Raw genomic sequence first — 72,089 nt, 5'->3', positions numbered from 1 at the left:
CCCCAAAGAGAAAATGGAAAACATTTGGTATTATTTTTCTCTGCAACATAAAAAAAAAAAAAAGAAAATTCCAAAATAAAAAGGGCCTTTAGTGAAGTGGTGCACATTATAAGAAAGCACACTGTAAATTAATTATTCTCTGCAGACTACATTATTATGAGATTGAGATAAGCTTTGACCTTTGCTGCATCCATTTGCATAATACAGTAGAGTACCGTGCCATTGTGTATTGTTCCTCATCAACATGTGCTGCTACTGATATTAAAATGTGTTCACTTAAAATACTCCATTGTGTGAATTTTAATTGCAAGCATATTCTTCATGTTATTTGTTGAACTAAAGTAGTGCTGAGTACAATTTATCTCTTAATACCCACTGGTTTCTGACAGCTAAAAGTCAGCTAGGACTGGAAGTGGATATTGATCATTAAAAATCCATAGAACTATTATGCTTAACTTGAGAAATTCTTACAGAGTAAAATGTTAGCACTAATTTTCACTGATTTAAAGCTCTTTTTTTTTTTTTTTCCCTCCAAATCCAAAAGATGAACACAGTTATACTTTCAGGAATTAATCTTGTTATGTACATGACTGACTTTGAAAGTGGTGGGTTAAATGGTGAAGTTTAAAATCAGCATGGGCAGACAGAATGAAAACAGTTAATGAAACTGTTTATAAGTAGAATATGTTAAATACAGGTAGTAAAATGGTACGCTGGGCTGGCTGCTTGGCAAATAACCACAATGGACAGATGGATTTTCATTATCTGTTATATAGAAGTACAAGGTTTGTAACAGTGTGTTTTGTATTGATGCTTATTCATCTGTGAGAGTAATTTTCAGGCTGCTTGTCCAGGGAACATTCTAAATCTTCTTCTGCATCTTCAGAACAGCTGCTTAAACTAGGATTGTCTGTGTCAATGTTTTATTTCTGGTAAGCTACAGGCTGTCATAATGTCTTCCCAAAGCCAAAGAAATGAGCATAAAATAGGATTTCAGGGCTGGGATCCAGGGTTTACTGTCTATGTGCATTCTTTATTTTGCTGTGTAAAACCTTACTCCGTGTTCATTCTACTACTGGTAACATGTAATGTTAACAATTAGAACAGAAAACAAACAGTTTCTCTTTGTAACAGTTTACAAGTGGTGGAGGATAAATTGAGTTTAGGTATTCATGCAACCAGTATGTTTGCTGGGAGGAAACATTGTGAGCAATAAGGCCATGGTATAAAACCTTAATAGTAAATACTTCTCAGTTGATTACTCTGTAGAGGGAGGTTGAGGATTTCACATCTACAGGATTTAAAAATTAGCAGTTGCATATTACAGTGTCTGTTTCAAAGCCTCCATATGGAAGTTGCACTAGATAAGGTGCACGTTTCAGATCTTTTGCGTAACCAATATTTCTTTAATTTCTCATGTGCCAACAATACTGTTGTTCTCATCTAATTATGCCACCTCTTGCTGTTGATTTCCACTCCTTCTGATATTTATTGGAAGCATAAACCAATGCAATATGGAAGCATAAACCAGTGTTTGAGAGAACATATGAGATGGTTCAGTGGTTACCTAATGTTTCTGGTACTGACAGGGGCTGTACAAAACTCAGGATGAATCTCTCTGAAGCAGACACAGGTATCCCATATGTGTGTGATAATACCAGTTCTTATACAGTATTTTTCATTTTGGTGATTTCATCCTGCAATTAGTACTTGGAGAGATACTGAAGATTAAAAGAAATGTTGTTTACCATGCAGTAATGTGAATGTAGGGTGCCCATGTTTTTTTTTTAAAACATCACTTAATATGACTGTATTCTTTTTCCTAAAAATCAGAAATATTTCTGCAACATGATTGCTTCACCTTATCTAAATATTTTGGATAAATTCAGTGAGAGGTTATCTTGATCTAAAATTTGCTTCAATGTGATTTTTCAGACATAAATTTTGAAGTCACAAGAACACTGTAGTCATTTGCACCCTTAGTTGAATTGAAAACTTTGATATGAGGCATGTCCCAGTGTTCATGGGCCATCCAGCTTCCAGAATAATTTCCATAGATGTAGTTGTTTGTGTGTATCCAATTCCTTTATCTAGACTGAAATGTTACCTTCTGTGTTATAGACATGAATAAACTTCATTGCCTTAATTTTCAAGTTTAAGAAAAAGAATCCCAAGTTGTTAATTTCTAATTTCTCCCTACTTCTTAAAATGAAAAAAAAAAAAAAAAGGTAAAATTATGGGAAATTGTTAGAACAAAAGGATCAGTAAATCAGCTCAAAATTTAGGATTCACAATTTTAGATACCATTTTCAAAATTGTTGATGATAAGTGTGGATGATGACATAATCTAGGTCAGATTTGAGGGGTTTTCTCATTTCGGAAAGTGTTAACCTTATTCCACCTTCAGACTGTTCTTTCAATGGATGCTGCTCTTGAGAAAAAATTATCACTATTGTGACCTGAGCTTTTCCATCTATTGAATAAAATGATCTCCTCTATCTGTCTTGGCTCAGCAAGGACTTCTAATTTTTCTGTGAACCTTTCCCTTGTGTTAAGGGTTTCATAATTCAGATCTTTCCATTGCAACAAACACATCTTTCCACCTCTAATTGGATCAAGGCTCAGCTTGTAAGCACATGGAATGAAACCTTTGATAGAGCACACCTTACATCTTAGCACAAAGAAACTTTTTTGTATTGAATGTTTTGAAAATTCTTTGGAATAATTTTCAAAATTTAAAATAGGAGAAAGAACCAGTAACACAATGTAGATCAATAAATTAGTGTTCTACTATATTAATTGAAAATGAGAGTCAGCTTTTCTAATGCAATATCCTGTGAAATAAGTTGTAAACACAAAATTATATTAATTTATAAAAGTTTGTATATAGTTATAAATACTTATTCATAGAGAATGTCATACACAGCAGGTACCACCAATTTCATTAATCCTTAGAAAAACAAATATTGAGAAGACAGAAGTGACCATTTCATTCTTTTTGCAAGACACCATTTTATAGTGTTTTGCTCATTCCCTTAGCTGCATGACTAGGGATCTAGACTTCATACATTGAAGCATAATTTTGGCAGCTTTTTTAGAATAAAAATGCAACTTATTCTCTGATCAGAGGCAGTTTCAGGTGTGTAATTTTTTCTATTGGATGTGTGAGCACTCTTCAGAATTTATTTCTGTCTATGATTACAGGATGAAGAGATGAAATTTCTACTTGCCATATGTGATTTAACGTTGCTTTAAATGTAGGGATGCTCAAAAGAAAAGTATGTTTCTGAACTCATCATAGTGTGAACATTAGACAGACTTTGCAAATGAGGGTGGTAGTTACCCAGCAATTTCCTTCTGTGTTAATTGGAATAAACAGCTCATCAAGCCAACCTGAAATTTTAAGGTAATGACATTGTTCCTTCTGGAGGTTGGCTCAGCATGATGTGTACAGACTTGTGGTTATTAGTACAGCAGATAACTGAGTTTTCTTGACACTTATTCCAGCTATTTGCTCTGCTGGAATTTTACAGATACATATTACTGCCAAGCACTATTACCACCCTGGGAACGTCCTTGACAAATTAGCCTGCTGAGTCCACATAGAAAAGAAACTGATTTCATCTTAGTTCTGTAATCTGAAATGTTCTGTTATTTACACCAGATTCTTCTGGAACATAAGGGTCTTAAGAGTGTTGGACCACGAGAAAATAAGTTGTTTTTTTTTATAATGCAGTTATTTTCCTTTTGCTTTAAGATGTAAAAATCACTTTTGAGATTTCATTGCTTAAATTCAGCTGAATTATCAGTCTGGTTTTTGTGACACTATACTTAGATTTTGCCATGTTTCTCTTTTAAGATAGCCTGATTTGTCAAAGTAAAGTTTGTTTGCTATGGAGCAAAGAGTCTGGGGAGGTTGCTCCTCTTGTGGACAAATACAGATGTCAACTACTGGTACCAGATTTCTCTCCTGAGTACACCTAAAACTTAAATATCCACAGGATCAGAGTTTTGATGTGCCAAGTAATGATCAATAAGGCTCAAAAATGCTTCAAGACCTTGATAATATGATAGCAGATGCTTAAAGAAATTGCCATCCAAAAGATTAAGAGATGCTGATTAATTTTAAGAGCAATACTGCAGCAGTCAAATTAAAATACATTAAAATTGCAGTGACTTTAGGTACCTTAATTTCTAGCACTTCATTTGAGTCGAGACTTCCAACATGAGAGTTATTTTTATACAGTAATTAACTCTTATTTCAGGTGTACCTTAACTGAAACTAAATGTAAGCAATGTTTTCTCCCTACTTTCCTTCTCCAGTTCTTGTCATTTATCTAAAAATTGGTATGGCTGAAGTCAATGCTGCCATTTAAGGAGCATCTCATTTTTTCTCTACATTTGTACGTAAGTTTCTGTTCTTTTTTTATTTCATTAATTGATTTAATTCGTGGCCACAGAACTCCAGAGAATTTCACAGCTTTGAGACCTGGGATAAAATTGCATTCTGCCTTTTAAATTTAGTTGCATCCAGTGGATTTCAGAAAAGTAAGCCAAGTTAGTTGAAGATGTGTTTTTGAAACCACATTTGAATGATGGTTTTTAGCAGTTGATAGAAAAAACCACAGACTTAAAACCCATGTTGTCATCATTAGAAATCTTAAATCAATTTATGTATGATCCTGTGGCTGACTATATTATGAGCTAGATGTGCTTAATTATTTTCTTGCTCTGGCATCTCTTGGCTTAAAAAAATGTTAAGGTTAAAAATTCAGCCTTTCCCATTTCCCCTTTAAAAGTATGTTTCTGTGAATTTTATGGCAGCTGTGGGATATTCAGATGACTGAGGCTGACAAATTATTGAGTCCTGCCCTGAATCTGAATCTTTGGTCTGATTGTGATGTACACAGAGCCAGTCCAGTGTTTAGTGCAAACATGTTCTCAGGAAAGCAATCAGCTTCCACCCATCTGCTCCGTGGATTTTGCGGATTGAAAGGAGAAAAGTAATTTCTTGCTTTGAGGACCACACTTCCTGATGAAAACTGAGCAAAATTGCTCCCTGGACAGAGCATTAGTTGTAGGTTTTCCTTGTTGCAAAATCAGCAATTATAAAATGCACTTGTTCTATTTTATTTGCACAACATTTGTGCCAGTGTAGTGCCCATTAAGTTTTTGAGCAAGGCAAGGTGATCCCTTGGAGAATATGCAGGAGGAAAAAATCAGAATGCTCAGTTTCAGAAAATGTCTTTTTAAACAGCCAGAATCAGGAGATAGTGGCTGTTTTATAACTTGCTGTCCTTCAGTGAAATACTGTCTTCTTCAATGCACAACCACCAATTTAATGTGAAATTGTCCTAAATTTGTTGAGCTTCACAATGGCCAATTATTTTTATGAGTATCATTAAATGTTTATTGTTGGCAGTTATTGTTTACTGTTAATGATCATGAGTCTTTATCTGTCTGTAGAGAAACAGCCCCAATTATTTATCCTGCTGCGTTGGTTTATTCTGCATCTGTGGTCAGCGGAAATCAAATTGGAAAATCACCACTAAACTTCTATTTGGAGAAAAAATTTACACTTGATCTTTTACAGTAACAGGGACAACAAATCTTCTTAGACATTGATTATTGCAATTAATTTTTAATGGTAAATATACATGAGTTTTCTTAATATGGAGTGATAAAACCTCTATTTACATCAGTAGTTTTTTAATATTGATTGAAAAAAAGAAATTAATATGATAGAATTGTATATATTATTTTATTTTTATTATGCAAAAAATTTAGATATCCTTTAAACTACTTTTCCAAAGACTAGAAATTAGGGAGTTTGTCATTTAACCCAAAATGTAATTAGGGAGATTCAAGAAATAGGAAGGAAAAAACTTGTTGAATTGTTAACACTTTCCCTGCCCCGCCCCCCCCCCCCCCCCCCCCACCCGGAGCAAATTTGTTACTCTGAGTAACAAAACACTACCAGAGTGTTTTCTGTACAGGATCCTGTGTTTATATTTGTATATATCTGTATATATCTTGGCTCCAAGAGGGAACTGCTTTTATGCAGTTCCACACCTCAAAGCAGGGAGTGTGACAAAGTTTGTTTTTTGCTTTTGTTTGGCCATTAAAAAAATGATTAAAAATGAATGATCCCAGAGGCAGATTTTATACCCTTTCCTTTTACATTTTTAATGTTAATTGACCAATTCCAATATGAATGGAAAGTTACTCGTAAAGAAACACAAGGTCATGTTTTCTGCAAGGAAAAAATTCCTCATGTATTGTTTCCTACCTCTGTGGGGAGAGTATAGGTCAAGTTTTCTACTTGCTTACTCTACCCAGTCAGTGTCAGGGGACATAGCCTCCTCTCTATTGCTTTTCTGATTTTCTGCTAGGGATCATAGTTCATCAGGTTTTCCTCCTTGCTATCTTAAATTTGCCTCCTCATGGTATCATGTATCAGAAAGGGCCTTGTCCACTCTTCCTGGGTACTTTTGCTGCTTAGCTTTACTTCAGTTGTCATGGAAATGTTGATGAGATTCCCAACAGACCTGTGATGCCATACTTCATCATCCACTTATTAATTGATTTTTAAAAATGCTGTTTTCACTATTAGCTTTGTAAATGTCTGCAAACTGCTTTAATCACCTTCCTTCAAATCTTTTCCTGTAACTCCTCACTGGTGTTATGTCCAAAAGAAGCCATCCCAATACTCAATTGGTTTATATTTGAGAATGCATCCCAAAATTGTGAAAACAGCTCTCTTATTGTTTCATTCTGTTTCCTAATGGCTAATTAATTCTTGGCTTTAATTTCAGATTGCAAACTCTGCAGTAGTGACTGATGTTTTTTGTGGCTTTTTACAACAGAATCCAGAACTGGGAATAGACTGAATTTAATCCCAACAGTAAAGGAGGCAAGGTGAAGAAGTCTGTTTCAGCTGTGTTAGGGGCATTCCTAGGGATAGAGCTGCAGTGCTACTGGACACCTACCTCTAAGATTTTTTTCACATTCTTGTGAATATTTAGTGTCCTTCAGCCCAGACATGGTTTTACCATTCCATATTTAAATGTGGAATTAGTTCAGAACATTTGCCGGACAAAGGAGCAGTTCTGAATTTAGTGCCATGAAGAAATTAACACCATATGCCATAATTGTAGCTTATTTGGGACTCAAATGTTAGAAACAGACCTCCCTACTAACAAAAATTGGTCATTACATGCAGTATGCAGAATATTTTGCATCCACAGATTTCTTGGAGGGTGTAGGGGAGTATTCTTGCAATCTGAGGGCTCTTGAAGGTCTTCCTGAGCATTGTGCATTTGCTCTGTGTTGGTACTGCTGCATATTTTTGTGCTTTTACTCCCAGGCTCATGGCTTGTGACTTATTGCTCAAGATATTGTGATTGTTGTGCTTTGAGCTTGATGTCTGAAGACAGTAACTGTAGCACTTGCTCTGCTAGATCAGATTTAGAAAACCAAACCCTGTTGTTGGGATGTAATTCCTTCAGTGTAAATTCAAGTTAAGGTTAATATCATCTAAGCTCCACTGTTAGCCTTTCTAAGTCATGAGCTGTGCAGTAAAGGGCAATGGAAAAACTTCATTTGATCCCAGCTCTTGGGTCTTTGGAGAGAACAAATAACTGAGGACTGAAGGGAAAAGTGTCTTGTTAGAGTTTGACAGGAAAATTTTCAACATAAGGCTTAAGGAACTGTCCCTGATGAAAGACAAGTAAGAGGATATGTCTTTGTGGCTGAAAGACAAGAAATTTTAATGCATTTTTATCCTTTGGTATCCAAAAGGTCAGCTTAATACTCAGGTTTAACACAGAATAATGTGATGGAAAAGTGATAACACTTGGATAGAATAGGTTGAAATGCTGTTGCATTGATTCTATTTCTCGTCCTATTGCTTCTTCTTTTTAGCTTGGTAATTATGAAAGAATTTGGTCTTACCATCTCTGTCTCAGGCTAAATGCAGTGAGACAACCAAACTTTCTGATTTTCTCAAATATCTGAGCTTTTCTGTATGTCTGTTTGCAGTCCATTGTTCCCTGTAGAGGGAGATTTGCTAAACCTCTCAGCAAGACAACATAAACTCCCCCCTGTATATGGCAGAATGCTGAATGCTTCTAATTTAAAGCAGTGACTGAATGGACAATGAGGCAGGAAGCAGCACAACATGAATGTATTCAGAGTGGTTTGATATCTTTGCTACCCCAAAAATGTTGATAATGCAGCATGAAGCTGAGTTGTGTGTCAGACCACAAAATGTGGGGCTGCACTGTCAGATGGAAAAATCTTCAAGGGACTCAGATGTTATCCTGTGATCTTCAAATAATCTCTTACATTAAAAACATTTGGAATATGTTGATAACTATTTTGTATTTTAAGCAGTATTCTGGTTATTTACTGGCAACTAGTGATGACTTTGAAGTCACTGAAAGTGTAGCAGAGCTAATCATTGCATTGGCCTATGGAAGTGCAACACAGGAAATGTTTGTAAAAATGTTATTTGTATTTTTTTTCCATCCATTTCTAGATATGCCTTATTGTAGTGCATCACAGCCCCTCTAAGCTGTAATGCAAGGGGCTCCTCCATGTGTTTCTAAAAACCACTGCTTCCTAAATTCCCCGTTACTGCTAAATGCAGGACTTGGTTTGTATTTATTTTGTAATTCTGTATCTTGTACTGAATGAAAATCTTGTCAATGCAGTGTATTGCAAGAAAGTTGCATCAGTACCCTCCAAGAGTTTACATTAATTTAGTCTGCAGTTATATGATTATTATCTGTAAATAATATCTGATGGGCTTTAAGCACAGTTCCATAAACCTTGCTAACTTAACCAAGAAGCAGAATTTACCCTGCAGAATACCCTTTTAACATTAAAGAAATTGACTTTTTAAATATGACTTGTTCAAAAGAAATAATTTCTGTGTAATGTATGGAAGAACATGAGTTAAAGGACTTTTGCCATAGAATTTGTGGAAGCTAATTTTAGGGTTTTTTTGTGAGATATTTGTAAGCAGTCCACAGTCTCGAATGTGTCTTTGGGTTCATGTATCTCGCATAAAATCTCAAACTGTGTACAGCTACTGTCAGCTTCATATCTACTTGTGTGATAAATCAATACCTGAGGATGACACAGATACTCCAGGAGATTCCCACATGTCATCCCTTGGCTTGGATGCTCTATGGCTGGCTGTAATTCAGCTCATCAGGGTGTCTCTTGACCACCAAGGATGACAAGTATTCATTTCACTCTATATCATAAAATGTATCTTTTATACCTCTTTACAGAGCCTTTCTTCCTTTCGTGTCTTGTTCTGCCCTCTGTTAGCTCTTGTCTGGGAAATTCTTCCTCTCATGACTCTGCAAGCTTGGCCCAGCGTCAGGAAAACTCACCAAAGGAAAAGGCATAGACTATCCAAGGGGGTTTTATTACCTGTTGTTTTTCAGTTGAGATATTTGTGTACAGTTTAGATCCTTCTCCAAACCAGGGATCTGAGACACCACACAAATATGGTATAAACTTTGACCTGGAGGAAATCCACTTCTCTCTTATTTCATACTGTCTTGGACAAAGAAACGAGTAGTAAGTGCAGATCAGTGACATTTTAGTCAACTAAGTCCTGAGGAAGTCAAACTAATTGTCAAGAAGTTCAGGAGTCTGGCTCTTGGTCAATTCTAAAATGTTTTCTGAAGTGCTGCCTAATAGCCATGAAGCATGAGCAATGTCAAAGACACAGCTGAAGTAGCTGTGGGGAGAGGATTTTGTCCTCAGCCATGTTACACTGCGAGGAAAACATTCCCACATCCCAGCCTGTCCTTGCAGACCTGGGAGCAGGGCTGCTCCCTGGCACACCTATAGAACTGACCTGGAAATGACATTGGGATGTGCTGAGATGATGGCTGGATTTGGGGGTGTCTATTTTCCTCAGAATTCTGCCCAGCCATGATTCAAATCTCAGGAGTAATGATGGAAGAGAAGAATTGTTAGGAGCAATTCCGGCTCCTGAGCGATGTGCAGAGTGTGCAGGGGGGACGGTGATGGGCTGGGATTTGATTTGCACAGCCACAGCAATACAAGGGTTAATTGTCTGTGGAGCTGCAGCAGGAGGGTTAATTTGGGCAGATTAGATTACCATGATTAGCGGTGCCTGGGGAGCAGCACAAAGTGATTCACCATTTCAACTGGCTTGCTGCTGCTGGAATGAAAATAACCTGTGCAGAAAAGTCAATTTGGCATTGCTGAGAATATGAGAGTTGATTTTGAGGGGTGACTAGGCTTCTCATATGTCTGATTCAACACAACTAAAACAGTTTACACATTTCTTCTGAACTCAGAAAATATACATGGAAATTAACCCTGAGGGGCTGAACTATTTGAAATATCACATTTTAAAATGAGAGATCTGAAATGTGCAAGTTAGTTTGTGTTTTTTTCAGGAATATAGCCAAATTAAATAGAAGTAATTTAAAATACATAAATAATAATAATTATTAATAACAGCAACAATTGCGTAGAGCCACAAAAGCTGAAATGCAATGGTAGCTTTGTTTTTGTCCTATATTTTTCTAAAACTAAGTAGAATAAAACAGAATAAAATTTCTGAGAGGCAGGGTAGTATATATTGTATATATAGTAGAATATATTGTGCCTTCCTACTTGTCAGCAGTAAATTTCTATCTTTGCAAGGTAGCATTTGCCATTAATTTCATCTCTTAGTTATGCATATTGCATATTTTCTTGAACAAAAACTTAATCAGACAAATTATTTTGTTATTTAACATGCCATGCTTGGATATTACAATTAGACAAACTCTTGAAGTCATAACACCTATAATTGTGGTACATATGTATTATTGTTACTACAGTGGTATAAGTAACCTGCTAGTAATTTAACTGTATGTATGGTCTTACTATTCATTAGTGCAATTACTTAAAATAAGTGCTCTAGAAATTGTTCTTAATTTAGATTTTAAACTGTTCTTATTACAGTTGATTTATTAATGATTGGGCAGTGTGTATCTAATAACAAATAGTCCCCAGTGATATTAATTATCAATCAGAATTCACTTAATAGTCAATAAATAACCTAATAAATTTAAATTTTGCAGCCAATTGTCTAATACTTAAAGCAAGGCATGGGGAAATTGGAGATATACATATACATAGATATAGATATATATATCTGGTACATAGCAGTGTGTATGTACTTTTTTTTATAAAGGTTTTGTCCTGCTATTTCAAGTGGGGTTTTTTGTTTCTTAAGCATATGCAAAGCTACCAGCTTGTTATTTTAACGAAACCCAGTGAGAATAAAATATTTTTATTAATACTGTGCATGTCAAAACCTTGCAGTCAGTCAAATAACAAAAGGAGCATTCATTGTCTCTTTCCCCCATTGATACTATAGGAGTTGGAGTTACAAGATTCAGACATAAAGTGAAACAGTGAAAGATTATAAGAAAATACTGCTTCTTCACAAAGCATTTCTCACTACAAGAGATTGTTTTGCAGTTTGGTTTTTTTTTTTTTTTTGCTCCTGACACTATTTTGAGTAAATATGAGCTTCTAAGACATGCTCAAGGCAATTAAATATTTATGTTCCCCAAACTGAATTTTTAAAGAACATTTTCTGTTTACAGGAATCAGGTTTGCTTTGGTTTTATGACTTTTATTACAGGTTATAAGATAGATTTTTTCTTTTTTTTTTTTTCCTCATTGATGGAAAAAGACTTTGTAAAGACTTTGCTCTGCTGAAAAAAAGCAACATGAGTATAATGTTGTGTTCCTCCATATTTCTATTTTTAAGTTCTATTACCTGTGATATTTTCCATTTTGCCTCCTATTAGGCCTGAAATTGGAAACTATTTAAAACCTAACAAACCCCAGAGTTTATCCCTGTTCTTTGAATAGCAACAGAGGCATGGCTATTATGGTCTGACATACAAATGAAGAACAAGCTCTGCTCTGCAGCAGGTACTCAAGTGGAACTATTGCAAGTGGGCTATCAGCAGAAGTGAAACGCTGGCTGCTGACTGTGCTGCTTTTGGCCACAGACTGCTGCCTTCACAAATCCTGTTTGTCCTTCTGCCTTCTTTGTGGTTTGTATGGACTTGATTGCAAATGAAGCACTTGCCCTCTCAGCTGGGAGTTCCAGCAGGTCAGCTGCAGGAGGAGGCTACTGGCAGCTTACCATCACCAGACTCCTTTTAGCCAACCCTTCCCATTTCCTTTGCAGATCCTGTTTTTCCATGTGATTATAAAGAAAACAAACCCACAACATCTTCCCTAAACTGATTTTGTAAATGTTGTTTAATTGTTTGCTTCACTCAAATGAACAATTTCTTCCTGTGGAAGAAATTATGTTTTATGTAAATAAAACACTATGCTGTAAACTAGAGGAAGGCAGGGAGCAGCTAAACTTCCTAGGACTCAAAAAACTTCACATTTGGTATGACTGTACAGTAAATGTTAGCAGGAAATTTTAAAAAGTTGTCTTTCTTTAACTTCTATTGAAGCATTTACCCACTGTTTAATGTGCTTTCATTGTTACTCTCCATTATTTTCCCTGTTACATTTTTTGATTGAAAATGGTTTGCTGTAGTAGCTTTTCCCATTGCAACAGAGTAAGAAGCCATAACTAAAAAACTGTTACTTTTTTATGATTCAAAAATAATGGAAGCTTTATTAAAATAGAAAATATTCCCAACTCTCCTCTCCCTACCCCTCTTCAAATCCTGTTTTAAAATTACAGAACTGTACTCTATTACAGAAAAATGCTCTCCATCAAGAAAATAGAGACATCTTCCTGGAAAAATCTAGAAATACTGTTCTTTGTGCTCTTCAATGACATTCTTCACTCAGAAACCACAAAGAACAAATCATTTCAGTGAAGTAGATAAGAGAGTTACTTGCATTTCCTCTTTTGGTCTAGCAGCCATTCCTGTAGCTCATGTGATGATGATTTGGGCAGGAACATAAGAGTTGAAACTATGGGGTGAATATCAGAATTTAAACTGAAGTAAATGAAACTGCAGTAATAGTGGAATATTGCAGTACTAGTGCTTATTAGAAATAATTTTAAATATCACAAATAGTTAAAATGAGCGACAGAAGTCTAAATTCCTATGTTAACCTCCAAGTACAGGTCCTGAAAAACCTGGGGATTAATATTTCCTTTGATTTTGTGTCAGAAAGCCACACACAGTGGAGCTGTTCATGCATTGAGGGCAATCTCCTTTGTGGGTTTTTTGAGATCAAGTGCTTCAAGCAGTATTAGTGTGAACAGCAGCAGCTTAAAGCACTTCCTAATCTTAAAGAGAGCATAAGTAACACTCTGCTTCAACAGGGTGGGTTTGAACCAGATTTAGCAACACGATTTGCCTTTTCCTGTGTTTTGGTTTTAATTTTACTTAACACTGAATTTTTTAACATTGGAATAGTTTAGAGTATTCAGCACTTATATATACAGTTTACCAGAGGAAGCAAGAATAAGGGTTCTAGAGTTTTGTTCTTGGTGTTAATTGTAATGTGAGTTTTGTGGCTAAACCCCCAGAAATTGTGTGAAATTGGAAATTCTAAGGAGTCAAGGATTAGATTTTGAGTTGGTTCTGTTATTCAGGTGCAGATTGGAATGATTTGTTCAAACTCTGTTACATGACATCTGTAGTAAGTGAATGCCAGAAGATTTGAAAATTTATTCTGAGTCTGTTTCAATCTTGAATATAATTCCAAAATTATTTATATCTAGTCCCTGTAGATTGAAAAACATTTGAGACTAATTACATCATATATTGGGGATTAGAAGAAATGGGGATAATACGTGAGAACTGGGGAGAGAAAATTATTGTCTTCCAATAAAGTAGCTGCAAACCCAGATCTTGTCATATATTATGAATAATCTACTTTTTGATAGAATCCTGCTATGTATTCAAGACATTATGGCTGATAAAATCAGCTGTGGGAGTACTGTTTTCTCAGGTACTTTTGTACCAGAAGATGGAGCTGAAGGGCCTGGATTCAGCAGGCTCAAGGTTCTAGTAGTGCTGACCTGACTTCTGTTATCTCATGGATGATATCAAAAAAGGAAAATTGAGATCACAGTTATTTCATCATTTAATAGACCTGTAATCATTAAAACAAAGAAAAATCCACGAATAAAACCAGAACCTAGGTTTCAGTGGGAAAGATCCATAAGGTCATGCATAACTTGTTTTCCCTAATAAATACTTACAGATGGATTTTAAATTCCAGTGTGACAGGTCTCAAAGGTAAAGCTGAGTGTGATTATTATATAAAATCATTCACACCTGATTGTCTGCAGGACTTTTACTGAATTAAGAAAAGCAAGGGATGTGATTCTGCAAACTTTTTCACAGCAGACCTCATATAGAAACTGTTGCTGTGGAATTTTTAAGCAAGATGCCCAACACGAATTACTTTGAAGAGCTAATGTATGTTTGGATCCTCTGATGAATGGCACTGAGGATAAGTATTTTGCAAACTATTTTATGCCTTACAGAGCCCCAGCCATGAAACAAGCCCACATGAATGCCATTTTCAGGGTTTCTAAGCAAAATAAAAGTATGTACATTTTATTAACGCAGATGGCGACATTTTAAAAAAGAATCCTCATCATTCAAGAACATTGCAACTTCCCCCTCTCCCTCCCACTAATACTGTAGGCACTAAGGATCTAACTAACCCTGCAAAAATAACCTTAGAGAAGTTTCATCATTTCCTTTTTTAATAGCAACAACTGCAAATGTGTACATAATGTTGTTGCCACTTCATCGACCTCTTGTAAGGACCCTGTGGAAATCATTAGGAATTTTTTTTTGTTTTCAAAACAAATCTTTGAAAGCACTCTGAAAATAAGTCCTTCTTCAATATTTGGCTTAAAATGTAGTCTATTCTATTTTGCACAAAATCCTCATTGTTTTATTAAGAACTCCTTGGGATGTTTTTCATTGTTGGACATTAATCCATTCCATCTTCCAGACAAACCAGTGCTTGTAGAATTTGATTTCCTTGAGGTTGCTGCTGGAGTAATAGACAGCTCTTGGATTTCTCACAGGAAACACCCCCATGTTTTATCGTCCTTGCCTTCCATTCTTCTTCCTAGCATCCATTTATGCTTTAAATTGTTGTAAACACCATCCATGACCAACAAAACACCAGTGCCAGAATTTGGTTTCTGCTTTCAAACTCATGACATGACACAGTGTGGTCTGATGCCCTGGTGCTACTGCAGATTTTTGAAACAAGCAGGACAAATGATATTTATGTTGTCATATTCTGAAACCAATCATTTTATAATAGAACTAGAGCCTTTGAGTCACTTTGTGAAATTACTTGAATGGTGCTCTGTGTTTCACCCAGTTATTTCATGAAGTCCCTAAATATTTAAGTATTTCTTCAAATGATCATTGCATTACTATTATATAGAATCCCTTGATATGAATGCTCTATCCAAGTGGGTTTTTGTTAATGGTTAATACTTTCTTAGAAGAATGAGACCCATGCTCTTCAGAGTTCACAGATGAAAGGCTGTAGTTCCAGAAGCACACCTACTTTTGATATTCCCAGTGGCACCCTGCCACTGTTCTAGTGTGCAAAACACAAGTTTTCATAAAACTCTAGTCCCTTTGCTATTTCATTTACTCCTGAATAATTAACATAAATACATCTGTGTATTGCATCAATATGCATGTGAGATTCTTGCTAGATTATTATGATTCTGTGGTAACCTGAGTGTGATTAATAACAAACAATAGTAAATGCTGTGTCGTGGTCAGCAATAAACCAGTGGACTTGAAAATTTCAGACAACACACTTCTATTAATTTTCTGCCATGTAAAGCTTTCAGGTAAATCAAAAGACCTGGTTCACAGGAGTAGCAGAGAACTGCAGATTTATTCAGGAGGTCTGTAATTTACATCCACTTCTACTTGACTCTGTCCTCTAACGTGTCAATAACATCCTCCTGCTTATTAAAATTGATTAATAGGCAAACTATGGGGTCAGGTATTTTATACAAGGGGGCAGCACACCTTAAGAGGGTAGGCTGCAGTACCAGTTTAGTCCACAAAGGGGAAGCACTACTGAGGGGGGAGGGCTGGTGGCACCGGTTTTGTTCACAAGGGTACATCACCAGTGAGGAGGGAGGGGCTGCAGTACCTTTTTTTTTTCCACAAGGGGGCAGCACTAGTGAGGAGGGGGAAGCTGCAGTACCGGTTTTGACCACACAAGGACAGCACTACTGGAGGGGGGAGCTGCCATACCTGTTTTGTCCACAAGGAAGCAGCACTACTGGTGTGGAGACTGCAGTACTGGTTTTGTTGACAAGGGGGCAGCACTACTGGTGTGGGGGCTGCAATGCTGGTTTTATCCACAAGGGGACAGCACATCTGGGGTGTGGGCTGCAGTGCCTTTTTTGTTCACAAGGAAGCAGCACTGCTGGGGGGGGGGGGCTGCAGTACCTCTTTTGTCCACAAGGGGACAGACATAATGAGGGGGGGTGCTGCTGTCCCGGTTTTGTCCACAAAGGGGCAGCACTATTGAAAAGAGGGGCTGCAGTACCGATTTTGTCCACAAGGAACCAGCGCTACTTGGGGGACGGGCTGCAGTACCTGTTTTGTCCACAAGAGGACAGCACTAATGGTAAGGGGGGCTGCAGTACAAGTTTTGTCCACAAGGAAGCAACGATACTGAAGGGGGGGGCTGTAGTACCAGTTTTGTCCACAAGGGGCAGCACTACTTAAAGAGGTTGCTGCGGTATCGATTTTGTCTAAAAGAGGGCAGCACTACCGAAGAGTGGGGGGCGGCGGCACCAGTTTTTTCCGCAAGAGGGCAGGACTAGTAGGGGGGTTGGTGCAGTACTGGTTTTGTCCACAAGGGGGCAGTACTACTGGGGGAAGTCTGCAGTACCGGTTTTGTCCACAAGGGGGCATCACTACTTAAAGGGGTCGCTGCGGTATTGGTTTTGTCTAAAAGAGGGCAGCACTACTGAAGAGTGCTGGCAGCGGTACCAGTTTTGTCCGCAAGGGGACAGAAGTAGTAGAAGGGTTGGTGCAGTATTGGTTTTGTCCACAAGGGGGCAGCACTACTGAGTGGGTGGTGGGAGGCAGTACTGGTTTGGTCCACAAAAGAGCACCACTACTGAAGGGGGGCGGCAGTACCGGTTTTGTCCACAAGAGAGCAGTACTACTGGGGGAGTCTGCAGTTCCAGTTTTGACCACAAGGGGGCAGTACTACTGGGGGGGCAGTTACAGTACCGGTTTTGTCCATGAGAAAGCAGCACTACTGGTTGGGGCCGCAGTATCTGTTCTGTCCACAAGGGGGCAGGACTGCTGAAGGGATTGGAGCTGTAGTAGCCATTTTGTCCTCAAGGGGACAGCACTAGTGATGAGGAGGGAGCCAGCAGTATTGGTTTTGTCCACATGCGGACAACACTGCTGGGGGGGGAGCTGCAGTACCGGTTTTGTCCATGTCAAAGCAGCACTACTGAAGGGGGGGGGCTGCAGTACCTGTTCTGTCCATAAGGGGCCAGCACTACTGGGCGGGGGGTGCTGCAGTACCGGTTTTGTCCACAACGGTCAGCACTACTGGAAGGGGACCTGCAGTACCGTTTTTTTCCAGAAGGGGGCAGATGTACTGGGGGGTTGTGGGGGGGGGGGGCCCTGCAGTACCAGTTTGATACACAAGGGGTCAGCACTACTGAGGAGGGAGGAAACTGCAGTAATGCTTTTCTCTACAAGGGGGCAGCACTACTGAGGGAGGCAGGCTGCAGTACCGGTTTTGTCTACAAGGGGGCAGCACTAGTGATGAGGTGCTGCAGTACCAGTTTGGTCCACAACGGGTCAGCACTACTGGGGGAAGGGGGGGGGGCTGCAGTACGGGTTTTGTCCACATGGGGACAGCACTACTGGGGGGGGCTGCAGTATCTGTTTTGTTCAAAAGGAAGCACCACTACTGATGTGGGGGCTTCAGTAGCGGTTTTGTGCACGAGAAAGCAACACTACTGGTCGGGGGCCAGCAGTAACTGTTCTGTCCACAAGGGGGCAGCACGTCTACACAAGGGGGGGTGGGCTGCAGTACTGGTTTTGTCCACAAGGGAACAGCACTGCTGAAGGGGAGGGGCTGCAGCGCCAGTTTTTTCCACACGGGTGCAGCACTACTGGTGGGGGGGCTGCAGTGCCGTGTTTTTCCTCAGGGGGGCAGCACTTCTGGAGGTGGGCTGCAGTACCAATTTTGTTCACAAGGGGACAGCACAACTGGTGGGGGGGCTAAAGTGCTGGTTTTTTCCTCAGGGGGCATCACTTCTGGGGGTGGGCTGCAGTACCAATTTTGTTCACAAGGGGACAGCACAACTGGGCGGCAAGGGCTGCAGTACCAGTTTTGTCCACAAGGATACAGCACTACTGGGGGGTGGTGGTCAGTACCAGTTTTGTCCTCACGGAAACAGCAATACTGAAGGGGAGGGGGGGGCTGCAGTACCGTTTTTGTCCACAAGATGGCAGCACTACCACGCGGTGGGGAGGGGGGAAGGGCTGCAGTACCGATTTTGTCCAGAAGAGTGGCAGTGATAAGGGGGGGGGGGGCTGCAGTTCTTTTTTTGTCCACAAGGCGGCAGCACTAGTGAGGGGGCCTGGCTGGTGGTACCGGTTTTGTTCACAACGTGACAGCACTACTGGGTGTGGGGCTGCAGTGCCTGTTTTGTTCACAAGGGGACAGACATACTGAGGGGGGGATGCTGCTGTACCGGTTTTGTCCACAAAGGGGCAGCATTATTGAAAAGGGGGGCTGCAGTACCAATTTTGTCCACAAGGAATCAGCACTACTTAGGGGGCGGGCTGCAGTACCTGTTTTGTCCGCAAGAGGACAGCACTTATGAGGCCTTTTTCTCAATTTCTAAGTATTATTCTCAGGCCATGAAACTTTCTCAGTCTCTAGCCAGGATTTTTCCCAGGCTAGAGATTTCTTCTTTATTGTAAACACAAGAGAAAGAATCATAACAGAGATAAACACCTGCAAAGTCCATGAGAAAGTCAGGGAGGAGAGGTGTCTCCTTCTCTGATCAATGATCTGTCTGTATTTTGTTTTGCACGAATTGTCTTATTTAAGGCAATGGTTTCTTTCAATAAATTGCTCTTTCTTGCTCTTTCCTGCACCAAGCAAGAGAGTGTCTTGTTGCTGTTTTTTCGCTGCTCCGTATCTTTCTCCACGGCAACATATGGAGGTTCCACCGAGAGATCGTTACTCGAGTGGATCGGGATCACCCTAAGCGATCTCTGACCGACCAACAGCACCGGGAAAACTCGGAGCTGACAGCCTGCAAAAACCGGGACGGACCCTGGAGGCCTGTCCTAACCGGGGTGCGGCCCGTGCTGGGGTTTGTAGCCAGAGCTGCACCGAGCAGACTGAAACCCAGAAAACCAGGGCTGCGAACCTGGGGCCAGGACCAGAGCCGGGATCGCGGCCGGAGTCGAGAGCCATCTGGGACATCGCGGAGACCCGCCTGACTACGGCAGGACGGGAAACCCGCAGGAAGCATCGGCTTTTCTCCTCTCCCACCGAGAGAGGTAATATGAGCTTGTAGCTCAGGAGCCCCTTGGCTCGGTTCGGAGCGGCGGCGAAATCCCGCAGCCCCGCGGAGCCGAGTGCCGGGAGCCCGCACAGCGAGAGCTGCGAGCTGCGTCTCGACTGTTTTCTCCCCGTCGAGAGAGGTACTGTGTTTCCCCCTCCCTCCCAGCATAGCGGCTAGGTGGGAAATTCTGAAATAATGGGGAATCGTCTGTCTAAGCAAGAGCAAACTATACTCTCGCTGTGGAGGGATGTCCTTGAAAGCTTGGACACCCCAACTCCAGACAAGGACTTGGTTGACTTGTTAGCGTGGGCAAGAGAAAGCGGGTTTTCTGAGGATGAAGGAGTGGCTTTCTCTGAGAAAGCTTGGAGAGAGCCAGGATACCGATTGTATGAAGTCATACGGGAAGACGATGCTTCAATTCTCCCTCCAATTAACACTTGGGGAACCATTAATGGAAAATTGAAGGAGGACAAGGTAGGCTCTGAGGGGAGCGAGGCAGGTTCAGAACAAAACGAGGAGGAATCTGACTGCTATCCCGGGAACCCCCGGAGCCAGACTCGCCCCCCGCGCTGCCGGCTCGGAGCGGCCCCGGCTGGAGCAGCCCCCGTGCAGCCAGCGCTGCCTGGGGGGGCGGCCCCCGCCCTTGTGGGGCCGCTCGCTGCCGAGAAGGAGGTGCCGTCAGCCGGCCCCTCCACCGTGCCGGTGCCGCCGCTCGATCCGCCTGCCGGGGCAGAGCCTCCCCCTGAAAAGGTGCGGGTGGTGCTGGCCCGTCCGTCCCCGGTGCCGTCTGACCGTGACCCGCCTGCTGAGAGGAGCCGTCGGCACCAGCCACCCCAGAGAAGGAGCTGCTGCCGGCGCCTCCCTCCTCTCCGGTGCTGGAGACCGACCTGCCCGCCCGAGCAGGGTCTGGGCTGCCCTTCTCTGCCTCAGCAGAGGTGGGGCTGCCTTCTCTTCTTCCCTCAGTTTCTCCATTCGTTCACCCGGGAGCGGTGCTGAGCCCAGCGCTGGACCCCACGAACGGACCCCTCCCATCGGCATTTCCAGCTGCTTCGCCGCTCCCACCCTGTGCTGACAGCAACGATGGCTTTGTCCTCACTTCAAAGGGGGAGCAGCGGGGGCTGGTTTCATTCCTGCAGTGGGCATGGGAGGAGGGAGCGCTGGGGCAGATGTTTCTGAGCTCTATTCCCTTGTTCTAAGGGAAGAGCTGAAAACTTGCAATGATGATATCCAAATGAGAGAGGCTCAGGCTTTTCCTGTGCCTGTGCCTGATGCTGTTCCTATTGTAGGACAGCGAAATTGGAAAAAGAGAAAGAAAAGATCTAACCAATCCAGTTATTGTGAATCACCTTTGCCTCATTTCAGGCTTCAGATGAGACATGCCTGGGTCTTTGCTACTGACCATCAAGGTGTCTGCCCTGACCTGCACCAGGGGCAGAGTGTGATCACAGCTCAGCTTTCACATGCTGACCAGCTCACCAAACACCAACCAGAGAAAACACTGACCAGATGATCCCTCTTCAAGCAGAGAATGGACATTCATCTGTTCATGTTGGAACTGGTGATATAGTTTTCATTGTTGTATTAGAATAATTACTTAGTGGTGGATTTTTCACTGTTTGATAAGTTTGGTGAATGGTGATGGGTTTTGTTATTGTAATTAGAATTAAGTTTTAGAATTAAGTTTGTTAAAAGGACCAGGTATGAAGAGTTCCCTAGGCTCTTCAGGTATCCACATATCTCCTGAGGAGTGGTGTTTGTTCTCTTTGACAAAGGGCCCTGTGGAGGATTACAAACACTTCTCTTTCTTTTCTTTATTAAAAACTAAAAGGGGGAATTGTGGACACTGCTGAAGGCCTAGGCACATTTAGCTAGGCCTTTTTCTCAAGTTCTAAGTATTTTTCTGAGGCCATGAAACTTTCCCAGCTCCAGCTAGGATTTTTCCCAAGCTGGAGACTTTTTCTCTATTGTAAACATAAGACAAGGAATCATAACAGAGATAAACACCTGCAAGGTCCATGAGAAAGTCAGGGAGGAGAGAGAGGTGTCTCTTTCTCTGACCAGTGATCTGTCTGTATTTTGTTTTCAACAAACTGTCTTATTTAAGGCAATGGCTTCTTTCAATAAATTGCTCTTTCTTGCTCTTTTCCTGCACCAATCAAGAAAGTGTCTTGGTGTTTTTTTGCCGTTCCATAATCTTTCTCCGCGCCAACATCTCCCCAGTTACAGAATCAGCCTATTGTTTCCATTACTTGGCAGCCTTACAAAACCACATAATTTTCAAAATCCTGATAGCTGCACATGAAGATCTTCATAGCTGTGGTTTCTTGTTCCATAGTCTGTACCAAGGCCAGAATATCTTGACCAGCTGTGCTCTCTCTTCCACATGCCACTTGTTCTGCTATATCAGTCCTGTCTTTTTTACATTTGTTCTGGTTTTTCTACTCTTCCTTCCAGTCAGAGACTTATCAGCAGATAAGTCAGATTGCTTCAGAAAATGCTTGACATGGTTTGACATTAGGATTAGATTCTGCCTGTATTTAACAACACTCTTTAGACAGTATTAACTGTACGTCATGCTTTTTCTTACATTATTTGTACAGACTTACTTACAAATAAATGTGAAAAAAATGCATGAAAACTTGCACAACTTGAATAAGAAGTTACTGAGTCATAGCCATTGAGTGTATAAAATGGGTTAGTAGTTGTCATATGTGTTTCTGTGTTTTTATTCTCAACTCTAAGCTAAGTTTCTTTCGGATCCGTATCTTGCTTTGTTGCCTGTTCTGAAGTGCAACATTCTCAGGCAGATCTAGGGAATTCCTCAATGCAAACATTCTTTTTCTATTTTGAAAACTGACTTTTTTTTCTTACCTGCGGATCATAGACCATGTCAGGAGAGGATGTTTTTCTGGTATCTTTTCCCTGCTTTATTCAACACTTCTCAGAGTATGTAAGAATTACCATGTAACATGGGAAATGCAAGTTTGTCCATTCAGGCTTTACTCATCCTGCAGTTCTTGAGGCTTAGAGAGGGATTATCCATCAGTTCCTGAGGAAAGCAGTTCTTGACCATACCAGCCCAAAGAGCACTGTCTAAAATCATGTTCTCCAGTTCTGGGCCCCTCAGTTTAGGGAGGATGTTGAGATGCTTGAGCGTGTCTGGAGGAGGCAATAAGGCTGATGAGGGGCTTGGAGCACAAGCCCTGTGAGGAATGGCTGAGGGAGCTGGGGTTGTTTAGCCTGGAGAAAAGGAGACTCAGGGGTGACCTTATCACTCTTTACAACTCCCTGAAAGGTTTTTGTAGTCAGGTGGGTTTGGTCTCTTTTACCAGGCAGCAGAACAAGAGGACACAGAACAAGAGGACACAGTCTTAAGCTGTGCCAGGGGAGATATAGGCTGGATATTAGGAAAAAGTTTTTCACGGAAAGAGTGATAAAGTACTGGAATGGTCTGCCCAGGGAGGTGGTGGAGTCACCATCCCTGGATGTGGTTAGAAAAAGAGACAGGATGTGGCACTTGGTGCCATGGTCTAGTTGGGGTGTTAGGGCATTGGACTTGATGATTTTGGTCTCTTCCAACCTAGTAATTCTGTGAATTCTATTATATTGTTTAATGCTACTTTTGCCCATCCATTCAGGATGCTAAGAGGAACAATTTGGAGCTCCTGAGAGCATTCAGCTGTTTATTGAGTCTTACCTCATGAGTCATGAGGTAAGAGAGCTGCATAGACAGGTACAACAGGCATTTGCTGCAGTTTGTAATTTAAGAACTCCACTTACAATTATTTCCTATCACATATGTTTTTAGGCTGTGTTTAATGTAACTTGCAAAGAAAACATGAATTATTGATTGTGTTGTAACCTTACTTGTGTTTGTCTATAGAGAAAATACAGCTATCCTATTTCGTGAGGAGTTTGTCTCCTCAAAAATTCTAATGCAGAAATTCATTTGGGATGTATGTAAGATGTCATAATGTAACTGTTTCAAATTCTTACTCTAATTTCTTTTCTTTAAACCTTAAAAATATTGATTGATTGATCAATCGATTGCTTGCAGAAACCCTTGGAATACTTTTCAGACTGGCTGAGAAATTACAAACACGCTTTTCTGGAATGCTTGTACAAACACAGTTACTGAGGCTGCTGTGAATGTGCAGGAGCTTTTCACAGATGTTGGACTCTTCCTATGGGGCACAGGCATTAGCACAGAGGAATTAGCACAGGGATGTTTGACACCACCCTGTTTGCAGTAGTCTACAACCCGTGATTAACCCTGCCCCACTGACAGTTCCCTGGCATGTGCAGATGCCTCCAGGTGGCCAGAAGAGACATCAGGCTCCTTGGCTGCATTCCCAAAAAGGCCACAGGACAAATGGGAACATCACTCTCACTCACCCAGCCAGACTGTCCCACAGACTCTGAATTTGGGCATTGCAGGGATCAATCCAACAGATCACCTGCACTTCTCCAAAGCCTGAGCAGAGCTTTGCTGAGAGTTCAGCACTGCCCACAGTGCCCGGGGCTGACACTGAGCGAGCCCTGCATGGGCTGCTGCCCCAGCACCATCCAAGGCTGCCTGGCTGGCACAGCAGGAGCTGGTCCCACTGCCAGGGGTTTATCCCGTCCCTGGAGGAGCTCTTGGAGCCCTGAGAGGAGCACACGGCACTGAGCACGGGCTGCTGAACTTCCATGTCCTTGTTCGTGACACTCTGGGACAGGCTCGGATCAACGGGCCAGAATGATCTGAGCAGGGCAGATGCTGGTTTTATCCACACCTGGGCCAAACAGCACCGTAGGAAAAGTATCACTGGCAGCTGTTCTTGGTTTGGCCATTTTTATGGTGAGCAACACATTTGTATCCCAATTCAGCTTTATTTGACTGTGCAGTTTCTGGGAGCACTAAAATTATTTTCACAAACATAAGAAAATTGTATGACTGTAATTTTAAGTGCACATAAAGCTAAATGTAAACAATCCTTATATTAGATAGGAGTTGCCTGCCTTAAAGAACCTATGACTTTGCACCTATTATTTCACTGATTTTGTATCTTTCAGAGGAAGCAGCACAGTTCATTTGAACGAAGCCCTTCCTTACACTTAAGAGAAAAAACAAGTTGTATGAGAGCTCTGCCAGCTGTGAATGCATGAAGAATTGTACTGCTATGGAAAGTGTACACTATTTAACTACATTTTTAGGAGAAGAGCTAGTATATAAATTCATTAATGAAGGAAAGTACCGGAATTTGAATTTTTCTTGTATAATATCAATTTCCCAATAGGTTTTGTGACTGTATTTTTCCCTGTATGCAGACTTCCCTGGCAGTGACATCTGTGCTGAGTGCTGGATTGGATATCTTGGTCTGGGGAGATGCCTTTAGTTCATGGCACACACAGGTCTCAAGAGGGTGTCCGGGTGTCCCTGTGCTCTGGCACCAGCTGAGGTGTGCAGCACTTCTAGGGCTGCCTCCAGGAGTGATGAGCTCGAGTTAAAGCTGTGCCTTCTGCTGAGCAGCTGCTGCCACCTGACAAGGAACAGCTTGGCCTAATATAATAAACAGAGGCATCTACATTTCTTACTAATCCCAGGGTCTGATAGAATGGTTCTTCATCCTGCTGTGATCACTGAATCACAGGGTTAATTTCTACAAATGTCCCACTTTGTCTGCTTTATCCCTGCCAGCTCCATGAGCCTCGATATCCTGCTGCTCAACTTCCTTGAGAAAAACTGTCCTTTCCTTGGAACAAGGTTCTTCACTAACAGTTTGACTCAAAAGTTGCTCACTGATGTCTCTCTGATTCCCAAGTTATTTCAGATCTACAGCTGCCTTTTAGGGATATACCCTGCTGCTCATTTGATTTCTGAGGGATCTTCTTTTACCATTTTCAGGATTGAGCTAGAAGAAGCAAGTCAAGGTTCAAGGGAAGGACTTGTGTTTCCTACTTCATCCAGGGTCATTTAATTTGAAAAGTTTTAGACTTGGATTTTGAACAGTGAATTGTCTTTGGGCCAGATTTAAAAATCTCTCAACACACTCATGTTTTCAACATGCAAGCTTTTACACTCAAATTAGTCTCTTTCACTGAATGTTAGTAAAAAATTGAATGGGTGATGAGCCCTCCATTTAGTGTTTTTCCTTAATGAAAATTCCATAGTGATGCTGAATAAAGTGCTTGATTTGGATACTCCTGGAAACTCCATGCTTTCTTTCTCCCCTTCCTTCCTTCAATGTATGGAATACCAACATTTATGTCATGAGAGTTTTTCCCCATGTGTTTGTTTGAAGATCATGCATGTAGTAATGTTAAAATCATCTGATATAGAATCATTTTCCCACATACTTAATTTTTGCCTCCAACTGCATCCCACCTAGACATCTTTTTCACCTACTTCCACTCTGATAATTGACCAGTCTTTTCTCTCTTGGATCACTAATTTGTCCAAATAAGACTAAAATGCAATGATCCCTTGAAACATGGTCATCTAGTCACTATAGTTTATATTTCCCCATTTATTAGGTATCAGGACTTAATTCTGACATGTAATAAATAGTATTTCAGCTTGAAGAGGCAGAGGACATGAATTCAATTGAAATCAGTGCATTAATTTTGTCTTCAGATTCTTCATGAACTGTTTCAAGTTTGGATGAACAATTAATGCATCAGTGACTTTAACAGACAGGGAAAAGATGATGATGAGTAAGCAAATAATGGCTTGCTTCAGCACACAGCAGGCTGAAGTTTAAAAAGTGAATTTCATCATGTTTTGGAGGTTTTGAAGAAGAAAAGGGAGAATAAAAATCTTTAAACCTTTGCAAGTCTCCTACATAATTATGCCAGTGTTAATGTGAGAATCTACAGAGTATCCTGCTTAATGATATACGTAGGTGTGGAGGTTTTTTATTCATTCATGGGTATATTTGTGGAAATAATCATAGATAAATGACTTTTTTCTAACCCTTTACAGGAATATTTGCATCTCATGTACATTCATGCTCTAAACTCTATGTGCTGTGGAAAGAACACTAATGCTTAGATAGCATGGTTTCCTTCCAGAAAACTCTTTTTTCCTATTGATTTGAAACTTGTGCCCTGTTCTGCCTGGGTCAGCACAGCAGTGCCACTCTGTCTCCAGATGGAAGTTGTCTTTCCCTTTCTTCATCCTGTTCTGAAATCACCTTGAATTCCTGCCTCCCACAGCTCTGCCCACTGACAAATAAGTGCAGCACCAGTCCATTGTCTCCATACCTGTGCATTATTTGATGCCATTCTACAGAACCTGGTGGAGATGTGTGGGCTGTGAAAGTATTCAAGGATTTCTGTATTTTCACACCTGAATATTGTCACAAATTTAATAATGCCTCTTCTGCCTAATGCAAACTGTTTAAATTCATATGAAGTTCAAAAAACACACCTATAATTATTATCATAAAAAATTTAATTTTGCCACAAAATTTGCTTCAAATGTGCACAATTTCATATTAGAGGTACTGGGCTTCCACCTCGTACTGAAATATTTTAATTCAAAGGATAAACCAAGAGGCTTGAAGAAAAGAATGGACCAGATGAAAGCCTCTCTAAATACCATACAAGTCCAAATGAGCAAAGGAGTTATCAACAGTGAAATTTCTTTATTTTTCAAGTTCAATACTAACTTCTTTCTACTTCTAAAACTTCCTATACTTCTTCCATCTAATCCTACATTTTCAACAAATAATCAACTGCTCAGTTCCAATGTAAACTACAGTTCTATATTAACCTATATAATCCTAAAAGCCTAATCTCAAATTTGAAAGAAAAATCCAGAGGTCACTGATTTGTGTGGCTGAAGCAGATGTGTGGTGCCAGGACTCCACTTATTGCTTGTCAAATTCAGATATTCGGCTCTGAATATGGGACAGCTTTTTGTGGAGGTACTGGCACCTGCTCTTCATTTCAGAGTAGCTGGGGCTACCCTGTGAAGGAGAAAGCAAAAGAAAATTAGGGCATGCAAACATTTCTGCAGAGTTTAGAATCTGATGTCCTTTGCTTTAAAAAAGCCTTGAGCCACACTCAGCAGTAACCATGGCCCTGCAGGTCTGGTGCCACACATACCTGCTGTAACTGCTGATACTCTGTCAGGATTCGATGAAGCAGCATCTTCAAAAAGAAAAAAAAAAAAAAAAAGAAGAACGTTTCACTCCAACCATAAAATGCAAACCTATGCAAAACACTAAAAGAGCCCTCAGTTTGACTGTAGAGATTTTCTTCCCTGTGAGCCACCACTCTTCTGGGAGCTTGGCAAAAACCAATCCCCAGCTCCAGCATCCCCCAAGATCTGCAATTAAGCCTCTCAATAGGGAACAGAAGGAGCACATGCTCCAAGACTCTGCTTGGGACACACCTCACCTTACTCTTTGTTCACAGACAGCTCAAACAGGGTGTTTTGGGCAGGGTCTCACAAAAATCAGACCCAGCCCAAGCAGTGTCTGAGCACATATGCCAATGCTGCAGTTTCCCTTTGTCTCACTGAGCAGCTCCAGGGAATCCAAAACATTGCTGGGATGAAACACACTCCTCACAGTTTTATCTTTCTTTACCTGATAGGCTTCAGAGCCTTGAATCAGACTCTTCCATTGCTCATAAAACTGTGTAAAATCTTTGTTGATCTTATCAATCTGAAAATGTAAATTCCTGTATTCCTCATACTCTGCATTGAAGTCATCCTTGTAGTGCTGGCGTTGCTCCAAGGAGACTATGGCAATGTATTTTCTAAAGGAAAAAAATAGATCATTTTTCTGTGAGTGAACTCTAAGAGAACATTCTAATGTGTTCCTATTCCATAAAGCACATGTGTAGTTTTGCACCAACCACGTGGCAAATGTCAAACAGAGACTCCCAAGGTTCGAGTTAGTTGCTCTGGGACTGACTGTTTCTACAGGCAAGTTCTTTGCTTTAAGAGGATGTAGTCAGGTCACTCCAGAAATCTGCCACATTTCTATGACACTTAGTTACTAATAGTTTATATTGTAGAGGTTTCCTTCATTAGCAAGTGAAGCACATTTAGAAAATATTGGCACTTCTTTCAAATATCAAATGACCAACAAAGACCACAGCTTCAGGAAGAGAATAAACATAGCTAAGCTATATTATCTTTCTATATAGGAAAAACTTTTAAATATACATTTACTTTTGAGAACCCATCTGAAATACATTTTTGGCAGGAACTGAATTTATGGTTCTGGTTACACAGAGTTGAACTTATGAGCTCCATTGATGTCTGCCTGTCTAACAGCAAAGCAGAGTTCATGATAATATTTGATTCTTCTAGTGGACAGCATTTACAAAACTGAGCCTTGATCAGAGGTGCTTGTAATGCAGCCATTAAAAACAAACTCTGTATAAGTCTGAAAGTGCAACTACAAAACACAAACCACATCAGCTCCTAACGAGGGTAAAACTCATTAATGCCTGAAGCCTCTGATGGGTGAAAAATTTTCTTCATTCCCTTCTCATTCAAATAAAAATGAGTGAGGTTTACCAAGCTCGTGATACAAATCCAAGAAGAAGTGTCAATGAGAATAATAGACACCACTTCCCAACACTGACACACCAATGCTTCTGCTCCTCCTGGCCTGCACACCAGCTTCTTTTGAATGACAAAAACTCCCTCACACGGGAAAAAATCCTTGTAAACACCCTGAGATTAATTGCTACAAGCATTAAAACATTAACAAGTTGAAATTCAGTACCAGGACAGAGAGCAGCTTGTGCCAGGGATGCATCCCAGGCCAGATGCACCTGACTGCTGTGCTGGTGTGTTCTGAAATCCACAGATGTCTTTCAACATCTGGGGAGGTACTAGAGAAGAAATAGCCTGGACTTCTGGGTTCTGCCCAGTGACATTTCCTGGCAAGAGTCCTTGCACAGGCCTCACTCAGCTGCTCCCCTGCAGGACCACCTTGCCCTCAGCCTTCCCACGGAGCATCCCTGGCTGTATCCAATGTGACCCAGGGCCCTGCAGTGCCTGCTCCAAAGGGCACAGCTGCCCCAGAGCCCCAGGGCTGCAGGAGGCCTGGGTGCCCTTGCCAACATCACTGCTCTGACAGCAGCTGGCAGCCATTCCAGTGTTTGATACCACACACACACAGTTCTGCCTCCCCTCCTGCACTGCAAATACAAGGGGGGGATGCAGCACCACTGCTGCAGCTGACCCTGAGCAACTGCACTGCAGGAAGGGAGGGCCAGCCCAGCCTGAACCCACCTCGGTGTTCATTTCAGCTCTTAGCCATGCAGGGCCAGCAAAACCTTCTCAACATCATCCTTTCAAAACTGGGAAGAGCTTCACAGGGCACCCACTGCGAGTGGCAAGGCTCAACTGCTCTTTCACTCACCTCAAGTAGTCTGCTTGGGTGTTTGTGGCAGAGCATGTGGAGACAATGGAAGTTTGTTTTCCTTCTCCTGCAGAAAAGCAGAATTTTGACACTCTTCATCAGGAGATCTTTCAAAAGCCAAAAAATACCCACTGGATGGTCTTGTAAAAGTCCTTCAGAGCTTTGTTCTCACAGTAAATTACTCTGAAAAAAGCTCCAAAAATCAATAATGGGGCACACAGAATTTTCTCTCCAGTGGCCAGTTCTGGGCTGTAGAAAGAAGGCATGGCCACTTTTCTCTACTGCACTACCATGGTGTAAAGCCCAGCTCAGCTTTTCTGTTTTGAATGCATGAGGTGGCATCTCTACAGCCATTCCAGTCATGCAGCAGCAGATGCAGTTTCACAAAAGACAACAGCTTGAGATAGACAGAGGGGGAGAGAGAGTGATGAACATGGAGGTTCTAAAAAGAAATAGAGAAAAAGGCTGGAGTTCTTCTCATGCCATGTTTTTATGGCCACTTCCTTGTCCATTCCAGAGGCCCAAAGTTCCCATGAAACAAAGTTTGGATGAAAATTTTCTGCACTCTTGTCAGCAGGAGAGTCACAGTATGTTCAATACAACCTGTAAGAAGAGCTTTGCTGTGAGCATTTCATTTCCAAAAGTGCATTTGCTCTCATGGCTCAGTCAGCACAAAAGCTGCAGCCTAAGCCCCAACTTGAAACACAGTCCAGATTTTTCCTTCACCAGCTGCTCTGAATTTTGTGGCTCCTGAAGAACAATGCTCACATGTTTTTAGACTCAAGCAAGAATCTTTTTCTTGCTGTAGAGACTGTGTGTAAGGAAAAGACACTTGCATCCCTTCCAGCCCGAGATCTAAGAGCAGCTGTGACCATCTGTACCTGTGGGTACTCAAATCTTGGGCAGTATAAAGGTGGTACCTCCAGAGCCATTTGGGGACCCCCACCACTGACAAGACCAAGGGTGAAGATGGACTGGCTGTACCACAGAGAATCCATGTGGTGGTGATGATTTCATACCTAATGTTTCTCTCTTCTCTACACCCCACCTCTCCTTTCTTATTCCTTTCTATCTCTCTGGGTTGCATTTACTGTTAATAACATCTGTACAATTGAAAAGGATCTCACTTGTTGCCTAATTTGGGTAGGAGCTCCTCTGAATAACCAAATCTTTACACCACAGTTCTCCAGGGAGGAGTTAGGAAAAGCAGCATATTAATACCTTCATCGAAATCCAAAGGATGTGACTGCTTCAGCCTTCCCAATTCATTTTTCTCTCCGTTTGAATTGGAGATCTCCATCTGCTCCATGGCAGGCTCTGGGACTCTAGAACTCTGGAACTTGTTGTTCTGGTGCACCTCATGGGTGCAGGGGGAAATGGAGCCAACCCTTGGAGACATGTTCTGATTACAAAGGGCTGTGGAAGGCAGCACCCAGGAGGAAGAGAGACCTCCAGCTGCTGGCTGGACGTGACTGGTGAACTGCTGGTGACCAATTCGCCTCTTCTTGCTCAGCACAGGACTGGTGAAGTCAGAAGCCAGAGGCCGTTTCTGCATCAATAACAAAATAATTAATTCATTAATCTATCATCAGGATCAGGATTTGCTCCCATTTGTAAAATAGCAGCATTTCTGAAGTGCCAATGGTTAAAAACAAATTTTCCTTAAATAAAAAGATCATTCATGCTCTATGTCATTCCTACTTTCTCATCAAGACTTCAAGTTTGTAGCTAAAAGGCTTTGGTAGAAAGACACTCCCTTCAGCAGCTCTATCTAAGGCTTCCCCAAAATGGGGAGGTCCAGTTGTTTTTTTCTAGCTCCCAATTCATGCTTGTACACAGCTCTTGCTGTCACACATACACATGATTTACTAAAGAGTCTGTTTTAGCTGTCTCCCTGTTAAAGACAAGATCAGTGCATCACTGACACAACCCAGGAGTACAGGGTGTGCTGGTTGGTTGTGAATTCTCATCAGGATGATGAAAAAAGACATCAGTCACATGTCAGGATAATCTTGTGCTTTTAGGTGCAGTTGCCTTCACTCCAGCAGCCACTCCACTCTTTAAACTCAAAAGCTGATGGCTGAAATATTCTTTACTTTATACAAGAGACTTTCACAAGTGGTGACTTATGAGCTCTTCCATTTTCTTCAGTTCACTTCCATCTCTCAGCTCCTCCCAAGGACCTTCTCAAAGGTGCTGGCTCACATGGCACAGCACACGGCCACAAGCTCCTCACTCCCACAGCAAAATCCAGGACTGAGGATTGAGTAGAACAGGACAGCCATGCTGTTCCCAGGCAGGGCAAAGGAGGAGAGAAATTAAGGCAGAGAAGGGAGTGAGGGAATATCACACTTCTCTAGATCCTGTGCTGGTCCTTTCACATGGATAGTGTAGATCTGGAGTAAACAATGAGAATGAAAGCAAGAGAGAGGGAAAAGGAAGCCAGAGGGCCCCATCTGCCCCACCCTTTTATGTACAGCAGCCTCTTATGTACAGTAGTCTTTTGTCCCAGTTTTGTCATGCATGCAGAGCCAGCCCTTTGAGTCCTTCTGCAGGGAATGAGTTGAGAGTGGGGACTGAGCTCAAGTCTCCAGGCAGAGCAGAAAGTTGGCTCAGGACAGTGCTGCTGCACCCCTGCAGGATCCTCTCTTCTGATCACAACCTTCCTGCCAAAGCAGTCAGAATGCCTGAGGCACAACATGCTTTGGCCTGGTCACATCACAGCTTTTACACCATCAGCAGAGGGCCAAACCTTAATACACAATAGAGAATGTTAAAAATGCAGCAAATACCTGAGCAGGTCTTGCTGGAGCATGTGTCTCAGAAGGTCCTGGAGATGGTGCTTGCCTGGTGCTGGTGGGGTTCTGAGATGGAGTTGATTTGCTGTGAGGGTGGTGAAACATTTCATGTTCCAAGGCCTCAATATCAACAGTCATAGTTCTTTTGTTTCAGGTTATACAGACATTCAGTGTCAGGAGCCAAGGAAACAGCATGAAGCTGATTTGAGGGAGCTTTAGGCTGGATATCAGGAAAACATTCTTGCCCCAGAGAGCGCCCAAGCTCTGGAACAGGCTCTCGTGGCCCCTGGTCACTGTAGCAGGAGCTCAAGAAGCATTTGGACAACAGTCTTGGGCACAGGGTGTGATTCTTGTGGTGTCCTGTGCAGGGCCAGGGAGTTGGACTGCAGGACCCTGATGGGTTGCTGCTGACTCAGCATATTCTAACAAGTGAGGCTTCATCTCCCAGGGTGTTTGTTCTGAAGAGTCTCTTCTCCTTCCTCTAAAGACTGAACTTACCTAGCAAGTATCACCTTCAACTTCTCCCTATCCATTTCAGTGTAGCCAGGCCAATCAGTCTGAAGGGTCTGAAACAGATGTTCCTTCAGACTGAAGGAATTATCCTTTAGATTCAGGTTGGCTACCTACAGGCAGACATTTCAGAAAACAAACCTTTATTATGGTTGCTAAATGCAAACTACAGAAATCCAGTTAGTTCTGAACACCTCTTTGTGTTCACCCAACTGGAACTGAACAATATCCTTTGACACAGAGAGGATTTATTCCTCTATCACATGAGTTTTAAGCTGAATCAAAGTATCACTGATTGGAAACAAGTGAGTATTCATATTTCATAAGTGTTCCTTTCAAAACAACATTTAGTGCCACAATGTGTAAGCAGAGCTGGTCAGGCCCAGTGTCCCTCCCTCTTCATGTGGCAGAGCCAGGGTTCATTCCTGCAGAGTCCTTCTATGAGAAAGTCGTGCTCTTGTCTTGTTCTATTCCTTTGACAGTAAATGAGGTTCATATCTTTCTCAAGACAAATACAAAATCTACTCAAAAAGGTAAAATGAGGTAGTAAAACCTCAAGACCACTGATATGAAGTGTGCTGGTTTAGACTTCATCACCTGACACTGCTGAGAGTTCCTGCTGAGATGGAGACAGGAAAATCTCCATCAATTTGATCGCTATAACACATTAAATAACTCAACAACACACCACCATCATCTCTCAAAATCTGCCCTTTTTCTTTCTTTGAAAACATAATAAACACTGATATTGCTCTGGTGGTCTCTGTTGATGTCTGTCTCTCGTTATAAAAAATGCAAAGTAACAAATATACCCAGAATCAAGAATTCATGTCTTAAAACCAGAACTAAGATTGTGTTGGAAAGGGAAGCAAGTATGTGAATCCATTTAAGAAGCAACTCTGTGCATCCAAAACTGTGTCCATCTGAATTATCCCCCCGGACGTTGCTCATAGCAAAAGAGGAAATATTCTGATGATCTATGAATGTTTGCATAATTCAACAACAGCCATGTTGAACAGGAAATATTTTAAAAGGAAAGTTTCTTATTTAAACAGTGGAGGAACAAGTAAAAATTAAGGATAAAAGAACAACGTGGCAGAAGAAAATTGCTGGAGCCAAACTGCACAATCTCACCTGCTGGAGGATCTTGCCAAGGGTTCCCTTGTCCTTTTGCATGACTCCATCTCTCTGCAAGCGGGCAAGTAACTCTGGCTTCTTGTACGTCCTCAGAGCAAGCAAATGAATCACCCTGTCCCTGTAGGGTCGGCGATAAACAGCAGTGCAAGGACTCTCTTCACTCTCTGCTGGCTTCATGGCTGTTTCCTTCTTCTCAGGTGCACAATGTGAAATGTTTGGTTGGGCTCTTATGATGTCTACTTGTTTTCCAAAGGAAACGAAAACAGAAAAAGAAATGTCATAAGGGGAGTTTGGGAGAAGGCAAGCAAGTTGATTTAAAATTATGATGGAATTCTTTGAGACAGAGCTGAACTTGCATATCCTTGTGGATCACTGTGAGGTCAGAATATTCTCTGATTCTGTAACAAAGCCCAATCCCTGACTGGCACTACATGGAGCAGGTTGCAAGGGCACCCTCTACCCTACCAGCAACCAGACCTGTCTCACCTGAGTTCCTCTGTGCCAGGCCAAAGCAAAATTTGCCAGCCCCAGTTCCACAATTGTCTCACTACTGCCACTCTTCAATACCAATTGCTCAATGTGAAGTATTCCCTTAGGATCTATGCAAACTCTCACCAAGAATCACAGAAATCATCATTCACATGTGAAACAGCACATCCCTAATGAGAAATTTGTGGGTTTAATTTTGTCTCTCCAAAAAGACACAACACTGTCACCTTAAAATGCTCTGCACTAAGCTAAGGCAGAGCAAGAGCTGCACTTTCAGTGAGTGACCATCACTGAGCCTCCAATGCAGCCAAGAGTTCAAGGAGAAAGCCATCCTTTCCCAATTGCTGGAATTTATAGGCAAGGGCTTCCCTTGAAATCCAATGCCTGAGTACAACTGAATTGGCCAGAGCTCAGCTGACAAACCAGGTGAGAGTGGTTCCCAAAAAGATCACAAGGTTTGGGCAGCACTCCAGGCTGGGATTTATCTGGTACTAAGGAAGCACATGCTGGAGTGAGCTCCAAGAAGAATTTCAACTGCAAAAGCTGAATTTTGACTCGAACAGGCACCAAAACCCTTTGTGTTTTCCTCAGCTCTAGATGTAATTGTTTGCATAGGTGTGAAATGGAAACAGTTTACCTCAGGTTACTCAGATGTAACAAAATTTGGATTGTGTCCTGAACTCATTATTTAGTCTAGAATGTGCCACCTTGGAGCTCAAACATCGCTACAATGTCTACTGGCATAAGCATACTTTTTAACAAAAACAACCTACTGCCATCCAACTGCTTCATTCTGAAAACAAAATTGGCTGGCAGGGAAGCTAAAAAGGTATTCATCTGAAATTTGCCTGAACTTTTAATGCAATTGAAGTATTCACTTGCAAAGATCGCAAAAGAAATATTCAACAGTCTTCTAGAAATCCCTCAATTTTTTGCTTGTGAGAATGTCACTTGTGACTTGTGCTTGTGAGAGTGTCATTTGCACGAAGTGCTGCCTCAGCACAATTCCACTAATGTTTCTGTTTCAGTCATCAGCAGTGGCAGAGCTTAGGACAGGGACTGGGCATGAAGGGGAACTGGGAGTCACCTGAACTTTGCATCCTTTTATGTCAGCTTCATGAATGAGTTTGCTCTAAGAGCATCCGTGCATTTATAAAAGAATGGGAACAAATCACGTAAGGTGCCAAACACATCAACTTGGATTATTATGCAGCTTTTCATTGCTTGTTTAGCCTACATTTTCTCCTGGTTACTGAATTTAAATAACTTTGCAATTAATTGTTTAATTAATCATAGGCAGTGTGTTCATCTTAACCATTGTAATTTTCTGCCTTACAAAGTAAGTAGCTAGGTGTCTTTTGGCAATCTATTGTCAGAGTTGGATTGTTAGATCCCCAAAGTTTTTCATTTTTCTAAACTAACCCTGATAACATTCGATAAACAAAGCCTGAAGGCTTCAAAATCTGGATACCTTGAATCTAAACTTCAAGCCCTCCAAGAACACATTGGAATGGCCAGAACATAAAGAAGAAACTAATAAAGACATTTCAGCCTCACAGGTCAAAAGAACTTTTGTGGGGAAAAAAACTAAAAACAGACTGAAAAAAAGGGACTAATTTGCATGAGAAGGGAGAAATCAACATCCAATACAAGAGAGAACAATAAGTAGTAAATGAGGAGTGTGTATCATTTAGAACCAATGGACAGGAATTTCTATGTTTACTGAAAATATATCAGTAAGTGTAAATGCTTAGAAAGTGGCATGTATGTGGCTGGAGCTCTCCCCTATGCAGCAGAGCTGGCAATAAAATAATGTCTACTTCCAATACTAAAAAAATAACTGCTCCTGGGTTTCATTTATCCTTACATTCTTGGTGACCCTGGTCTAAATATGGAACAATGAGGAGTGCACTCATTTTGAGCAAGAGCCATTCCCAGAGCATGAATTGAGTGGTGTCAGAGCAGGGGGAATCTCCCCCTTGCACTGGCAGCTCCTCAGTGTCATCCCTGGGAGTCGCTTCCCCCGGGGCTGCCTCAAAGGGGCCGTGGGGCACCAGTGGGGCCCAGCCCTGCCCAGCTGGTCCCGCAGGGTCAGCAGCACCTGGCACCAGCACCATGGCCAAGCCCTGACCCAGAGCCGACCCCAGAGCCCGGCACAGCCCCTCAGCTGCTGGTGCTGCCCCTCTGGGTCCCCCTGAGGGGCATGGCAGCGGCCGTGGGGGCTCTGCGGGATGCAGTGCGGGCTGGGCCCTGCGGAGCACAGTGGATCGTGCCCAGGCCCGCAGCTCCGCCATCCCGCCCTGCCTCGGCTGATCCGCTGCCACACACACACTGATCCTGCAGCAACATCTGCAACATGGGCAATATGTGCTAGGAAAATATGTGTTCTTTGTTGTTTGGCCTTTCTGGCTTTCAAGGCTCATTAACAGAAACAGACATTTTCTCCATGAAACAAGAAGCAGCCAACAAGCTCCAAGCGATGGCCTGGCCTTGGAAAGGCAGGTTACTTGTTGGCTGAATTGCCTTATTCATGTGTAGGGCTTGATAGGCTTCAGTGGCCTCAGACCTAGGGGAGGTTAGCAAGGCTTGGGAAGGTGAATGCACCTTGAATGGTGGACACAAAGAATTCAGAATTGCACAAGGACATTTGGCAAAACCCCAAAGACAAGACCCAAATGAATAAAGCCAATGCAGCAACTGTGTTGAATCAGCTCTGTTGGGTAAAATGTCATTCCAGCAGGGGCAGACCATGGCCACCCACTCAAGAAATTTTTTCTCTAAGTAGAAGAGAGAGACTGAGCATGCAGAGTAATTAGCATGAGAAGAAAGAAGATCTGTACCCAACAGCAGACAGAATGCTGATTATGAAGAGAATACCGTAACCTACAGTCAATGAACGTGAATAGCTTTGCTGGCTAAAACATATAAATACTGAAACATTCTGGTGTTTCTGGTGCTGGCTTTGTGAATTGATCACTGAGCCCCCCCTTTCTGCACAGAACTGTAAATATTTACCTCCACTCAGGTGTGGATCAGCCTCTTGAGCAGCAGGTGTGAGTTCCAACCAGTGTGGAGCAGCACTCGCTAAAGGCTCTGACACCTCCGCTCTCGCTGCAGCCGCGGAAGGGTCTGACCGGTCCTGCCTGTGCTGGTGACAATGGCCACGTGTCCTTGGAAACGGGGAGTTCCATGTTCCAGGCTGGGTGGGATGTCACTGAGGAGCTGCATGGGACACACCCAGGACAGATGGAATTCCCAATGGGCACACCTGGGCATGCCCTGCCCTGTCCCATGACTGACTCAGCTCATTTCCAATGCAGGAAGGGGCACTCCGGCAACCCCAGTTGCTGCAGCTGTGCAAACCAGGGCTAATTAAGTGTTTCTGCACAAAAGTGCTGTACTTGGCTGCCTCCAAGGTGAAGGTGCAGCTTAACACCTCTCACTAGGGCAGCAAGGTGCAGCCCTCCCAGCACTGGTCGATCCTGTGAATTTATGCAAAGCAGCCCAAGCTTCCCTACAGCAAACACAAAATAGCCTGGGAAGTTCTCCTGAGTCACAAAGCAGGAGAAATTCCCCAGGTGGGTCGATCCTGCTGTTGGCTGGTCAGTCTGTCACATTCATATGATTGAGAAACATTAATACATAAAAAACCACACTTTTGAGTCAATATTAATAGAGGAGGTAATATCAATTCTGCTTTCTAACTGGAAGACTCCAGAGGCAGATATGGAAAGATGACAACCCCACATAGGGTGAAAGTGCTTTTATAAGTCTGGAAAATTAGCATGATTGACAAGAATTCCCAAGGAGAAGCACAATAATGAGGAAATTTCCTCCTTTTCTTTCCACCTCTTCTGGAGCCCCTCTTTCTTGCTACTAGCTGTACTAGCTGTACAGGCTATACCTACTTTATGAGAAAGTACCTTGAGAACATGTTTTAACCCTGGTTCACAGAGGAGCTAACATAGGATAGGAGCCTTTGGGATGTGTTTTGTCCTTCTGCCTATCAGGAGAGGAAAAGTACTGAAGTTACCCCGGAACTATGTAACCATACAACAGTAGTGTACAAATCTATGAATACATATGAAGGGAAAAAATAGCAAAAACTATTTGGGCATCAGAAGGAGATACTTCCCCATTCCTAATCATACCAAAACCACTATTAATGGAACTTTCCATTTGAAAAAAAAAATGCTCAAAGGCAACGTAGCATTTATTCACAGGATTACAAGGAAGGGAACCTCCCAATGGAGTTGAGGTTTGATACAGTTTTTATTCTGAGACCCACTCAGAACTTGAACTAGAGTGTCATCCTGAAATGATCATCACCACCTCTTGAACTGCCTCCATGGATTCACTGCAGGGATCAGAGATGCCAGTCTGGAGAGAGGCTCAGCTGGCTTCAAATATGGATGCTGCCCAAAGGGAAAATAACAACAACAAAGGAACCATTACTTTCCAAACTCAGTGCCTCATAAAATCAAGAGGGATTCTTTGGGTTCCAGAAACAGGCAGAAACAGGACTGACAGGACCATCTGCACCTCTGCCTTCATGACCTTGCTATCACAGGCCAATACAGCCCACAGTCCCACTAGTCCATTCAAGGTGTCTTCAGCAGCAGCAGCAGCAGCAGGAGTGGCACAGCTCCAAAAGCATCAGGCAGCAGTTCCCATTCCCTGTGTGTGCATGGCAGCGGGGCCAGCACTGCCGGGGCCAGGGCGAGTGGAGAGCAGGGGCAGCACCGACCCCGACGAGCCACTGCTCTGACACTGCCAGCGGGACCCACTGGGACCAGGGGCGGGAGGTGCCCCCGAGCACTGAGATGGTTTTGGCAGCGCAGCAAGGCAGCTCAGGTGCCTGCCTGAGCCTTGAGTGGGCAGCAGCCAGCTCTGCCAGCAGCACCACACGGCCAGAGAGCTGCTGTGCTTCAGACTCACAGCCACGGCCACCCAGCAGGACAATTCCCATGTCACAGCTTCAGAGAGCTTTCCTCTTACCCTGGTGGATCCCAGGGAAAACTTTTGGACACTGTGATAGAGAATCTGCTTGTCCAAGATACTGATGACTCCACTCACAAGGAACTCAGCACAAGCAGAGCCTGAGCAATCCCTGTGGGAACAGCTGAGGATTCCATTGCAGCTGAGGGGACAGGATCACTGCCTGGGAAAGGACAATTCCAGGGAAGTACTAAGGCCTCAACAACAAGCCCTAAGCCAAAGCTGACTTCCAGATTAACCTTCCAACCAAATATTATATTTATATTCACTCATTAACAAAATATGCATGATCATTACCAGTATATGTATGAATCTCCTTTTAGTGAAAGAGGTGTTTACCTTTCTACATTTAGAAACCGGACAAGTCCACAGAACTAGATATCTCTATCTGGTTGTGTTTGAAGTTATATGGTGAAAGTAAACTCTCTTAGTATCTCCCTGAGCCCTGGATTAGAGGAGAATGAAACCAGATGTTCCCACACTAGAAGTTATGGTGACTTGTTTATTCAAGGGTGTAAAATCTGGGCCCTCTCACAGCAAAGTTGATGGCTTTGCCTCTGGGTTGGCAAATTACAAAGGAATTTCCATTTTCTGGGAGTGCCTCTCCAATCCTTTGCTGTGACAGGGGCTCCCCAGGTGATGTGTCTGGACAATGGCCAAGTATTTAGGTAATTGGTGTTGTATCTTTCTTAGTCCCTACAGGCCATTTTTGTAGTAATAATGCAGTGCATTGCACAGGTTATCCTTTTGTATTTCTTTGCTGCATTCACTTCAGTAAATGACAATCTGTAAATGGGTGTGGGTGCCTTGGTGCTGACCCTGACTGCTGGCAAAAGAGCAACCCATTCCCTTCAGAGTTGGACGTGGTGGAGGCACAAAATTGTGGCCGGGGCTGAGGCAGCCACACACAAGATGGCGGCAGAGAAGAGGTCGAAGCTGCGGCTGGTGCAGAGTCTCCAGAGGCAGATGCTCCCTGGCCTTTCTTCTTCTGTTCTTTTCTTCTTCATCTTCTACTTCTCTCATGTGCTGGTAGTGGTGATGATGGTGGTGGAGGAGGAGGACAGAGCAAAGAGAGAGGAGTGAGAGAGAGAGCTCTGGATCCAATACACGGATTTTTATTGACAAATTACCCAATGAGCCAAAACCGTGAACCTGACGAATTTCTCCTAAACCTATTTGAATTCCGTAATACTAAAGTCTACATATAACTTGTGCATAAGGCCTATCTGTTCTATGTGAAGAATATATAAAATATTCCTACTGTAATTTTATTTTGTCTAGAACTAAGTTTTAATGTCGCAATGCAGCCACTATTTTATAGGAGATTCCACAGCTTTTACTTTTTATGGTATTTAAAACATATTTCTATGTACTTCACACTAAGATTTAAACTTCTATTTCATATCTATGCTACTTAATATTTGCAATTCCTTATACTAAAACTTAGACCTCTATTTAATGTCTGTGTGGTTTCTTGTATTTTAACTTCTCAAAATATTTTAAATTTAATTCTTGCTTACTGTTCTCTCTTGGAGGGAATTAGAGAGGCTTCTCTGTTCCACTCTCCAGCAACCAGGAATGGGGACAAGGACAGAGAGTGGGGACTGGGAAAGGGACATTGGAATGCAAATGAAAACGGGAACAGGGAATGGTAATATGGGAACACAACAGGGAATATGGAAATAGAAATTGCGGAGAAAATATGGGATGGAGATTTAGAATATGGGACAGGGAACAGACATGGAGATAGGGCAGAAGGATTGGGAATGGGAATATGGGAAGGGGACTGGAAATATAGAAATGGAAATATGGGAATGGGACTGGGATCAGGAATACTAGAAGAGGAACAGGACAGGGAATATGTGAATGGTAACCAGGCAGAGAATACAGGACAGGGAATGATACCAGGAATGAGATCTGAACTGGGACAGGGGTAGGAGTGGTGTGAGACAGGAATGGGCTGGGGGAAGGGCAGTGACAGTGGGGAGAGGAGGATCCTGGACAGGGGACAGCGGGAGCTGGGTCAGGGGGAAACGGGGAGGGTGTCAGGGCAGGGGGTCCTTGATCAGCTGCCCCAGAACCTCCGTCAGCATCTCCCAGTGCAGCCAGAGCCGCTGAGCCTGGGGTGCCCAAAGCCCTGAGCAACCCTCAAGGAAACCTGAAGTGCCTGGAACACAGGGTCCCCCACATCCTCTGGAAGATCCCCCTGTGTCTGCAGGCATGTCTTAGTTCAATGTCTCCATTCTTACCCCAGTACTGGATGTCTGGGAAGGACAAAGAGAAATGCAAAGAAAATCCAGGCCACAGGGAGCCAGCACGAAGCTCTTCCTACACTCAGGGCACTTACAGGGCTTCTCTCAGTGGAGACTCCATTGGTGTTGGGTCAAGGTAAATCTTCTGGAAGAAGCTCTTCCCACACTCGGGACACTCATACGGTCTCTCCCCAGTGCGGATGAGCCGGTGCCTGATGAGGTTGGAGTTTCCCTTGAATCCCTTCCCGCAGTCACGGCAGGAGAAGGGCCTCTCATCCCAGTGAGAGCGATAGTGCTTCAGAAGGCTGGAGCTGCTCTGAAACCTCTTTCCCCCGTGTGGATGAGTCGGTGCCTGACAAGGCTGGAGTTTAGATAGAAGCTCTTCCCACAGTCGAGGCAGCAGAAGGGCCTCTCCCCTGTGTGAATGCGATAGTGCTGGAGGAGATGGAAGCTCCTCTGAAACCTCTTCCTGCATTTATCACACTCATAGGGCCTCTCCCCAGTGTGGCTCTTCTGGTGAACAGTCAGGTTTGAGCTGTCTCTGAATCTCTTCCCACACTCCCCACACTCGTAGGGCCGTTCCCACGCGTGGATTCTCCGGTGTCTGATCAAATTGGATCTTCTCCTGAAGCCCTTCCCACATTCCAAGCACTTGTGGGGTTTCTCCCCATGGTGAAGCTACTCACACAGCCCCAGCTCCGAGCTCCGGCCGCCTCCCCGGCCCGGGCTGGCTCTTTCCTGCTGGGATCCCCGGGCTGTGCGTTTGCAGCCCCTCCTGCTGCGGGATCTGCGGGGCTTTTCCTCCCCGTTGCATTCCTGCGCCGTGGAGCCGCTGCAAACGGCCTCTTGCCCGAGGCTGTGCCGCGGGAATTTGTCCTCCCTGCTGTCCATGCTCAGCTCCTTGTCTGGGGGAGGAAGGACAAGAACAGGATGGGATTTGCCTCCGTGCCAGAGGCAAGGGCAAGGAGATCCCCCCAGGGCTGTGCTGCAGCCGGGGCCATGCTGGGCTGGGAGATGGAGCAGGACACAGGGGGAAAGGGGCACTGACACCCTCCTCACCTGCCTGCGGCTCCCGGGCCATCCTCCTTGTCCTCATAGCCTCCTCCTTGGTGCCGAGGTTTGGGAAATCTTGGTTTGGGGGGAAAACACGGGCTGAGCACCTTGGGTTTGATGGTGGCGCTGCCCAAGGGCAGCTGGAGCAGTCAGCGCCCCTTTCAGCCTCGGGGGCCCGGAGCCCGCTCAGCACCAACCTCCCGCACCCCTCCAGGCTGCCGGGGGTCCCCAGAGCCGAGGAGCCACCAAGATCCTGCCAGGGCCATTTCCGGCTTGGCTTTGGGCTCCTGCAAGATCCAAACATCCCCTGGACCGCAAAATAAAACCCTCCCGGAGCTCCCAATGATGGATTTGGGGCGAGCTCCCCCTCCCCGCTCACCTGCGGGATTTTGGGAGGCGATTCTGCCGGACTCGGGGAAGCTGCGGCCTCAGCGACCAGGCGGGAGAAGCGAGTGGTTCCAAAATCGCTCCTCCTCTTCCTGCCGCTCCTCCTGTGTCCCTCCTCTTCCTCCCGCTGCTTCTCTTCCGTCTCTTCCCGCTCCTCCTCTTCCTCCCGCTCCTCCTCCTCTCCCAGCGCAGCCAGAGCCGCTGGAACTGGGGTGCCCAACGCCCTGAGCAACCCCCAGGTCCCTCCCAGGACCCCTCAAATCCCTGGAACCGAGCGTCCCCCGCATCCCCTGGAAGATCCCCCGTGTCCCCAAGCAGGTCGTTATTTAATCTCTATTTTTACCCTGGTTTTGGGTGTTTGGGAAGGATAAAGAGAAATGCAGAGAAAATCCAGGCCACGGGGAGGATGTGGAGCCCCCAGCCAGGTGTCTTCCCAACACGGATCAGCAGCACCAGGGCTCAGGGGGGCTCTGCCCACCGGGGGTCCCTGGGGATCATCCAGCGCGGATCCTGCCATGGGGATGGAGCTGCAGCAGGGCACTGTCTTGGTTTGACAGACAGGTGTCTGCTGAGGAGCTCTGGAGCTTCTCTTGAAACGGAAAATGTAAACTCCCTCCCTCTAAATTAATATGACTTGGAAATTAAGGAGCTCCCTGGCAAAGGTTATGGATTTAGAATAGCAGTTTTTCACTGGGAAAATGAAAATAAAAGTATAGTAATATAAGGACCAAAACACTGGCAAGGTCAGAATGCAGCCTGTAACCCTGTTGCTCAGGGTGTTGGTTACAGTCTGAATAATGGTACCTGTAGTTTTCTTGGAGGGGCCCATGTGGTTTTGTTGAAGCAATGATTTTGGAGAAGGTGTAGTTACTTTTTTAACATCTGGTGGTCATGAAGATAGGCCTGGTCTTCTTCTGGGAATTTAGTGGGAAAGGCTGCTCTGATGTTTCAAATTTCAGATTTTATTTAGTCTGGAAATACTTGGCTTTTCTCCTTGGCTGGGGCATCTCCCATAAGGTATAACTCCTTGTGGGGAGGAGTTGTGAGGGATGGGTCATGGAAGAGATAAGGAGCCCTGCTCCACCTGGTTTCAGCAGATGCTGATAGAATGTATACTTCTGCTTGCATCTTGCATTGCAACTTAAGACATGATCTACTCCTTATTCTATTACCATCTGCATCCTACCTTAATTAATACCTTCTTTCAACTCTGCTATATATTTTTATCCACAGTGAAACTTTACACACAGTTCTCACTTCAGATTAGGTTTTTCTGTGGTACTCAATGGGTTTCTTTATCTTTCTGCATTACCTACTAAGTGTAACTAGGTTTTTGAGCTAAAACAATTGTACGGATTGGTTTGCCTTTGCTTGAGGTGGGCCTAATCTAAACAGTCTTAAAATACCTTTTATGTGTACTACAGGGACTTTATCCCCATGCACTGTGTGCAAGGCTTCAGACTGGGCAGGACTTGCTTGAGTGATGGACTCTCAGGTGTTGACTGTTTAGGTGGCTTCTGTTATGTTCATTTCTCAATTTTTGGATGTTTCCCTGCCAAGTGCCTTTAGGGTAGTTTCAAGTAGTCTGTTGTACAGTTCAACTTTGCTGGCAGCTGGTGTGTGATAAGGGATATGATCTATTTATTCAATATCCTGGTTTTTGGCTGAGGTGTTTCTAAGGCTGTTCTTGAAATGGGTCCTGTTGTCTGATGATTCCCTCCGGGGTGCTGTGTCTTTATAGGACTTGCTTTTTTGGGCTTCAGACGGTGTTTTGAGTAGTAGTGTGAGGTACAGGGTGGGTTTCTAATGATCTAGTGGTGGCTTCTACAATTGTGATCACGTAGCACTTGCCTTGGGGGTTTGAGGCAGTGTGATGTAGTTCATTTGCTGGGCTTCTTTATACTTATATTTGGAATACTGCCCCCCATATTAGAGAGGCTTTATGGGCTTGGCTTGCTTGATTTTAGCACCTGTCTTACAGTTATGAATAACTTGAGAAATGCAATTTATAGTTAAACCTGCTTTTCAGTTTTGTGCCTACTTATAGGTGGCATTTTTGCCTTGATGGCTTGAGGCAGTATGAGCCTATTGAGCTAGGAACAACTCTCCCTTATGTTGCTAATTTAAATTTATTTGTGACATCTCTATTTTTGCAGCTCGATCTACTTGCTCCTTGTTTCAGTGTTCTTTATTAGCCTGACTTTTGGGGTCATGGTCGTCTACATGATGGACTTTTACAGATAGTTTGTCTGAGTGGCAATGTTTTTGCACTCATCAGCAGCCTCAATTGGTTTTCCTTTATGTTGCTAACTGGCCTTTTTTTACCTTTCTAGCTCACTCCACAGAGCATTGGTTACTATTTATGATTCAGTATAAGGGTAGAGCTTTGGCCAGTTCTCTGTTTCAGCAGTGTCCAGGGCCAGCTGAATGGCTTTGAGTTCAGCAAGTGCACTTGATTCACCTTCTCCTTCAGTAGCTTGTGTGACTCGTCGTGTGGGGCTCCCTGCGGCCACTTTCCACTTCTGGTTCATCTCAACCATGAGACAGAAACTGTCAGTGACAAGAGCACAGCGTGTTTCTTGTGCTGGCAGTTGGTTGTATGGCTGTCTGCATTTCTTCTCCCATTTGTTTTCTGTGCTTGTTTGGTATCACTGCTGAACGTTGCCAATAAGGAAACTGGTGTGCAAGAGTTGAGGAATCAGCTTTTGAAATTGTAAAACTGATCTGTAGGCTTTTTTCCTCTTGGATTTGTAAAATTTGGTACATCATCAAAGTTAAGATTCTTCAGAAAATAGCAAGATTGTCCTCTTTCCAGGGAGGCATCTGTATTTTAACAGAGGTGCTTGATGCATCTTGCTGTAAAGGAGCAAGATGCAGAGTAAGTCAGAGAGAAGTCATTTAAGCTGGTAATACACATGGTTGTTTACTGGAAATAAAATAACTAAGGTTTTGCCTTGTAAGAAAGTGAAATCTAATCCCATTGTGAGGGTCATGAGGATAAATACAAAGGACTAAATACAAATGAAGAGCAGAAAGATATGAAACAGGGCTGGGCCTCACTGCCATAGCCCAGGCAGCCCCTGGATGTATTTGCCTGCCTGAATCCATCCCTTGCCCGGGCCCCAGGTGGGGCCGCTCTGGGGAATCTCTCACAGCATTCCTGGGATGATGCTGTTCCTTCCCTGGTGCCCCAGGGTCCTGCAAGCCCCTTTTGGAGCCACCCAGACACCTCCTGGAGCCTTTAGGGACCCTCCCAGCAGAGCACAGACAGGGATTGACTTGACTCTTCCTTGGAAGATGGAGGCAGGAGAATACTGCCCACCATCTTCTTTCCAGCTGCCCTCCATTTGCACTCCTGCAAATGCTGCTGCTGCACTCAGGCTCTCCATTGCAGGCAGTCTGGAGCTCCTGCTCAAACCCATCCCTCTGTGTCCCCTCTTGGATGGAATATCAAGCAAACAACATAGGATGTGCAGAGAACATGAACTTTATTAACTTTACTACTCTAAAAGTCTACAATATAGTAGAAGACTATGGGGTAACAACCTTATGCCTAAATTACTTAAACACTTAGAACCAGAACACTAAGGGGAAGGTCAGCTTCTTGTGGAAAAGGTGGTGGGGGTTGCTACAGGTAAGGATGGGGGGTCTCTAAAGCCTACGATGGGGAATGTCGCCGTGCCCGGGCTGGCACGGGTCACCCATTCCCTGCTGTGCTCTGTGCGCTGTGCTGGAGCTGGAGGTCAGCGCTGGGCGAGATTTAGGATCTCCTCCTCCTCCTCCTGCGGCTGGCCCCCTGTGCTGCTCTGCTGTTCTGGGCCCTCTGCTGGGAGCAGCGTTCCAGGCACTGCTGCAGCAGGGTGTGGTTGTTCCTCAGCAGCTGATCCAGCTGCTGAGGAACAACCTTGTCCTGGGCTGCTGCTGCGGGGCCTCTGGCGCCGATTCTGCAAGGCAAAGCACAGGGATCCCGATGGAAGGGGCAGAGGGGCAGAGCAGGGCCCCTCTCTGGGCTGCCTTTGGCCTCTGAGCAAGAGAGCCAGGCCTGGCCAGGCTGCAGCAAGCAGAGCTCTGGCTGCCTCTGCCTGGGGCTGTCCCTGAGCTCAGCCCTGGCCTGATTCCCAGCCAGAGGCTCAGCTCCACTCTGCCATGGGGCCTTGGCCAAAGGGCTGCCCAAGAGCTCCAAGCCCATCCTTCCTGCCTGACCCCCCATCCCTCACCCTTCTCCAGCGTCTCCAGCGCCCTCGGTAGCGGCGCCATGCCAGGACAGTGCCTGTGGCCAGCAGCTGCACCAGCAGGCACGTCCAGGACTGCCACGATATATCCATGCAGGGGGTGGTTGGCTCAGGGTCCCTGTTCTGCTGCTCCGGCTCCTGCACATACAGGACCGTGCCCGACCCAGGATGGATGGTTGGGTCGGGACGATGGCCCAGGAGCAGCAGCAGGTAAAAGTTGAAGAGCCATGGGACAGGGTCGGCCATGGTGCTCTGGGGAAGCTGCCACCAGCACACCCGCTCTGGACGTCTGTCCTCGCCGAGGTCAGCCCAGGCTGTGGGGCACAGCGGTGGCTGGGGACAGTTGCCAGGCACCATGCTGCCCCAGAGACTGTGATGTCACAGAATCCAAGCACTGGCTTGGAAGAGTTCTGGGAGATCAACTCCAGCCTGTGATCCATGGTTACCACGGCAAGCAGATCTGAGCCTGGAGTGCTATGGACAGGCTTACCTTGAACACCTACTGCAACGGTGACTGCACCAGTGCCCCCTGGGGCACACCATTCCCATATCTCATGCCCCTTTCTGGGCAGCAGTTCTTCCTAATGTCCAGTGTACACCTCTCTTGGCACAGCTTCATAACCCTTTCTTGTCCTTGCCCATCTCTGAGACGGCTGGCACCTGCCTTGGTCACTCTCCTGTATGTGGACAAGAGGCTGTGCCAACCAGTGCCACTCCTTGTTTGCTTGTGGCTGCTGTGGAAAGGAACATTCATGTATATTGCCATTTCTTATAGGTTTTACCCCAGACTTTCAGTCACAGCTGTTCTAGTGAAAACAAGTCTGTTTTCATGAGTATTTGAAGGGTCATAGAACACAATTGGAATTCCATTGAATTAGGGAAATTCTGCTGATTTCGTTATCCTGAGGTTTTGAGATGAGTTGCAAATCCCAAAAAGTTTCTCTTTGGGGAAATAGTAATTCCACCGTTTAGATTGTGGGGATATTGATTACTCAAATTTGAGGACCTAATATAGCTTTCTGCACAATAAATTTTAAGCATCCTCTAATTGTTCTTGAAACAAAAACCTATTAAATCTGTTCTGTGGACAGAAATGGCTTCTGTGTTATTTCTCATAATTTATTAAGAATCTCATGCCAGGAAAAAGTCCGTAGTGCTGTGTGATTACCTTGGTACTGTTCTTTGGAATGGCTTTCCCCCCATTTTCTGAAGCTGCCCACAGAAAGGTCCTAGATATGTGAGCAGATCTGAAAGGAAAACTGGGTATTTGCCTCCTGTTTAGAATCTGTGGTGAACTGTGAGTCAGAGCTGATTTTACATGATGTTGAAAATATAATTGAACTTTTTGCAGAAGGATACATTGATAAAATCAAAGCATAGCATGGCTGACACTAGTAAATGAATTAAAATGCTTTTCTGGAATGTGTTTATTTGATTGTTATCCTAATATTGTGGTAATAATTATGGTATCTGAGTACTAACCAAGCTAACATCTAATTTGTAGTTGATTTTCTGTCCCTAATGTAGTGAACAGAATTTTAAGAATTATGTTTTCTCTCATAACTGAGGAATGTGTTCACAGGCTGAATCTTAATATCACTTTCTTTTTGCACAAGAGCAGTTTCATCTGAAGATGATTTTCCTTGCCCTCACTTTAATTTTTCCTTTCTGTATTGTTTTCTGGCAGGTTGACCTTTTCAGATTGTGTGCTGAGAAATGCTGCTACTAAGGAGAGCTGGTGTCAAAACAGAGTTTCTTTCCTAGCTTTTATTTAAAATACTGAAAGACGAAAGGTTTCTAATTAAATTACAGAACTGCATATCATTAGGAACTATAGTTCTTCCCTGCTTGTATTTAGAAAAACAGGCTAATGCCAACTGAACTCCTAAAACATATACAGAGATCACAAGCAGCCACCACAAGTGGTATTCAATTCTGGGAAACATAGTTTTTGATATAAATAATTTTAACCCTAATAATACAAGCTTATTCTGTTCTAAAATTGGGGAAATTAGGTATGTTCTGGACTATCTGCATTTTCATTATTTTCGTGTCCCGTGACGTGCAGGCGGGCGCTAGGTCGACCAAGTCCTCCTCGACTAGACTTGGCCGCCTGGCGGGTGGACACGGGGTAGACCTGTTGTCCACCGGCGGCAGGACTTAGGTTCTGCCGGCCGGCAGGGGGGTAGACCTGGTGTCCGCCCCCCCCACCTGCTCCTTACCGGCCGGCGGCGGGGTAGACCTGTTGTCCGCCGGCAGCGGGTTAGACCTGGTGTCCGCCCCCCACCCGCTCCTTACCGGCCAGCCGCGGGGTAGACCTGTTGTCCGCCAGCGGCGGGACTTAGGTTCTGCCGGCCGGCGGCGGAGTAGACCTGGTGTCCGCCCCCCCACCCGCTCCTTACCGGCCGGCGGTGGGGTAGACCTGTTGTCGTCCGCGGCCGGTCTTAGGTTCTGCCGGCCCTCGGCGGGGTAGACCTGTTGTCCGCAAGCGGCGGGGTAGACCTGGTGTCCGCCCCCCCACCCGCTCCTTACCGGCCGGCGGCGGGGTAGACCTGTTGTCCGCAAGCGGTGGGGTAGACCTGGTGTCCACCCCCCCACCTGCTCCTTACCGGCCGGCGGCGGGGTAGACCTGTTGTCCGCAAGCGGTGGGGTAGACCTGGTGTCCACCCCCCCACCCGCTCCTTACCGACCGGAGGCGGGGTAGACCTGTTGTCCGCCGGTGGCGGGGTAGACCTGGTGTCTGCAAGTGACGGGGTAGACCTGGTGTCCGCCCCCCCACCCGCTCCTTACCGACCGGCGGCGGGGTAGACCTGTTGTCCGCCGGCGGTGGGACTTAGGTTCTGCTGGCCGGCGGCGGGGTAGACCTGTTGTCCGCAAGCGGCGGGGTAGACCTGGTGTCCGCAAGCGGCGGGGTAGACCTGGTGTCCGCGCCCCCACCCGCTCCTTACCGGCCGGCGGCGGGGTAGACCTGTTGCCTGCTGCCCTGACGCGGGGAAGACCTGCTGCCGTCGGGCGCCCTTGCCGCCGAGCAGCGGCGCCACGTCTTGTCCATCCCACGAGCGGCTTCCTTGCCCTGGCCCACCCGCCCAGCACGCCTTCACCCCGCGCCCTGCACATCCCACAGGCCCCATGCAGCCCTGCTCACGCCTGCTCTTCTCCGAAAGCTGCTCCCTGCACGCCCCCGACCTGCCCCCCTGTCCCTGCCGGCTTCGCGCCCCGGCGGCTGCTGCCGAGCTCGGCCGGCTGCTACCCCGGCCCCGGCCCCAGGCCCAGTCCCAGCCCCAGCCCCAAGCCCCAGCCTCAACCCGCTCCGCTGACATCCCGCCCGTACCTCGCTTCCCCAGCCGTTCCCGGAGAGGAGCCGGCAGTGTTCTCGGGCCCCCTCCCTGTGCCCGAAGAGACAGCAGCCCGGCTCCCGCACTCACTTCTGCATCACTCACTCCCTCCGCCGCCCCGCCGCAGCCTTTGCCGAGGCCAAGGCCGAGTGGGAGGAAACGCCACCAGAACAAAAAATCTCAGAGACAGCTGAAGAGAAAGTTTCATTGAAAAGGAACAGACCACGCCAATCCCCCTGCCACCGCTGGCAGCCCGCCACCATCCCCGCTTCTGCACCGGGTGCTCAGTCTGCTCGCCGTGGCGGCAGCACCCTCCTCTCCCTGCCGCCGCAGCCGCTGCCGCTTGATGATCTGGCCGTTGGGAACCTGGGCGGGAAAAGTTTGAAATTGCGGCTGATGGTGGAGGGTGGGGCACGCCCAACCGATAATGGCCGAGGGCGGGGCGCACCCAACCGACAATGGGCGGGGACGGGGAAAGCCTGATAGCCGCGCTGGCAATGCTGATGGTGCAGGGCGGGGCGCGCCCAACCGATAATGGCCGGCGGCTGGGAAAGCCTGAAAGTGGCGCCAGCAATGCTGAGGGTGGGGGCGTGCTCGGCCCCCAGCGTCAATGGCTGGCTGTGAAAGACAGGTGGGGGGGAAAGGGTGGGGCATGGACGGGGGGGGGGGTGGCATGACAGAGGGTGAGGGGATGCGTGTGTGTGCGTGCGTGCGTGCATGCGTGTGTGTGTGTGTGCGCGTGTGTGTGTGTGTGTGTGTGCGCGTGTGTCTGCATGTGTGTGCGTGCCACCCTGCCACAGCCTCCTCGGTCGGGTGGCATGAGGCCGGGCGAGTTATGCCTGGGACCGGGGGCTCTGTGCCGAGTTTTGCCGCGTGTACATGCTTTGCTTCCCCACCCCATGCTGTGGCCCGTGAGGTTCTGTTGTGCTGTGGGGGGCAAGGTGGGGGGGGGGGGGGGGTGAGTAGGCAGTGCATCTGGGAAAAAAAAAAAAAAAACAAGGAAAGAAAATTGAACCAGACTAAATTTAACTCAACTAAAATAAACTAAACCAAACTAAAATAAAATGCTGCCGAAACTATTTATTTGTCGTGAAATCAGGTCTGCCAAAAGAGACGAAGCTGCTACGAAATCATCCGGGTGCAAGGCGTTTTGGGGCTGTCGCGGTTCCCCCGGCTCCGGGACAGCACGAGGACGCCTGGTCTACCTGTCTCCGGCCCCAGCTGGGTGACCGGTGGTGTCCGCCAGCCCCTGCCGGGGAGGGCGCCACCGAGTAGGCTGGTCGCGGAGGCAACGGTTCTGCCTCGCTCCGGCGAGGGCAGTGGACACCAGGTCGACCCTACTCTAAGGCCGGCGGGCCGCAGGGGAGGGCGCCGCCGAGTCTAAATGGCCGGTCGCGGGGGCAATGGGTCTGCCTCGCTCCGCGGAGGCCGGCGGACACCGGGTCTACCCGGCTACAAGGCCGGCATGCCGCCACGAGGGGGCCACTGAGTCGAGGCGGCCGGTCGCGGAGGCAACGGGTCTGCCTCGCTCTGGGGAGGGCGGCGGACATCGGGTCTACCCTGCTCCGGGGCCAGCGGGCCACCGGGGAGTGTGCCGCCGAGTCGAGGCGGCCGGTCACGGGGGCAACGGGTCTCCCTCGCTCCAAAGAGGGCGGCAGACACCGGGTCGACCCGGCTCCAGGGCCAGCGGGCCACTGGGGATGGCGGCGCCGAGTCGAGGCGGCCAGTCGCGGGGGAAAGGGGTCTCCCTTGCTTCTGGGAGGGCAGCGGCCACCGGGTCGACATGTCTCCGTGGCCGGTGGGCCGTCGGAAAGGGCGACGCCGAGTCGAGGCGGCCGGTCGCGGGGGCAACGGATCTGCCTCGCTCCGGGGAAGGCGCCGCCGAGTCGAGGCGGCAGGTCGCGGGGGCAATGGGTCTGCCTCGCTCCGGGGAAGGCGGTGGACATCGGGTCTACCCTGCTCCGGGGCCGGCGGGCCGCCGGGGAGGCCGCCGCCAAGTCGAGGCGGCTGGTCGCGGGGGCAAAGGGTCTGCCTCGCTATTCGAAGGGCGGCGGACACCAGGTCGACCCGGCTCCGGGGCCAGCGGGCCGCTGGGGATGGCGGCGCCTAGTCGGGGCGGCCAGTCGCGGGGACAACGGGTCTGCCTCGCTCAGGGGAGGGCGGCGGACACTGGGTCTACTCAGCTCTGGGGCCGGCAAGCCGCTGGTGAGGGCGCCGCCTAGTCGAAGCAGACGGTTGCAAGGGCAACGGGTCTGCCTCGCTTCGGGGATGGCAGCGGACACTGAGTCAAACCGGCTCCGAAGCAGGCGGGCGGCCGGGGAGGGCGTCGCCGAGTTGAGGCGGCCGGTCGTGAGTGCAACGGGTCTTCCTCGCTCCGGGGAGGGCAGTGGATGCCGGGTCTACCCAGCCCAAAGGCCGGCGTGACGCTGCGAGGGCGCCGCCGAGTCGAGGCGGTCAGTCGCGGGGGCAACGGCTTTGCCTCGCTCCGGGGAGAGCGGCGGATACCAGGTCTACCCGGCTCGGGGGACGGCGGGCCGCCGGGAAGGACGCCGCCGAGTCGAGGCGGCCGGTCGCGGGGGCAAAGGGTCTGCCTCGCTATTCGAAGGGCGGCGGACAACAGGTCGACCCGGCTCTGGGGCCAGCGGGCCGCTGGGGATGGCGGCGCAGAGTCGGAGTGGCCAGTCGCGAGGGCAACGGGTCTGCCTCGGTCCGGGGACGGCGGCAGACATCGGGTCTACCTGGCTCTGGGACCGGCAGGCCGCCGGGCGGGCGCAGCCGAGTTGAGGCAGCCGGTCGCACGGGCAACGTGTCTGCCTTGCTCCGGGGACGGCAGCGGACACCGGGTCTACCTGGCTTCGGGGATGGCGGGTTGCCAGGGAGGGCGCCGCCGAGTCGAGACGGCCGGTCGCGGAGGCAACGGGTCTGCCTAGCTCCGGGGAAGGCGCTGCCGATTCGAGGCGGCTGGTCGCGGGGGCAACGGGTCTGCCTCGCTCAGGGGAGGGCGGCGGACACTGGGTCTACTTGGCTCCGGGGCCGGCAAGACGCCGGAAAGTGCGCCGCCGAGTCGAGGGGGCCGGTCGTGAGTGCAACGAAAGTGCCTCTCTCCGGGGAGGGTGGCGGACACCAGGTCTACCCGACTCCGGGGCCGGCGGGCCGCTGGGGAGGGCGCCACCGTGTCGAAATGGACGGTCGCGAGGGCAACGGGTCTGCCTCGCTCCGGGGAGAGCGGCAGATACCAGGTCTACCAGGCTCCGGGGACGGCAAGCCGCCGGGAAGGGTGCCGCCGACTCGAGGCGGCCGGTCGCGAGGGCAACGGGCCTGCCTCGCACCGGGGAGGGCGGCGGACACCGGGTCGAACCGGCTCCGGGGTCGGCGGGCCGCCGGAGAGGGCGCCGCCGAGCCGAGGCGGCCGGTCGCAGGGGCAACGTGTCTGCCTCGCTCCGGGGAGGGGAACGGACACCAGGTAGACCCGGCTCCGGGTCCGGCGGGCCGCCAGGGAGGGAGCCGCCGATTTGAGGTGGCCAGTCGCGGGGGCAACGTGTCTGCCTCGCTCCGAAGAGGGCGGCGGACCACCGGGTCAACCTGGCTCTGAAACTGGCGGGTCGCAGGGGATGGTGCCGCCGAGTCAAAGCGGCCGGTCGCGGGGGAAACGGGTCTGCCTTGCAGCGGGGAGGGCGTCGGACACCAGGTCGATCCGTCTCCGGGGCCAGTGGGCTGCCGGGGAGGGCGCCACCGAGTCGACGCGGCCGGTCGCGAGGGCAACGGGTCTCTCTTGCTTCGGGGAGGGCGGCGGACACCGCGTCGACCCGGCCCTGTGGCCGGCGGGCCGTCGGGCCGCTGGGGAGGGCGCCGCCGAGTCGAGGCGGCTGGTCGTGGGGGAAAGGGGTCTGCCTCGCTCCGGGGATGGCGGCGAACACCAGGTCTACACGAGTCCGGGGGCAGCAGGCCGCCGGGGAGGGCGTCGCTGTGTCGAGGCGGGCGGTCGCGGGGGCAACAAGTCTGCCTTGCTCTGGGGAGGGCGGCGGACACCGGGCCTATTCGGCTCCCGGTCTGGCGTGACGCCGGGGAGGGCACCACCGAGTGGAAGCAACCGGTTGCGGAGGCAACGGGTCTGCCTCGCACCTGGGAGGGCGGCGGACACCGGGTCGCCCTGCTCTGTCCCTGGCGGGCCGCCAGGGAGGGCGCCGCCGAGTCGAGGCGGCCGGTCGTGGGGGCAAGGGGTCTCCCTCGCTCCGGGGAAGGCAGCGGCCACCGGGTCGACCTGTCTCCGTGGCCGGTGGGCCGCCGGAAAGGGCGCCGCCGAGTCGAGGCTGCAGGTCGCGGGGGCAACGGGTCTGCCTCGCTCCGGGGAAGGCACCGCCGAGTTGAGGCGGCAGGTCGCGGGGGCAACGGGTCTGCCTCGCTCCGGGGATCGCGGCGGACACCGGGTCGACCATGCACCGGGGCCGGCAAGCCGCCGGGCAGGCCGCTGCCGAGTGGAGGCGGCTGGTCGCGGGGGCAAAAATCTGCCTCGCTCCGGGGAGGGCAGCAGACACCGGGTCTACCCGGCTCCGGGGACGGCGGGTTGCCAGGGAGGGCGCAACGGGTCTGCCTCGCTCCAGGGAAGGCGCTGCCGATTCGAGGCGGCAGGTCGCGGGGGCAACGGGTCTTCCTCGCTCAGGGGAGGGCGGCAGACACCGGGTTGAACCGGCTCCGGGGCAGGGGGGCGGCCGGAGAGGGCGTCGCCTAGTCGAGGCAGCCGGTCGTGAGTGCAAAGGGTCTTCCTCGCTCCGGGGAGGGCGGTGGATGCCGGGTCTACCCAGCCCAAAGGCCGGCGTGCCGCCGCAAGGGCGCTGATGAGTAGAGGCGGCCGGTCGCGGAGGCAACGGGTCTGCCTCGCTCCCGGGAGGGCGGCGGACACCGGGTCGACCCGGCTCGGGGGTCGGCGGGCCGCCGGGGAGGATTCCGCCGAGTCGAGGCTGCCGGTCTTGGGGGCAACGGGTCTGCCTCGCTCCGGGAAGGGTGGCGGACACTGGGTCGACCTGGCTCCGGGGCCGGCAGGCCACCGGGGAGGGCACCGCCAAGTCGATGCGGCTGGTCGCCGGTGCAACGGGTCTGCCTTGCTCCGGGGAGGGCGGCAGACACCGGGTCGACCCAGCTCCGGCGCCGGCGGGCCGCCAGGGAAAGCGCCGCTGAGTCGAGTCGGCCAGTTGCGGAATCAACGGGTCTGCCTCGCTACGGAGAGGGCAGCGGACCCCGGGTTGACCCGGGTCTGGGGCCGGCGTGACGCCGGGGAGGGCGCCGCGGAGTCGGCCCGTCGCAGGGGCAACGGCGGACACCACATCTACCCGGGGAGAGCGCCGCCTAGGTGGCCGGTCGCGGGGGGCAACAGGTCTGCCTTGCTCCGGGGAGGGCGGCAGACACCGGGTCTACTCGGCTCAGGGGCTGGCGGGCCGCCGGGGAAGGCGCCGTTGAGTTGAGGTGGCCGGTCGCGGGGGCAACGGGTCTGCCTATTTCCAGGGATGTCGGTGGACACCGAGTCTTCCCAGCTCTGGGGTCGGCGGGTCGCTGGGGAGGGCGCCGCCGAGGCGGCCGGTCCCGGGGGCAACGGATCTGCCTCGATCCGGGGAGGGTGGTTGACAGGAGGTCGACCCGGCTTTGGGGCCTGCGGCCACCGGAGTTAGCGCCGACGAGGCAGCCGGTTGAGGGGACAACGGTTCTGCCTCACTCCGGGGAGGACGGCGGACACCGAGTCGACCCAGCTCCGGGGCCGGCAGGCCGTCGCGGAGGGTGCCGCCGAGTCGAGGCAGCCGGTTGCAAGGGCTACGGGTCTTCCTCGCTCCGAGGAGTGCGGCGGACACCACATCTACCCGGCTCCGGAAAAACAGGTCTACCTCGCTCCGGGGCCGGCGGTGGACACCAGGTCTACCTCGCTCTGGGACAACAGGTCTACCTCGCACTCAGACTTATTGCGGCAAACACCGGGTCTGCTTGGCTCTGGGGTTTTTGATTTTGACACAGTGTTCTCATTTTGTTCGCCTTCAGAACCAGGGCTTATTTTAGTCATCAGAGATTGTATTATCCAAAAGAAATAAAATTGGCATGAATTGGCAATAAATGAAAGGAAATTAATTTAACAAAACACTCCATTAAGCTGCTGCATGTAGGACTCTCTGATTTTAAGAGCCTCAAGTGAGGGATGCAGAACTCCAGGCAAACTCTTTAAAATGCTGCTTATTATATCCAAATGATGCAGTAATTTATTTATCATTTAAAATGCTGTTTATTTTATCCATGTGATGCAGTAATTCACGGGCCATGGGTGACAAGAGCCCAGCCCACAGCCTGACAGCCACATCTGTGGGTTCCTCTGAAAGCTTCCTCTAGTTCTGGTTACAATGCATTAAATAATTTTCATTACAGAGCATCCTAAGACATGAAAACCAATCAATCCCTTCACTATCACCTGTAGCCTATCATACCTACTGACATTACAATATTCTTGTGACTATTTTCCAATCACAAAAGGTTAGTGTGTTTCAGTTTAGGCTAGAAGTTGTTTTTCAGTTTTCTTGCTGGGGAAAATTTTGTGATCTTTTCTCTACTTGCAACATGGTATTTTTGTTTGCCTGTGAAAATTCTTTTCCTTGGTAAAAACATCTTTTGTTTGAGGTGGATTTATCCTTTGCTCAGAGTCATAAAAGCCCCTTCCAACTCACTGCCCTTTGCCTTCTTAATTACCCAGCAAGACTGGCTCAGCAATTCTTTTCTTCTACATCAAAACTTGCTCTCATCTCCCTTCCTTCTTCAGATTCTACATTCAAAAATCTTTCAGTTATACACACACATCTGTGAGACTTCCTGTCACCTCCTCATCCTTCCTAACACATGGGGCTGTGCCCTAATGGGGATGGAGGTCCTGCCCTATAGGGGATGAGGTCCTGTCCTATAGGGGATGAGACCGTGCCCTGTAGGGGATGGAGGTCCTGCCCTATAGGGGATGGGGGTCCTGCCCTATAGGGGATGGGGTCCTGCCCTATAGGGCACAGCCCCTGCAGGAACAAACTGGACTTCTGGACAGCAGATCAATATGATTTTGCAGAAGCCAACTTATTGTTTAAAATTCACCCTAATTATCCATTTCTAGAACCATCCCTCATGTGGGGACACGCTCTACAATTGGCAATTTTAGGGTGTTGATCCACCCATTCAATCCCCCCAGAGTCAGTAATTGGTGGTCCCATGCAGTTTCACTGCCTCCTGTTATTTTGAATCTTCTAATCTTGGTGTTCTGTATTTTCAACTTCTTCTCTCCCGATTTAGCATAGTTTATGTTCCAGTGGCCTTGGGGTGTTTCAAACAAGTTACCAAAAAACTCCTAAAACTTTCTCATGCTGTTCACCTGTTATAAACAATGGTCTAAACTAAGAAATGCACACAAACAGCTGGCATGTGAAAGAAGTGTGTGAACAAACAGCAAAATACGCAGAAAGAACTGAACAGCAAATACCATCCAACTAAATATGGTTTTTGGCTGGTGCACACACACCCAAGGCCCAGATTTGTACAGACAGGTCCACCAGTGTCTCAACCTTGTTCAGCATTACTACAATCCCCTTCTTTTTTGTACAGCCAAATTGTCTTGTTATCTTATCCTTGTCTTATCTTATCTTGTCTCTAGCCTTATCTATCATTATATTATCTTATCCTTAACTATCTTATACTTTTTATTGTATTCTTTTATCATATCATATCATATCATATCATATCATATCATATCATATCATATCATATCATGTCATATTCTATCTTATTTTATCAAGCGAATCACGAATTTTTTTTAATGGAAAAAACAATGTGCTAATAACACAAAAAAATACCCAAACCCCTTGGATTATATCTTTCAACCACCCAGGTATTCCCCATCCTTCTAACCATTCATCCAAACCCCAATCATCCACAGTTAACTTCCTCATATTATCTTGCAGTTGTTTGATCTTCTCGTGAATGGATGCAGAATGGTCAGAAAGATACATACAACACATCCAATCAAAATCCTCACACCTGTGCCCATGTGCTGATAGCAAAAAATCTACAGCAGCTCTATTCTGCAGTGTGGGGTGTCTAATACTATTTACATCTGTAAGCATTTGTTTCAAAACAGTGGAAGTGATATTCAGCTGTTCATTCACTCAACATCTCAGCTTCTCAAGCGTAGTCAATGCCTGAGCAGCAGCAACACCTGGGGAAAGAATTGATGCTATTATTTGTGCCAGAGGACCCCAGAATTGCAAAGGATTGTAAAAATTAGGCTCCAAATCCCCAATTTCTCTTTTACCTCTTTTGCTGTGCCCTGCCCTCCAAAGGGTCTGATTCAACAACTCATGCGTGCCAGGAGCAAACATAGTTAACTTTCGGAGGATATTCAGGGGCTATTTGGGGATTTTTGGGAGTTCTCAGGGCTGTTATAAATGGATATTTCGATATGTTAACTTTTCAACCCTTGGCCATATGCATTTGCCTCTCGCTTGGTGAAAGCTGCTGTGGGCCAGGGCCAGCACCGAGCTGGGCTGTGTGGGCCAGGCAACGTGGAGAGTCTTGGCTGATCTTGCTGTGTCCCTGGCCTCAGCAAAGGCTTGGAGGATTTGCCTCCCAAGGCATCCTGCTCATTGGCTCTTCCTGTGCGCCTTGGAGAGAACAAGGACGGCATTTCTGGCAGCTGGGCATTAGCAGCCCTTCAAACGGGGGCGTGTTGTGGAGCAAGCCCAGCTGAGACACCCTGCGAGGAGCCAGCCCAGTGCTCCTTGCTCCTCTCTGCTGACACCAGATGGTTGATGTGGTTTTGGGATGAGCCCAGCTCCGTGACGGGGTGCTACGTGCACACGAGACAGCTGCCCCTGTCCCGCGGGGTCCCAGCAGTGCCTCGCAGTTGTCCTGCACACACATCAGGATGTGGCCAAGAGAGGTCCTGGAAGCTGAGGCAGCCGATTTGAAGCTTTTGCAGGTGCCTACAGGTCAAGGCCAACGGTGTTCCCTCAGGATGCAGCAGTCCTGAGGGTTCACCCCAGAGCTGCCTGATGCTGCCCACTCCTTGTGGCACCAGTTGCTTTCCTGTGGAATGTTCTACCTCCACCAAGAGCAAAGAGGGAGCTGGAGAAAGAGCTTGCCAGGCCACTCTCGATCCTTTCCCAGCAGTCCTGCTCCCTCCCTCCAGTCCTCAGACTGTGCCCATCCCTTTTGTTCCCCTTAGCTCATCCCTTTGCTTTGCTTTCCATCAATAAAGTTTGGCTTCTTCACTTTGCCTGCATCTCTGTGGAGCTCAAGCAGTGCAAATCCAGAGCCCTGGGACACACAGGCCCCTCCTGCTGTTCTGTTCCGCGCCATGTTCTGTGCAGAGACTCAGAGGAATGAGGGCAAATCAGGTTGGAAAGGTCTTTGTGCTGAAGCTTCAGTTCCACAACACTGTGAACTTCAACGTCTTGCCACAAGGCTGATGGCTGCTGCCAGCTTGGCCCCATGGCACCCACTGTGGATGTGGCCAGGGACAGGACGGCAGAGGGGCCGGGCAGACACCCCGCAGCGGCCGTGCTCCATCCTCTGGGGCATCCTGGGGCTTTCCCTGCCTGGGGAGCGCAGGGCTGGCCTGTGTTCTCTGCACATGAACGATTGATCTTATGCACAGGAAACAAAATCAGCATCCCCGTTTCCAGATGTCAGTTAGGAGGAGGCATTTGGCACTCCAACAGCACCCAGGCTTCTCGGTGGTGGCAGCTTTGGTATGGCAGAAATCCGGCACCCTATGAAATTTTAGCAGGAGGAAGCCCAGTCCCAGTTAGAGGCCCCTGGATATCAACATTGGCTCTTTCCCATGGGAAACAAAACTCACCATCCCAGTTTCCTGATGTCAGTTGAGAGGAAACATTTGGTGCACCAAAGGCAGCCACTATCCTAGGAGGTGGCATCTTTACAGGGCACACACCCACAGATTTTTCTCTCTCAAGGCTTCAGAGAGTGCAACCTCCTTTTATCCTTAACTCCTGTCCACACTTTGCCCTCTTCCCTTCCCTGCTGGCCAAGGTACTCGGAAGATACAGCCTTCCCAACCCATGTACCCCATATTCCCCCTTGAATCTGGCATTTCCCCCAACGTTCAGAAGTTCAGCCTTGTGCAGACTCTTGTCTGGTTCAGGAGCCAAGCTGTGTGGGCCCAGTAACAAACCTGCTGCCCAAAGCTAGTAGAAACTTTACAACCCATTTCAAAGACCCTAACAGCCATCCCTTCACCCATGAAGTGATTTGTACAGACATTAGCACACATCTTTCCTCTCACATTGATGTTTCCTCTGCTGCTAACAGACTTTTAAAGCCAGCCTTTGGCCTGACCTCTCTGCTGTTGTAGTTCCATGGACAGAGGTTGTTGTCTCTTCCCCCTTCCATGGGCAGGCCGCTGTTCAGCCATCTCCAGGACAGCAGGGCCCCACCCCACAGCACTGTGACGTAGGAAGACAAAAACCATCACTCCAAATGTCCCCCATCCTCCTTCTTCCCAGGCATGTGGCTCTGCCGGTGGGGTTTGCTGCTGGTTGCCACAGGAAAAAGAAGAGCACTGTGATACTGTGGGGCTCAATGGAACCAAACATCCATTGTGACACTGCAGAGCCTCACAGAACCCAGAGTCCATGGTGACACAACAGGGCCTTGTGGAACCAAGGAGTCCAAAGGCCTAAAACAGATCTTGCATGGCTCTGCCTTGGAAAGAGAAACTGCCTTGGCACACACTTAAGAAGGGTGTCTGTTTGTAATGGGGAAACTCAGGAGTTTTAGATTGCTTCAAAAAGAGAAAAGGAAGAAAACCCCTGTTTCCCTGAATGCTGCCAGATCTCCAAGCAAAGCAGATCCCAGGTGATTGAGGACAGACAGGATGGGGTTGGGCAATGTGGAGCAAGGTTGTCCACACTGGATCAGACCTCAAGGTAGAGCTTCTCTGAGGAAGCAGATCTCTTGAAGAGAGACCCTGGATCAATACCAATCACAGAACGCTGCAATCAACTCTGCTCTGAAGGAAAACAGTGACAAAAGACACTCTTTAAAATAGGAACATTTATTTCTAAGAAGCTCTTTGAAATATTTCTCCATAATTCTAGAAAAAAAACTTTCCAAATCAACTGCACTGGACCAGAGGGAAAGAAAGGCAGAGCCATGGTTTGTCAGGACTGACTTGATCCCAGTGAGCCCCGTGGTGCATTTGGTGCTGAGCCCTTGAACCTCAGGGCCTGAGAAGAGATTGCACAAACCTTTCCAGGAGCCCCAGTCAGAAGAAAAACCCAAAGTGTCTCAAAGCATTAATGGGTCCCACTGAGGTCCATCCCCAACACAGGCTCCTCATGGACTCCTTGAAGGTGAGAATTGGAGGCCATGACTGCCCAAAAACCTCTCAGAGACTCAGAAAATGTTATAAATAGATATGTTTGATTTTGTCCAATTAATCGAAACAACAAGGTTAAGTTTAGCAGCAATTTATTAATAACAGAAATTGAATATAAATGAATACAATCAAAATATATTAGTTACGTAGATTTAAGTAAATACAAAATCTGGCAGTGAGTAATTTAGTATAATTGAGGTTTCATTCGAATAAAGCAGAAGCAAAACTGACTGGGGGTATGGGCAGGGCCCTTCCTCTCACACCATACCAAACCAATTGAGCTAAAAATCTCACTTACATACTGTTTACTAATACATATTAATACAGAAGCTTCTGGAAAGCTCCTCCTCATTTCTATTCCCAAAAATCCACGTCCCTGTGTTGTGTTGCCATGCGTCACCAGTGGTCGGGGTCTCTCCTCCTTTCGGGGTCTTGTTTCCGATGAAGGCTCTGGGTCTTCCTCAGTGTTCGCTGTGTGACATCGCAGGGAGCGCAGGCGCACTGAGCTCAGGGTTATATCATTAAATATATGTTCCCACAACAGGCCTTAGTCCAGTGTCCAGTGCCTGGAATGATCCAATTTGGCTCAATTCAAGGTCAAAAGTTTTATTTCTAGTTGCTGTTCTTAGACCTATATCCTTACTATCCTCACTCCCACCAAACAACTAGAGGATGATTCCATCTGCTTTGTTTAACCATTTCCTTTATCCTTTTTGCTTTATAACAATTAAATACAATTTTTCTATTGATTATAACGCAACAATTTTGCTAATATAGTTCCAATTTAATGAGCATGAATCACATTTATAAATGTACCATGCCCGAATTTTTGAGTTACCATTTCGAAGTTTTTTGAGGGACCATTCCCAGGTTTTTTGGTGGAATATTCCTGGGTTTTTGGGAGAAATGTTTGTGAATTTTTGAGGAATATTTCTGAATTATTGATGGAACATTACGGAATTTTCGTGGGACCATTCCTGGATTTTTGGGGACCACTCCTGGATTTTTTGGGGACCATTCCTGGGTTTTTGGGGAACATTCCTGGGGTTTCTGAGGAAATGTTTCTGAATTTTGGGGAGCATTTCTGAATTTTTGAGGTACCATTCCCAGGTGTTTTGGGTACCATTCCCAGGTGTTTTGGGGTACCATTCCCAGGTGTTTTGGGGTGCCATTCCTGGTTTCTTGGGCTGTCCCTTGCTGGTAAAGGAATAGCAAAGACTTATGAATGCCTAGCAAGCAGTTCTGAAACAATAGATGAAATAGAGACGTTAGCAGTATTTGACATAGATGCTGAAAATAGTTATGTTAAAGTTTGAGGCCTCTTCCTTTGTTTAGATTAAACCAAATACAATACATGGCAAAGAAGTAGCAGATATCCTGTCTCAAGCCTGGCAGGAAAGATCTCAAGATAAGGGTAAAGCCATAAAACATGGTAATTTAGTTGTTCCTATAGGTTGCATGCAAATATTAGGAAATTAGTATATTGTATTAGATTGGTTATTGGAATTTAGAATATTCATTATGGAATAATACTTATTGTACTGCAAATGGAAAATCCTTCTACTTCTCCCTGCTCTCTTCTACTTCTCTGCTCCTGCTTCTCCTCTCTTCCCTCCCTGCTCTTCCTCTCCACTCTTATTACCTCTAATCTCTAACTTTTCTCTAAGCTCTCTCTTATACCCACGCCCTATAATAAAATACAACCCTGAAGAACAGCAAATAATAAGCTCCTGAGTCTGTCCCGCAACAGTCCAGAAACCCCCCGGTCCCACAGTTTGGCGCCCAACGTGTTCAGGGCCAGCTACTTCACCCTCTTCACTGTGGGACGTTTTTCTATGGACGGTGATTAGACCTACTTTTAATTACTTCCTCGGTTTTCGTGAGCACGGCTTTCCGTTGTTTGACAGCGTTCTGGGCCGGAGCTCTTTAAACTCATTCTATCAAGGCAGCCGCCGAGTGAGGGGAGCCGAGCTCTGGCCGGATTTGCCTGATGGCCTCGGGGCTCCGACGCTGCCGCTGGCCGGTGGTGCCTGAGCTCTTCGAGGGCGCTGCCAGGGCGCTCCCCGCAGCTCAGCGGGAGTTTGCCTTGTGCACAGAGCACGGTCCGGCGCTGCTTGGCCCCGCCTGGGCTATCGCTCTAAGTCTGGAGACAGGGAGGTCCCCGAGTGCGCTTGGCAGCTGCACAGCGACACCTGAGGCACAGCTCAGAGGAAGGGACCGGGAGCACAGCGCCCCCCGCGCCGCGACACTGCCTGGCCAGCGTCTCTGAGGAGGGCCGGACACTGGACGCTGTATCTGCGATTACCGAGGCTAGTATATTAAACCAATAACGGGACAGACTCACTCTGCACACGAGAGAGCTCTTTATGAGCAACTAAAGCATTTATTAGGCTCTAGTCACATTGATTTGCCTAAGCAGGAGCTAAAAAACCTCCTAGAGTGGACCCTAGTTAATTTCCCGAACACAGACCACTCTGCAGTTTTTACTAGGAACTTTTGGGACACGGTTGGTGTTAAGCTTTTTAATGATATTTCCCGCCGGTATATGGCAGCTGCGGAGCTAGTTCCAGCCTGCAGGGTGTTGGTCCAGCTCTTTGCCGGAAAGGGTCAGCCCGCTGCGACCGCCCTGCTTGACCAGCCGCCTGTGGCTGCTGCACCCCCCACGATCGCCAGTTCGCGCTGCGATGAGCCTTCCATCTTCCTCCCGGACCCCGCAGCCCCGACATCCCCGCTCCCGCAGACCCCTGCCACTGCGCCCTCCCCTCCCGCCGTTCCGGACCCCGCTCCCCCTACCCCTGATCCTGTGACCCGTCCCGCTGCTCCCACCGCCCCTTCCCCCGCGCCATCTGCCGCTCCTGTGCCTGCCCCCTCGGTGTCCACACCCGTCCCCGGCCCCGTCCCCCCGGCGCCCCCCCTCCCGCCTGTCTCTGCCCCTCCCGCGGCTCCCGGACCCCTTGCGTTTGCCCTGCCGCTGGCTTCCCCCCTCATCCCCCCGATCCCGCCGCCTCGGATGCCATCCTCGCGTTTCCGCCCGCCGTTCCGCCGCGTCCCAGCCTCGCCCCCTCGGTGCCCGCAGCCGTCCCTGTCCCGACTCCCAGCCCCCGTGCAGCCGCGTATCGACCCCGCCCCTGCGTGCCTGCCCGCCCCTGCCCCGCCGCGACCGCGCTGCTTGCTGCTGCCGCCGCGCCGCCCCTGCCCTCCTCCCCCCTGCCCATGGCTTCCCCTGCCCCCCCCACCGCCAGGCGCCGCCGCCATTACGCACGTGGAGCCCATTGTGCCCGGCGCGTTACATGCCCAGCACTCTGCTGTGTCCACGGCTTTGATAAACACACCCCTGCTGCAATCCCCAGCCCCGGCCAGCCAGACCGCGCCGTTTCACTCCGTGCAGGCGCCCCCGGGGACGGTCCCCTTTCCCGAACCGGGGGGAGCCTGTCGGACAGTGAACCAGCCGCCGGAGCTCGCCTGCGGCAAAGCGTTTCCGCTTGGCCATGGCCCCGCAGCCGCGCTGGCCGTGGAGCCGCCGCTCGCACCGTCCCGTCCGGAGCGCGGCTGCAGCCGCGTCGCCGGCCCGCCTGCCTTCTCTCGCCCCTCCACCCGAGCCGTCGCTGCACAGCTGCTGTCCGGTGCCGGCGCTGCCGTCGCGGTGCCCCGTCCCCGACCCTCCCGAGCAGCCCGCGTTCCCCGCGCCGCTGCCCATCGCCGCCGCGGTCCCGGATCCGGCCGTGCCGCCTTCACCGCAGCCCCGCCTCCGGCCCGCCGCGCTCCAGCCACGCTCTCGCCTACAGCACCGCAACCCAACCCGGGACCAGAATTCTCCAGTTCAGCCTTATTATCACACCCTGGAACACTCGCTATAAAAGACAGTGGGGGGAGGTGATGCCACAGCACCCCCGTTAATAATGGAAAAACAAGGAACTATTTTACACCTGCCAGAAACAGCTCGGGAAAAGAATGGAGTTGTATCGATTGTGTGAATGCATGTTATTTTTCTTTTGTTTTAGTTTTTGTAGTCAAGCTTTACCTGTAAGTCAACCAAAGACAAATATTTGGGTTAATTTAGCCAAGTCTGCAGGCTCTGATACCATTTGCCTATCTAACACAAGTCCTGAAAAACCCTTTTCAACCTGTTTAGTTGGAGTACCTTTCCCAAAAGGTTTTGATAATGTTACCCTTGAGAGGTACTGGCCTTACCATGATCCTCATGCTCTTTCAGATCCCAGCCAAAAATATCAAACTTATATTGACAATTCTAAAAGTGGTCAATTTGATCTCCAAGAGCTTGAAATCTTACGTTCAGTAACTATGGACAGTTGTTATTTCTTTCATCTCATGGAAGGAGACAGTCCTCATTTAAATGTTACCCCATATCACCCAGTTTATAGCAATGTGACTTTTTGGTGTAATCAAACTAAACTTCTCACATATTTTGAGCCACACGCAAGTCGATTTAGCAAACTTCCAATACGATTTCCCAAGGGAATTTGGCTCATTTGTGGAGACAGAGCATGGTAGGGCATACCTTCATATATAGAAGGTGGCCCCTGTGCACTTGGACAACTTACCATAATAGCCCCCAGTGTTAAAGAGGTGGTCAAAAAGAAAAGTAGAAAAATCAGATCCTCCACAGGACATCATTTTGAAAGTGACTTTCGCCCGTGGAACTCTGGCACGACAATTATCACAAGCATTTTTTTACCTCAGGTGAGCACTACATTTGCTCTGAGACAGTTAAATCAGTTGGGATGTTGGCTCAGTAAAGAAGTAAATGCCACATCAATTGCAATTAGTGACTTGTTGACAGATGAAGAAGCAGTGAAACATGCCACTCTACAAAACAGAGCAGCCCTTGACTTCCTTTTACTGGCTCATGGGCATGGCTGTGAAGATTTTCAAGGATTGTGTTGCATGAATTTATCAGATCATTCTGTTTCCATTCATAAACAGTTGCACAATTTGAAGGATTTAGCTAACCAAATTACTACAAGTGATCCAACCTGGCTAGACAGGTTGTTTGAAGGTTGGAGCTTTGCCTCTTGGCTAAAGGAAGTCTGTAAAATAGGCTTGTTTATTCTATTAGTAATAGTTGTGTTATTAGTGTTTTTACCCTGCATACTCCAGTGTATAAGGAAAATAATGACCAAGACAGTTTCTAATATTTTTGTTGTTCACTGAAATGGGTGATGTTGGTGAAGAAATAGCAAAGGCTTATGAATGCCTAGCAAGCAGTTCTGAAACAATAGATGAAATAGAGATGTTAGCAGTATTTGACATAGATGCTGAAAATAGTTATGTTAAGATTTGAGACCTCTTCCTTTGTTTAGATAAAACCAAATACCATACATGCCAAAGAAGTAGCAGATATCCTGTCCCAAGCCTGGCAGAAAAGATCTCAAGATAAGGGTAAAGCCATAAAACATGGTAATTTAGTTGTTCCTATAGGTTGCATGCAAATATTAGGAAATTAGTATATTGTACTAGATTGGTTATTGGAATTTAGAATATTCATTATGGAAAAATACTTATTGTACTGCAAATGGAAAATCCTTCTACTTCTCTCTTCTCCCTATTTCTCTTATCTTCTGTTTCTACTTCTCTCTTCTCTCCTCTCCTGTTCCTGCTTCTCCCCTTCCCTCCCCGCTCCTCCTCTCCACTCTTATTACCTCTAATCTCTAACTTTTCTCTAAGCTCTCTCTTATACCCATGCCCTATAATAAAATACAGCCCTGAAGAACAGCAAATAATAAGCTCCTGAGTCTGTCCCGCGACCGTCCAGAAACCCCCCGGTCCCACAGCCTGTCTGTCATTAAAGTGTGTCTGAAGGTGTTTTGCAGTTAGGGAGTGCATTAAAAATGCCACTTCAGTCAGTGCTGAGCTTCAGTGACAAAAATGCCACAAGCTGCTGTTGCTTTGAACGTGCAGAACCAAAGTTCTGCCAAAACACAGCAGTGGTGATTTGCTGATGCTGTGTCTGGCTCTGTTGCTGTGGAAGGGTTATGGAGCAATGAAAAAAACACCAAGACACTCCTTTGTTTGGTGCAGAAAAGAGCAAGAAAGATCAATTTATTGAAAGAAACCATTGCCTTAAATAAGACAGTTCATGGAAAACAAAATACAAACAGATCATTGGTCAGAGAAGGAGACACCTCTGCTCCCTGACTTTATCATGGACCTTGCAGGTGTTTATCTCTGTTATGATTCTTTCTTTTGTGTTTACAGTAAAAAAGGAGTCTCTGGCCTTGGAAAAATCCTGGATAGAGGCTGAGAAAATTTCATGGCCTGAGAAAAATACTTAGAACTTGAGAAAAAGGCCTAGCTAAAATGTGCCTAGGCCTTCAGCATTGTCCACAATTCCCCCTTTTAGTTTTTAAAAAGGAAAAGAAAGAGAAGTGTTTGTAATCATCCACAGGGCCCTTTGTCAAAGGAGAACAAACACCACTTCTCAGAAGATTTGTGGATACCTGAAGTGCCTAGGGAAATCTTTACAACTGGTGCTTTTAACAAACTCAATTATAAAACTTAATTCTAATTACAATAACAAAACCCATCACCATTCACCAAACATATACCACAGTGAAAAAATCCACCACTAAGTAATTATTCTAATACAACAATGAAAACTATATCAACAGTTCCAACATGAACAGATGAATGTCCATTCTCTGTTTGAAGAGGGATCATCTGGCCAGTGTTTTCTCTGGTTGGTGTTTGGTGAGCTGGTCAGCATGTGAAAGCTGAGCTGTGATCACACTCTGCCCCTGGTGCAGGTCAGGGCAGACACCTTGATGGTCAGTAGCAAAGACCCAGGCATGTCTCATCTGAAGCCTGAAATGAGGCAAAGGTGATTCACAATAACTGGATTGGTTAGATCTTTTCTTTCTCTTTTTCCAATCTCGCTGTCCTAAAATAGGAACAGCATCATCTGTTATGATTCTTTCTCTTCTGTGTACAATAAAGAAGAAATCTCTAGCCTGGGAAAAATCCTGGCTAGAGGCTGAGAAAGTTTCATGGCCTGAAAAAAATGCTTAGAACTTGAAAAAAATGCCAAGCTAAAATGTGCCTGGGCCTCCAGCAGTGTCCACAACCGGGACTGGCACCGGCTGTGGGGATTGGTTGTGGCTTTAGATCTTCCCAGAGCAGAGCAGCTGCTGGCTGCTGTAAAGTTGTTTCTTGTCAAGGCACGTCAGGCTCCAAAGGCAAAGAGCCCAAGGCTCTCCAGTCCCTGTTCAATCTCTCTGCCATAAAGTCCCGATGGAAGCAGGAGCAGCTCTCTGCTGCAAGAGGTGGAAGCTGCGGCTGGTGCAGAGTCTCCAGAGGCAGATGCTCCCTGGCCTTTCTTCTTCTGTTCTTTTTTTCTTCATCTTCCTCTTCTTCTTCTTTGCCGTGCTGGTAGTGGTGATGGTGATGGTGGGGGAAAGAGAGGGACAAGAGAGGAGTGAGAGAGAGCTCTGGATACAATACAGGGATGTTTTTGGACAAATTACCCAATGAGCCAAAACCAAGCACCTGAAGCATTTCTCCTAAACCTATTAGAATTCCGTAATACTAAAGTCTACATATAACTTGTGCATATGGCCTATCGGTTCTATGTGAAGAATATATAAAATATTCCTACGGTCATTTTATTTTGTCTAGAACTAAGTTTTTAATGCAGCCACTATTTTATAGGAGATTCCACAGCTTTTGTTTTTTATGGTATTGAAAACATATTTCTACATACTTCACACTAAGACTTATACTTTTACTTCATATCTATGCTACTTAATATTTTTAATTCCTTATACTAAAACTTAGACCTCTATTTAATGTCTGTGTGGTTTCCTGTATTTTAACTTCACAAAATATTTTAAATTTAATTCTTGCATAATGTTTGCTTTTGGAGGGGGTCAGAGAGGCTTCTCAGTTCCACTCTCCAACAACCAGGAATGGGGACAGGGACAGAGAGAGGGGACTGTGAAAGGGACATTGGAATGCGAATGAAAACGTGAACAGGGAATATTAATATGGGAACACAACAGGGAATATGGAAATAGCAATTGGGCAGAAAATATGGGATGGGGATTTAGAATATGGGACAGGGAACAGACATGGGGATAGGGCAACAGGATTGTGAATGGGAAAATGGGAAGGGGACTAGAAATATAGAAATGGAAATGGAACAGGATCAGGAATACTAGAAGGGGAACAGGACAGGGAATATGGGACTGGGAATATGTGAACAGTAACCAGACAGAGAATACAGGACAGGGAATGATACCTGGAATGGGATCTCAACTGGGACGGGGGCAGGAGTGGTGTGAGATGGGAATGTGCTGGGGGCAAGGGCAGTGACAGTGGGGAGAGGAGGATCCTGGACAGGGGACAGCAGGAGCCGGGTCAGGGGGAAACGGGGAGGGTGTCAGGGCAGGGGGTCCTTGATCAGCTGCCCCAGAACCTCCGTCAGCATCTCCCAGTGCAGCCAGAGCTGCTGGGCCAGGGGAGCCCAAAGCCCTGAGCAACCCTCAAGGAAACCTGAAGTCCCTGAAACAGAAAGTCCCCCACACCCTCTGGAAGATCCCCCTGTGTCTGCAGGCATGTCTTAGTTCAATGTCTTCATTTTTACCCCAATACTGGGTGTCTGGGAAGGACAAAGAGAAATGCAAAGAATATCCAGGTCACAGGGAGCCAGCACAAAGCTTTTCCTCCACTCAGGGCACTCACAGGGCTTCTCTCAGTGGAGACTCTGTTGGTGTATGGTCAAGTGAGAGCGCCTTGAGAAGCTCTTCCCACACTCGGGACACTCGTAGGGTCTCTCCCCAGTGTGGATGCGCCGGTGGCTGATGAGGTGGGAGTTTTTCTTGAATCCCTTCCCACAGTCGTGGCAGGAGAAGGGCCTCTCATCCCAGTGAGTGTGATAGTGCTTCAGAAGGCTGGAGCTGCTCTCAAACCTCTTCCTGCATTTATTACACTCGTAGGGTCGCTCCCCAGTGTGGCTCCTCTGGTGCAAAGACAGGCTTGAGCTGTGGCTGAATCTCCTCCCACACTCCCCACATTCATAGGGCGTCTCCCCAGTGTGGATCCTCTGGTGCTCAGTCAGGATTGAGCTGCGGCTGAATCTCTTCCCACACTCCCCACACTCGTAGGGCCGTTCTCCCGTGTGCATTCTCCGGTGTATGATCAGGTCAGATCTCCACCTGAAGCCCTTCCCACATTCCGAGCACTTGTGGGGCTTCTCCCCATGGTGAAGCTGCTCACGCAGCCCCAGCTCCGAGCTCCGGCCGCCTCCCCGGCCCGGGCTGGCTCTTTCCTGCTGGGATCCCCAGGCTGTGCGTTTGCAGCCCCTCCTGCTGCGGGATCTGCAGGGCTTTTCCTCCCCATTCCATTCCTGCGCCATGGAGCCGCTGCAAATGGCCTCTTGCCCGAGGCTGTGCCGCGGGGATTTGTCCTCCCTGCTGTTCGTGCTCAGCTCCTTGTCTGGGGGAAGAAGGACAAGGACAGGATGGGATTTGCCTCCCTGTCAGAGGCAAGGGCAAGGAGATCCCCCCAGGGCT

The 72,089-nt window shown here is 47.2% G+C and overlaps 1 long non-coding RNA gene across 2 annotated transcripts; it reads right to left on the bottom strand.

Moving 5' to 3' along the window:
• Window positions 1-27,421: 27,421 nt before the first annotated feature.
• Window positions 27,422-34,557, bottom strand: LOC306815956. Of its 2 annotated transcripts, none has more exons than XR_013777542.1 (3): window positions 34,410-34,557; window positions 32,760-32,850; window positions 27,422-27,549 (listed from the first exon to the last, which is right to left on the bottom strand). It is a non-coding gene; the product is annotated as an uncharacterized lncRNA (long non-coding RNA). The 2 variants fall into 2 exon arrangements; XR_013777543.1 differs by lacking the exon at window positions 27,422-27,549 and adding an exon at window positions 31,299-31,516.
• Between the last annotated feature and the right edge of the window lie 37,532 nt (window positions 34,558-72,089).

This window comes from Erithacus rubecula, assembly GCF_903797595.1.
Source record: "Erithacus rubecula genome assembly, contig: scaffold_310_arrow_ctg1, whole genome shotgun sequence".
NCBI lineage: Eukaryota > Metazoa > Chordata > Aves > Passeriformes > Muscicapidae > Erithacus > Erithacus rubecula.
The sequence above is the reverse complement of the archived record's forward strand: the minus strand, read 5'-3'. Positions and strand labels throughout refer to the sequence as shown.